General features: G+C 45.8%; 1 protein-coding gene and 1 non-coding gene across 3 annotated transcripts; both read left to right on the top strand.

Annotated features, from left to right (window-relative positions):
- The first annotated feature begins 4791 nt into the window (after positions 1-4791).
- On the top strand, positions 4792-30193 carry RBMX (RNA binding motif protein X-linked). Of its 2 annotated transcripts, XR_011023573.1 has the most exons (10): positions 4792-4896; positions 12608-12733; positions 12944-13050; positions 16535-16658; positions 18150-18266; positions 19495-19618; positions 22420-22545; positions 22663-22748; positions 27116-27171; positions 28468-30193. XR_011023573.1 is itself a non-coding variant. In XM_068250984.1 (9 exons), exons 2-9 carry the CDS (start codon positions 12625-12627, stop codon positions 23854-23856), a joined length of 1101 nt encoding a protein of 366 aa, XP_068107085.1. In that variant the 5' UTR covers positions 4792-4896; positions 12608-12624; the 3' UTR covers positions 23857-24122. The 2 variants fall into 2 exon arrangements, 1 of the variants encoding a protein (XP_068107085.1); XM_068250984.1 differs by lacking the exons at positions 27116-27171; positions 28468-30193 and adding an exon at positions 23549-24122.
- LOC137529216 (small nucleolar RNA SNORD61) lies at positions 12784-12859 on the top strand. Its single transcript, XR_011023639.1, has one exon. It is a non-coding gene; the product is annotated as a small nucleolar RNA SNORD61 (small nucleolar RNA).
- Positions 30194-65455: the final 35262 nt, after the last annotated feature.

Here is a 65455-nt window from a genome sequence, read left to right as displayed (position 1 = left end):
TGGTAAAGGGAGGAAGATCTTCTCAGGCAGCTCATTCACTTTTAATGGAGATGAGCTCAGAGGCGGGCTTCCAGAGTCGGCCCCCTAGGCCGGACTATGGTAATCACACCTGGGCAGGGGCTTTAGCAAAGCCATAATCCTGACAGGTTCCCTAGGCCGACCTGCGCGGCCGGCACACAGATAATAATTACATATTCTCGATCCCCAGAACCTACCGATTAATATGATATCAAACTTGGGCATGTTTGCATGCCCGGTTACAAAACGGTGGAATTCCCAGCGTTCTGGTTAGGCTAGGGGCCCAAATTTAATATCAAAACACTCACAAGCTCCGGACCAGCAGAATGATATAACTTTCACATTTCTCCGATGTATGGTACTTCTAAAACATGCATAAAGATCATAACTCTATGTTTCCCTATCCTGGCTGAATGGTTCCGCTAAGTCTGCCCCCTGCTGGGATTAGCTTCCTTGGCTCTGAAAAGACTCCTGGTTTGTTAATTAACATCTCCATGAGATCAGCTAAGTGTCACCTGGTTCCCAGAGCCAAAAGGGAAATTGTGCCTTCCACAGGGAATATGTCCCAGCTAATTAACAGCTTCCCCCCAGGCTGTCACTGTAGCTTAGGAACAGCTGGGGAATCTGTCTTAGCTGAGGGATACTGTCTGAAGCGCAATCGATGCAGGAATCGAGTGCGATCGTTCTTTACTTCACGGGCGGTGCCAGGACGCGCCTGCGTCCCCGCAACCGTCCGTGACATATGTACCCACAGAGTGGAAGTGATACTTCATTGGAGTTCCGTCTTGCTCATTTAAAGCTGAATAACTGCAAAAACATTTTGTTTTTAGAAAGGACATTTTTGTGTCTTCATCTCAGGGTGCAAAGCAACAAAGTTATAATGCTTTGATGGGGTGATTTTTGCTTTCTATTTCCACTGTATATTAAGTGATTCTGAGGTAGTCAGGGTCGGGTCACACTAGGTCTGTTTTTTTCCAGAGTGATGGCAGTGAACCAAAGAGCTGGATTTCTGGAAAGGCCAATAAGGCCTGGGCCTTGGACAGCTGTAGCCCAAGGGGGCACCTGGACATGAAAGACTGGTTGCTACATATGAAAGAGATGAAAGAGAAAGCTGAAAATGAGGAGCAGCACATGAAAAAAGGGAAACGGATGTTTATGGGAGCTGTTCATGAAATATAGGGGCCGCTGCACATGGATAATACACATGGAAGAGGGGGCTGCACAAGAAAATGGAGCCACAACATACTTGGCCTAGGGATACAAAAAGTATAAATTCAGCCTTAACCACTTGCCGACCGCACACTTATACCGTGCGGCGGCAAAGTGGTAGCTGGAGGACCAGCGACGCAGATCTGCGTCGCCAGGTGCCTCCCTAATTAATCAGGAAAGGCCGCTCGCGCGAGCGGCAGTTTTCTGTTAGATCACGGAGCGGGTCTCCGTGAATAGCCTGCGAGCCGCTGATTGCGTAAACGTAGGAGACATATGTCTCCTTTGTTTACATTGTACGGCGCTGCTGCAAAACGTAAAAAAAAAGTCTGCAAAAGTCGGTAAATAAGAATAATTTTGCGCAAAAATTTTTTAATTCACAATGAAAAATGGGGGCATTATTTATGCCTTAACTACTGATTTTTTAATCACCTACAAGTACCTGGTGATATTTTTCCCTTCTAGAGCCTTTAGCGCTGTGATTGCTGGACCTATTTTTTTTTACTATATTTCCAAATTTTTTTCTGCATGTTTACCGCCTGTTTCTGCACTTTTTTACACATCGTGGAAAACATGCGGAAAATTTTTAGTGAATGTGGTAAAAATGTGGAAATTACCACTGACAGTAATTTGTTGGTAAAAAAATCCATGGCCACATGTGTGATTGAGAATAGAGCCCAATGTGAAGAAGCCAAGTGATGTAATGTAGTTGATGTACTCTGAAAATGTCCTTCTGGGCGCAGAGGAAGGGGCGGCGCTGTGATGGCGGGGGGAGCCGGAGCCGCGGGGAGGGCAGCCCGACCTCTTCCTCCCTCTCCTCTCCCGCCCGCCCTCCGTGCTCCCCCCTCGGACTGCAGCAGAGTTAGCGCGCAGGGAAGCGCTGCTGTACACAGTTGTTACTCACCTTCCTGGATCCGATCGCCGCTCACGCCCTGCTGGTCTCCTCTCTGCAATGTAGCCTGATACACACGTCACACTGCTTCCTATGTAAACAGGAAGCAGCGTGTGTATCAGGCTACATTGCAGAGAGGAGACCAGCAGGGCGTGAGCGGCGATCGGATCCAGGGAGGTGAGTAACTGTGTATAGCAGCGCTTCCCTGCACGCTAACTCTGCTGCAGTCCGAGGGGGGAGCATGGAGGGCGGCCGGGAGAGGAGAGGGAGGAAGAGGTCGGGCTGCCCTCCCACCGCGGCTCCGGCTACCCCCGCCATTGAGGGGGCACCTACCTACTTAACCTATACTGGGCAAGCTACCTATCTATCCTATACTGGGGGGCACCTACCTAATCTAACCTGTACTGGGGGCAGCTACCTATCTATCCTATACTGGGGGTCATCTACCTAATCTAACCTGTACTGGGGGCAGCTACCTATCTATCCTATACTGGGGGGCACCTACCTAATCTAACCTGTACTGGGGGCAGCTACCTATCTATCCTATACTGGGGGGGCACCTACCTAATCTAACCTGTGCTGGGGGGCAGCTACCTATCTAACCTATACTGGGGGCAGCTACCTATCTAACCTACACTGGGGGCACCTACCTAATCTAACCTGTACTGGGGGGCAGCTACCTATCTAACCTATACTGGGGGCAGCTACCTATCTATACTATACGGGGGGCACCTACCTAATCTAACCTGTACTGGGGGCAGCTACCTATCTAACCTATACTGGGGGGCATCTACCTAATCTAACCTGTACTGGGGGGCACCTACCTATCTATCCTATACTGGGGGCACCTACCTAATATAACCTGTACTGGGGGAAGCTACCTATCTATCTATCCTATACTGGGGGGCACCTACCTAATCTAACCTGTACTGGGGGGCAGCTACCTATCTAACCTATACTGGGGGCAGCTACCTATCTAACCTATGCTGGGGGGCAGCTACCTGTCTAACCTATGCTGGGGGGGGGGGGGCAGCTACCTGTCTAACCTATGCTGGGGGGCAGCTACCTGTCTAACCTATGCTGGGGGGCAGCTACCTATCTAATCTATACTGGGGGCACATACCTAATCTAACCTATACTGGGGGCACCTACCTATCTAACCTATACTGAGGGGCAGCTACCTAATCTAACCTATACTGGGGGGCAGCTACCTATCTAACCTATACTGGGGGCACTTATCTAACCTGTATTGGGGGCACCTACCTACCGAGCTAGCCTATACAGGTGGCAACTATACTGGCTACCTATACTGGGGGCACCTACCTAACTAACCTATACTGGGGGTACCTACCTATCTAACCTATGCTGGGGGCAACTATACTGGCTACCTATATTGGAGGCACCTACCTAGCTAACCTGTACTGGGGGCACCTACTTATCTAACTTATACCGGGGGGAGGGGTGCCTGCCTATCTAACATATACTGGGGGCAACTATACTGGCTACCTATACTGGAGGTAACTACCTGGCTAACCTATACGGGGGGCAACTTTACTGGCTCACCTATGTCTGGCCACCTATACTCGGGGGGGACCTACAGCTGGCCACCTATCCTGGGGGGGGGGGGGCGCAATTTTTACACCCTCGCCCTGGGTGCATTTTAGCCTAGAAACTGCACTGCTAATACTTATCACTCCTTCCATTCCTTCAGCTGCCGTTCTCCTGTAATCCTTCCCGATCTTCTCTGCAAGTCAGACGACTCTCCTGGCTTTTAATCAAGATATACTGCACCGCGCATCCGCAGTATGTCCATTCTGCTCCATGTAGTAGGTCCATTCTGCTCCCCCGTGGCCACGCATAATGATGTAGCAGGCTAATGCTACGTCATTATGCACGGCCACGGGAGAGCAGAATGGACATACTGCGCATGCGTGGCGCAGTATGTTCGGATTACAAGTCAGGAGAGTCATCTGACTTGTGATTTGCGGAGAAGATCGGGAAGGATTACAGGAGAACGGCTGACTGAGCAGAACGGAAGGAGTGGTAAGTATTAGCTCATACTACCCAATGCATTATCGTTTTTGAAAAAAAGCTGTTGACATCAGGTATTAATTTTTTGTAGCCCTAAAACCTGCATAACTTAGATGTAGCGTATTTATTACTCCGAACGGCCTCTTAGCACCTCATAGATTACCATACCTCCCAACTTTTTGAGATGAGAAAGAGGGACAATTAAGCCACACCCCTAGTCACCCATACCATAAAGAATTTATAAGAAAAATATGTTGTTTATCATTCAAACCACACTGGTCCTTTCTATCCTTGTTTATTCTGACATTCTCCTTCATATTAACATTTTAAAATTAGTAATATATCAATTTAAAGGATGGGAATAAAGTTTAGAGTCAAGTAAACATATTTTTTAGTAGAGAAATATATATATATTTACACAGAAAGAGGGACAAATGAGGGAGAAAGAGGGACAGGGCTCCCAAAGAGGGACTGTCCCTCCGAAAAAGTGACAGTTGGGAGCTATGGATTACATATGCTCTGACTCTGAGACAACACGTCTCTCCCCCATCACCCCCTGAAGCGCCCGCTCGCACCAGCCATTCTAGCGCAACAAGCTGACCACGTGACCAGAATACAGGACATACGGGGCAAACTTCCGTCACTGGAGCCTCGCTGTGGGGTGGTGACGTCACACCTATTTATAGTGCGCACATTCTTTGTCCGCGGCCATTTGTGTCGTGCAGCAGTGTGAGGTGCGCGTGTGTCTGGTAAGTTCCTGGGATAGGCGCGAGTGTTGGCAGTAGGGAAGTGGTCAGTGTGTGCGGCTGCTGGTAGAGCAGCGCCTGTGTTATGTGGCTGCTGGCTGTGAGGTGAAGCGGCGGGAGGGAAGATGAGAGGGAGCCGCCATGTTGCGGCACAACGTGGTGTCGGTGTGAAGGACGGGGCTCCGCCATACATATTGCTCCGCAGTGCATGCAGAGGGGATAGGTGAGGGGAGTGTGCGGTGAGGGACGCCTTGCGTGTCTATGGGATGCGCTATGCGGCGTTATTAGAGATCTGTGGTAACGCCACGCGGTACGGCAGAGGGATCGTCACAATGGAGGGCGGGTGAGGAGAGCGCGGTACCCGGGCCTTCCTGCCCTCGGAGGTCCCTGTAAGCAATTAGTGATGGTGGTTGGAGTAGATTCAGCATGTGCCCTGGGCGCCATTTTGTTGCTGGGCGGCACCTTGTAGTGAGGCAAATGGAGCCTCAGCAGGGATCTGGCTAATGTAGTCTAGTTCTCCAGTGTATGGTGCGAGCCCGCGTTAGCAAATATTACTGCGTGTTCTCTACTATGGATGTATCGTGTCTCTCAACGGGTTTAAAAGTCCATTTTAATGTGTGTGTGTATATTAACATGCTTCATATTTTGGTGTGTGCTTACAACAGTTCCCTATGCCTTCACCTCGCTTCAAAGGACTCCTGAGGCGAAAAACTAAATCTATCTTTACTGACATGGGGCTTCTTCCAGCCCAAGGTCCCCTTTTAATCCGCTGTGTTGGGCATGCATTTGCGTTAGTGTGTGTGTTGGTTTTTTTTCCCCCTGAAATGTAGAAAATCTTTGTCGTCCCCCACACACACACATGCTGGCATCTGCAAAAAAAAGTACAGTACTCCTTAGGGATAGGTTTTCTATTACATTTTGAAAAAAAAACGCATGCAGGCCAAACTCAGCAGATTGAGTGAAAGAAGCCTAGGGACTGATTCACATTACAAGAGCTTTTTAAATGCTAGAGGTTTTAAAAGCTCTTGCTAATCCAATGCTATGGGGGATTTTTGCAAAATCACATCGCTCCAATGTGAACACTCACATAGGATAACCTTAAAGGGAACCTTAACTGGCGGGTAAAAAAAAATTCACTTACCTGGGGGCTTTCTCAAGCCGCCCGCGCCGGTCCTTCGGTGCCCTCCGGTCTCCCTCCGCGGCTAAGTTTCGTTTTCGGACGACTGCCAGTCGTCCTCGGGCAAAGCGTCCTCGTCTTCCGTATTCCCCGTCGTAAAGAGCTTTACAGCTCTTTACGACGGGGAATGCGGAAGAGGATGCTTTGCCCGAGGACGACTGGCAGTAGTCTGAAAACGAAACTTAGCCGTGGAGGGAGACCGGAGGGTACCGAAGGACCGGCGCGGGCACAGGACGGCTGCGGGAGGCTTGGGAAAGCCCCTAGGTAAGAGAATTTTTTTTTTTTACCCGCCACTTAAGGTTCCCTTTAACAAGAGCTTTTAAAGAGACTCTGAAGTGAGAATAAATCTGGCTTCAGAGCTCATAGTTAGCAGGGGTATGTGTGCCCCTGCTAAACCGCCGCTATCCCGCGGCTAAACGGGGGGCCCCTTCAACCCCAAACCCACCCCTGCAAGATCAACGACCAACTTGGTTGTAAATTTTGCTCTTCCTGGAGGTAGGGCTAACAGCTGCAGCCCTGCCTCTCAGTGCGTCTATAAGCCTATAAGTGAAAGACTGAGAGGGCGGGGGAGAGGCGGAGGTACGCGTCTGATAGACGCGTGGGAGGCAGGGCTGTGGCGGTTAGCCCTGCCCCAATGCGGAAGCGCTCCCCCGCTGAACGGAGGGGATTTGGGGGATCAGGGACCCCCGTTAAGCCGCGTGATAGCGGCGTTTTGGCAGGGGCTTACATGCCCCTGCTATCTATGAGGTCTGAAGCGAGATTTATTCTCGCTTCAGACTCTTTAAAATCACAAAACTCTTAGAAAAGCTCTTGTAGTGTGAATTAACCCTTAGAATTTTACGTGCTTCACTGTAGCTCCAGTCCTCCCTGGTTTCCTGCTGGCCATTTGTAAGGATCGCTCACCTGTTGATCCTTACAGGCGGTCAGCGGGATACTGGTGAGGACTGAAGCAGTGGTGATTCAAATTATTTCTAAGGGATGGAAGAAACCTCCAGGTAAGTAAAGGGTTCGCTTTTTGATTAGGGAGCCCTTTGAGGAAACCAAAGATGATGAAATGAGCAGCTTTCTTTTTACTTGGGGCTTCCTCCATGTGTCCTTCCTATGCTGTCCATGGGCTTTATCACCATTCCCCTGGGCACATTCCATTACTGTGTCCTTCAGCATATAGGGGCAGTAGTGGTTCACCACGCATGCGTGGCCTGATCCACTCCTGTTGACGGGTGTGCTTGTGATCATGGCCATGCGCTAGGTGAACAGGACTGGCTGTGACTGAGATATACAAGGGAACACAGTGTAGGGGCCCAGGAGAATGGTGATGGAGCACACGGCTGTCAAGGGGTTGGAGGCAGGTAAGTATAAAAGCTGCTTATTTCAATATCTCTGGCATGCTTTAAAGAGAACCTGAGGTGGGAATTACTAATACTATTGGGGCACAGAGGCTGGTTGCGCACACTAAGACCAGCCTCTGTTGCCCCATCGTATGCCTCCATGTCCCCCCTGCTCGCCGCTATAGACCCCGCAGTGCTGGCGACACGCAGCGCGTCGCCAGCACAATGTTTACCTAGCGCTGTCTGTCACCGCCGCTCCCCCGCCTCCTCCGCATCGCCGCTACCCGCCCGCGTCACTTCCCTCCTATCAGCGGGAGGGAAGGGACACGTGCGGGTGCGCCGATGCGGGGGAGCGGCGCTGACAGACAGCGCTAGGTAAACATTGTGCTGGCGACACGCTGCGTGTCGCCAGCACTGCGGGGTCTATAGCGGCGAGCAGGGGGGACATGGAGGCATACGATGGGGCAACAGAGGCTGGTCTTAGTGTGCGCAACCAGCCTCTGTGCCCCAATAGTATTAGTAATTCCCACCTCGGGTTCTCTTTAAGATGTAAACTGATTAGGGTTGCACTACTCAAGCACTAGTATGGCTGTGCAGTAAGCCTACAGCACAGGTGTGGACATGCTTGTGTGGCTTTAGCAGGGCTGAGCTTGTAGCAGAAGATTGGTCCCAATCTGCTGGGGGATCTCATGCACTGGAGGGGGAACCAAAGGACAGCGTGGGCAACATCTATAGAATCCAGTGTTCTCCCCAGGCTCTTTTAGCCAGGTGCTGCACCTGGTTAGTTTTGGTGAACATCCGGCTGTCATTAGCTCACCACCTCCTATTCTGTAAGCAGAGTTGCACACAGAAGCACCGGCCCTGCATTCTCTCATCTTGCCCCACCCGGCTACTTTTTCATGCCACCAGGATGGAAAAAATTTCTGGGGAGAACAGTGGAATCCATTCTCTCTCCTTAACCTCCCTAGCAGTATGATTCTTTCTGGATTTTAGGGTCTAAAAGGGATTCCCGCTCCCCATCCCCCCCCCCAGAAAAATCATGCTGCAGAGAGCTGCCACCGCCAGCTATACGTTACCTGATCTGGGCGGCCCCAGTCTCCGCTGTCTTTTTCTCCGTGTTGGTCTCCGGTTCGGCTGGCTTGCTTCACTGAACTTTCTGTCCAGGGGAAGTTTAAACGGTAGAGGGTGCTCTACTGTTTAAATTTCCTGCTGGGACGGGAAGTTCAGTGAAGCTGGAGCGGAGAAGACATCAGAGAACGGGGGAGTCGCGCTGGCCGGAACAGGTAATGTATCTCCGCTGTATCGCGTCAGGCATTCGAACGCCGCTATCGACACACTCCTGACCCGCTGGCGTTCGAGAAAAATCTTCCGGACGGATCGACGGGAACAATTGATTTCGGGCGGAAATCGATCGTTCTCTCAGCGTTTCTGAGACTTATTTCACTGCAGATTCGATCAGTGATCGAATCTGCTGTATATCAGTGGGGAAATCGTTAGGTGTATGGGCCTTGATTGTGATCCCACATGAGGGCTTGAGCCTCTGAGGACGCAAGTAGTGTCCAGATCCTGGGGTGGGTGAGCTATACACATGCTCCATTGTAGGCTCTGCATATACCTTACAGCTACCCTTCCCTGTGCTTGGGATTTCTGCTCCCAGCATGTTTTTTTTTTTTCATCATAAGCCTGGCTTGGGAATACCGCCAAGGAGGTTAAGTGTATGTTACTGAACCAGAGCTTCTGCTAGGCTTTTCTTTAAGCTGGCCGTACACTCAATTTGGCTAGAAGATCCCTGTCGAATCAGAATCTGATCTGAGAGGGCTCGGTCTGATCGAATCATTCCACATTCAACTCACGAGCATAAAAAAACAGTCCTTGAGGGCAATTTCTATCCATTGTAAAACGCTGGCATAGACATGTTTTCTACCTGAACCGCACCTTTCCTGATTCCATCCCATTAATTAAATTGATTCCATCCCATTAAGCTGAGCTGTGCCAAAAATGTGGTGACCTCAGCCATTGAGGAATGAAGTTGAACATCCCTGGTTTAAGTCCCTGTACGCATGCTTAGTCAATGTCGCCCTACAGTGATCGGTTGACATTGCTGGACCAAAGATTTGCAAATGTGTCACTTGCTTACAGTTGAGAAGCGTGCTCTGTGGGTAGGTGGTGGAGTGATGTCACACAGCAGGCGGGTAAAAGATCAGTACTTCCAGTGGGAATGGGTTGCAATGACAGTTGTTTGAGAGGGGGGGCTTTCATACAAACATTAGATTCTCGGGCAGTCGTTCATCAGCTTTTACAGGGGGTGTATACATAGCTTAAAGGGATACTGTAAGGGGGGGGGGGGTCAGGGGAAAATGAGTTTAACATACCCGGGGCTTTTAATGGTCCCCCACAGGCATCCTGTTCCTGTGCAGCCACTCACCGATGCTCCGGCCCCGCCTCCTGTTCACTTCTGGAATCTCAGACTTCAAAGTCTGAAAACTACTGCGCCTGCGTTGCCGTGTCCTCGCTTCCCCTGATGTCACCAGGAGCGCATGGTGCAGGCACAGACCATACTAGGCCTGTGTAGAACGCTCATCACATCAGCGGGAGTGAGGACACGGCAACGCAGGTGCAGTGGTTTTCAGAGTTTGAAATTCCAGAAGTGAACCAGAGGCGGGGCCGGAGCATTGGGGAGTGGCTGCGTGGGCACAGGATGTCCGTGGGGGACCATTAGAAGCCCCGGGTAACCAACTCATTTTTCCCTGCCCCCCCCCCCCCCCTACAGTGTCCCTTTTTAAAGGGAATGTTAAAGAGGAGCTGTTAGGTATAAGGTCTCAGAGAAAATAAACCAGTAACTAAAGATTGGCTGTACTTACATTACATATGCATTTCACTGTCCACGTTTGGATTTCACAGAATTTGTATATAGTATATGCAGAGATAGATGCTCCTGACAGCTCATGGCAGGCTCCATGTTTTTCTGTCAAATGTGTCCTCATGTCCTGCCTGCTTCCTGATCACAGATAAGCTGGTACTTGAACAACACAGTGTGCAGTGAATATTAATGAGCCATGTGGCTAGGAACAATAGCTGACTCCTGCAGTGTACTCTGCCCGGAGATTTATCAGTGCTACGCGCTGGACTGATTACAAGCTGCTGTAACGTCTCATTAGCAGCCGAGGGGAGGGCCCCAGAATGCTTTGCAGTTTAGTATGCGGCTTGCGTCCTTATGGGTCTATAACAGCCTTTCTGATAAGCACACATCAAAGGTAACTGAGATTTTTATCTTCACTAATGGCTTTATGGCTTCCTTCTAAACTGTTTAACACAGGAGAATAGAGGTTTAAATTAGCTTCTGCAGCCTGACAGTTAAGCTGGCCATACACTGGCCCGATTTGCGCCCGTTTCGACAGCAGATTCGATCACTGGGATCGAATCTGCTGCCAATCGTTCACGCTACACGGCGAATTTCGATCCATTTTGTCCGATCGCGCCGTGCGGAAAATAACCGTCGATCGCCCGCGGGTAAAGAGCGCATCGCTAGCGGCGTTCGAGTACCCGACGATCGACGCAATAGAGCCCGCATACATTACCTGCTCCGCCGGCGCGCGACTCCAGTCTCCCGGTCACCGCTGCTCTGTCTGCGCTCTGGTCTCCAGGTCCGGCATGCCTCACTTCTTCTAGCCCGGCAGGAAGTTTAAACAGTAGAGCGCCCTCTACTGTTTAAACTTCCTGCCGGGCTAGAAGAAGTAAGGCATGCCAGACCTGGAGACCAGAGCGCAGACAGAGCAGCGGTGACCGGGGACTGGAGTCGCGCCGGCGGAGCAGGTAATGTATGCGGGCGGGGGCAGCAGCAGCAGCACCACCACCACAACAGATTGTGAACGGTTTCAGGCTGAAATCGGTTCACAATCTGTTTGCTGTAAAGGCAGCCATACGATCCCTCTCTGATCAGATTCGATCAGAGAGGGATCTATCTGTTGGTCGAATCTGATGGCAAATCGACCAGTGTATGGCCACCTTTACTCTTTAAGTGACATGATGTGGACAGTTACTTACCTGGGGCTTCTTCACTCCCCTGAAGACCTGATGGTGTATTTATGCTTACCTGGGGCTTCCTCCAGCCCTATGAGGTGCATGGGCTCCCTTTCAGTCATGTCCTTATCCCTGCCGGTGATCTGGCCAGTTGTGCGTGCCCGCAGAATGCTCCTGACTGCGGGAGCGCAACATAGAGCGTGAGACTAAACTGCATGCGCAGAATATCGTGACTACCCAGATTACTGGGGGGGGGGGGAGAAGAGGACAGCGAGGGAGCTCACACTTCATGGGGCTAGAAGAAGCCCTAAGTAGGAATAAATACACTAGTAGTTAACCTCTCTGGTTTCCTTTATGAATCATGAATGTCACTGTTAAGCCTCATCTACATGGGTAGATGAGGCTCCGATCCGGCGGCTCGTCTAGCCGCCGGATCGCCTATTCCGTGTGCCCGTCGCATCCCCGCTCGCCGCACGAGCGCCAGATTCCCCGCCGGCGCCGCTTATCTTCCGCTCGATTCCCTCGCGGGGAGCGAACAGAGAATCGGCGGTGGGGAGATCCGTCCTGTCGGCTCTTATCCGTGGCTCGATTGATAAGCCACGTCGCTGCCTCATCTACGCGTGTAGATGAGGCTTTAGACCTCGTTGATCAAATCTGATTAGAGGGATCTATTTCCCGACCGCACGCTGCATTGCACCATTTAACTGTAGTGTGGGATATGAAGGCACCATATTTATTTCCCTTTTAGCAATACTAATTGCCTGGCAGCCCTGCTGTCCAGGGAGGCTGCGCTGATCGCTGGATCGGGGGGGAGGTAATGTATTTAGCGGGCGATCAGGGGGATCAAAAGTAATTGGGGGGTGCTGGCCACCACTGTTAGCTAGCCTAGTGCTAGTTGAAGCTGTCACAGCTATGCAATCTCTAAAAAATTGTACTGGGGGACTCTCTGCTGCAAACCCTCCTGAGCAGCGTAACGCTCAGGAGATTAAGGAGTTAGAACACTTACACAGCTAGCTTTGTACTGCCCTATTTAATAGAAAGCTATAGGGGACCCTTGCATAACTCCACTCCCTTGTCTATTAAAAACCTCTAGTTTTGAGGTTGACTGGAAAGGAAAACCACCATACTTTGTCACATTTTTAAATGGCTTTAGTTTTGAATGTTACAATAATAAGTTTCAATTCTCTAGTTTTTAATCCAGTAAAGATGTTGGAAGCAGACCGTCCCGGAAAGCTCTTTATTGGTGGCTTGAACACTGAGACCACAGAGAAGGCTCTGGAGAGTGTGTTCAGCAAATATGGCCGCATAGTAGAAGGTAAGAGCTTGGTTTGTTTGGTTTTATTTTGGTGGTGGTGTTGTGGCAAAGCAATGATGAACTTTATGGCATTGATCAGATCTTGAGCTGATAAAGCCTTTTTGTCCTCTAAGAAGTTCTGAGCGTTTCATGCAGCTTATACAATGTTTTGACGTTGCTGATGTAGTTTAAAAAAAAAAAATCTTACGTGAAATCTTTCCCAATTTTCAGTTCTTTTAATGAAAGATCGTGAGACCAACAAGTCCAGAGGGTTTGCTTTTGTAACATTTGAGAGCCCAGCAGATGCCAAGGATGCAGCAAGAGAGCTGAATGGAAAGGTAACTATATAAAAAGCCTCATTCATGCAGAGAAAGATTGGATGAAGCAGATTTTGGTGGCACCTTGTTAACTGGTAGCACTTAGTAAGAGCATAGCTGGTGTACAATGATTTCTTCTATGTACTTGACTTTCCTGTTTGCTTTGGATGCCAGTAGTCCTCAAATAAAGAACTGTACATCAAGCAGTCACAGTACCAGGCCACCTGGACACATTTTAGGTATGGGTAGACTGTCCAGGGTTCTGTTAGTACGCATACTGTGAAAACTTGTAATGTCTAAAATGTCCACTGGAGTTAAGTTTCTGAATTTTACTAGCATAGCTTTGGTGTGCACATGTGGCGGTTCAAACTTCGATAATTGCATTGCTAAGGTTGTGATAGTGGTGCTACTGCACATAGATATGTAAGGATCCATCTACTCTATGCATGTTGCATTGCATAATACAATAGAATCTCTTTATACTAGTAAACTTAAAGAGACACTGAAGCGAAAAAAAAATTATGATATTATGATTTGTATGTGTAGTACAGCTAAGAAATAAACCATTAAGATCAGATACATCAGTCTAATTGTTTCCAGTACAGAAAGAGTTAAGAAACTCCAGTTGTTATCTCTATGCAAAAAAGCTATTAAGCTCTACGTCTTTCAAAGTCGTGGAGAGGGCTGTTATCTGACTTTTATTATCTCAACTGTAAGTAAACAAATGTCTTTTTCTTTGCCAGAGGAGAGGTCATTACTTCACAGACTGCTCTGAAAGAATAATTTTGAATGCTGAGTGCTGTGTAATCTGCACATATTAGAGAATGATGCAATGTTAGAAAAAACACTATATACCTGAAAATAAATATGAGTGTTTTCTTTGCAGCTAATCTTCTAGTAATTATTCATAGTACACAACCAATTCATTATATCATATATTTTTTTTCGCTTCAGTGTCTCTTTAAAGGGCCAGGAAAAGTAGTTTACTATATCAGAATTGGACATACATTGTGTGTGTGTTATTTATATATGCAGTTGCTGAGGACTGTTTACTATAACTAGATTCTACTGTACTGCATGTCAACATTGCTTCCTGTCCTAAAGCAGTAGGATTAGCAATACTATGCCAGGGAAAAAAACATACATGTAGATAAATACTTGATCTACTTATATGTATTGTACTATCCGGTTTTTATCTTAGTGAATTTTACACAGTAAATTAAGAGAATTCATTTCCTGGTGGGAACCATGTCTTTTGCCCACAGTTTGAGGCTAAATCCTGATGTCATTTCTGCCCTTAACTTTTTTTTCTCCTCCCATCGCTGAGTCACCTCAGCCTTGCTTGTAAACACAAGTGAGCAGAGGATCGCTTTTCAGATAGGCATCTAGGCAGGGAAATAAATGGAAGAGGAATATATTATAGATAAAAAGAAACCCCAGCATGCAACTGTTTGGCACTGACTATTAAAGGGCCAGTGCTCCTTAGGGCCGGTTCACATGGACGGCAGGCGGCGTTGGGGCGTCCAGGAAGTCGTGTCGTCCTGTGACGTCCTGTTCGCTGGCGGCAGTACTGAGATCGTCGCGATCGGCGTTTCTCCTCCCCGCAGGGGGACATGAAGCCGCGTCGGCTAGCCGTCCCTGGACGTCGCATGCGGCTTCTAGGGACGGCCGAAACGACGCGTTAAATCGGGATTGGAACGCCGCGCTTATGCTATCGACGGTAAGGGCCGGTTCACACGGACGGCAGGCGGCGTTGGGGAGGCCAGGAAGTCGCGTCGTCCTGTGACGTCCCGTTCGGTGGCGGCGGTACAGAGATCGTCGCGATCGGCGTTTCTCGTCCCTGCAGGGGGACATGAAGCCGCGCCGGCTAGCCGTCCCTGGACGTTGCATGCGGCTTCTAGGGACGGCCGAAACGATGCGTTAAATCGGGATCAGAACGCCGCGTTTATGCAATCGACGGTAACCGCGCAATGCTAAACGCTCCTATTCACTTGAATGGGAGAGTTTAGCCAATGGGTCCCGAACGCTTGACGGTAGACGCCGCCAGGCGTCCGTGTGAACCGGCCCTAATCGACGGTAATCGCGCAATGCTAAACGCTCCCATTCACTTGAATGGGAGCGTTTAGCCGATGGGTCCCGAACGCTTGGCGGTAGACGCCGCCTGCCGTCCGTGTGAACCGGCCCTAAAGTATGTGATGACTCCAAACCATACCAGCAGAAAAAGTTTTGAATGCAGGATTTACGCATTGAACCAGTAACGCGTAAAAATGTATGTGTTAATGTTCCTGCACTAGCGGGAATGCGTAAAAATGTACGCAATGCGTCCCGCCGACCTCCGAGGTCGGCAAGCTGCCAACGGGGGACTGGAGCAGCAGTGAGTGACTACGAGGGCACAGGATGGCTGCATGGGGCTGGTAGAAGCCCCAGGTAAGTGAAACTCATTTTTTTATTTTGCTTGGACATTCCCTTTAATACACTCGCACGAATTGCTGTTAAAACTTGATTTTTATGGTGACAATCCTGCTTTAACATCTCTGATGCCCATAAAATTTTACAGGATGTGACATCACATGCATTACTGTGCAATGTGCATAGTGTGAATGCACTATAAAACTGGTGTATAGAGACTCTCATATGCTAAATTGTTTTAAATTATGCAGCTTGGAGTTCAGACGATCCAATTAGCAGCTGCATTTGATTCAAGCGGCATATAAACTATAACAAAGTTGCAACAAGTAGGCAAAGCAGATATCTCTAGTGCGTGGCATGACTACTGGATAACCTTCCAGTACCTTTTTATATGCATCCTTTAATATTTTACCACGCCTGCATTCTTCTATTGACTGCATTTAAAGGATACCTGAGTTGAAGCCTAATTCAGGTGAAGCAATGAGATTACATAGAGGTTTGTGGAGCAGTGCAGAGGCTAAGACAGCTCCTCCACTGCACTTCCGTGCCCCACTGCAAAAGGCCATTTTAGTTTTTGCAACTTGGGCATGTGCAGTAGGTCCTTTTGTCCTTCTTCCCCCCCCCCCCCCCCCCTTCCATGTGGCCACTCTTTCCAAACTCCTGCATCCCTGTCGCAAACGCTTCTATCAAGGTTTGGTTAGAACACACTGTGCATGTATCTCCAGTCCTCCTCTTATGTAGTACTGTGGTGTGGGTGGAAGAGCATGCATTGGGGAGCATGGCCAAGAGGGAAAGGACCTACTGTGCATGCCCAAGTCAGCTGCGTCACCAAAGTAATGGAGCATTTGCAGCGGCACGGAAGTGCAAGTAAGCCTCAGCACTGCTCTACTCGCCTTTCTGTAGCCTTCTTTTTTTATTCCATTGTTAGTTTCAGTGATATAGAAGTAACAGCATAAAGCACAACCACTTAGTAAGCCAGAACCTACTTCTACAAGAACATAAATGGCATCTTGCATGCTGCAAATGTAAACATTTTTCTTTTTAACCCCTTTAATACTGATATTTTAGTGGTGCACATACTGCATTTTTCTTACAGGCACTTGAGGGTAAGCCAATCAAAGTTGAGCAAGCTACCAAGCCATCCTTTGAAACAGGCGGCAGGCGTGGCCCCCCACCAAGAAGTCGTGGCCCTCCAAGAGGTCTTAGAGGTTCAAGAGGCGGTATGTTTTTGTTCCTGTAATTTTGCACACATTTTCTTTAATGATGGTAACGTAATAAACACATTTAATGTGATCTAATTTTTGCATAAGCTTGCTTTAATGATGGTAATGTTAAACCTAAACTTGAGGTTTTTTTTGAGTAGTTTTGTAATGTGTGGGTAGGTTTGCGCTGGGACCCTCATAAGTATTTGACCAGGGCTTGTTGAATATTTTCACGTGTGAACATGGCTGCTGTGCCCAACCAGTCATTGTGCCTTTTTTTTTTTTTTCTCCCTCTACCATACTACTTTGATTTTTTGGGTTGACACATTTAATGGGGGCGGGGAGTAAATATTTTTTATGGGAAACCAATGAGCAGTTTTCCCTGTCTGGTCATTCACTTACCCTAGATGGCGCTCTTATCCTTTAAACCAGGGGTCTCAAACTCGCGGCCCGGGGGCCTTTTGCGGCCCTCTATACAATATTTTGTGGCCCTTGTCGGCAAAAGCTTCCTTATAGTTTGCTTCAGTGCTCCCAAGTAATCCGCCGCATCCCCGCCGCTAAACGAGGGCTGCAGAGCCTCCAAATCGCCCGGGGGGCAATCCGCCGGCATTTCCTGGAAGGGGCAGTGCTTTCAGCTCTGCCCCTCCTGACATCAATCGCCGCCCCTCTCTGTGAAGGAAGAGTGAGAGGGGCAGGCAGAGGCGGCGATGCGCCGCGATTGTGAAATTCCTTATGCGACCCAGCCTCATCCTGACTTTGCCTCCTGCGGCCCCCCAGGTAAATTGAGTTTGAGACCCCTGCTTTAAACAAATGACTTGGCGTAATCTTTCCCTATCTCCTGGCTTATTTAAATAGCAGGCATTGTACAGCTGGCAGGTGTTTAAAACCTCTAAAGGTGGCCATACACTGGTCGATTTGCCATTAGATCGACCAACTGACAGATCCCTATCTGATCAGAGAGGGATCGTATGGCTGCCTTTACTGCAAACAGATTGTGAATGGATTTCAGCCTGAAACCGATCAATCTGTTGAGCTGCTCCTGCCGCCTAACCCAATCCCCCTAACCCACAACCCCCCCCCCCTTCGTATACATTACCTGAAGCTGGCTCCAGGTCCTCTTCTCCGCGCTGCACCTCACCGCTTCCCAGCGTACCGCCAGGAGCGCCCTCTAGTTGAACTTCCTGGTCACTGGAGTGACACAGGAAGTTAATGTACGCTGGGATGGAAGCAGGAACAGAGCGGTGCAGCACGGAGAAGATGCCGGGAGCCAGCACAGGTAATGTATAACTGTATCGGATCGGCCGCCGCTAGCAAAGCGCTCCCTACCTCGACGGACCGATCCGATTTCGGGAGGAAATCGGATCGGCGGGTGCGTTTAGCGCGAACGATTGGCAGCAGATTCGATCCCAGTGATCGAATCTGCTGTCGGAACGACGGCAAATCGGGCCAGTGTATGGCCAGCTTAAAGCTAAAGGTTTGTTCATTTTTCTTAAATGGTTTGTTTTTTAGGCTCCTCGAGAGGCCAGATGCCACTTAAAAGAGGGCCTCCACCTCGAAGCGGTGGTCCCCCGCCTAAGAGGTCTGCACCAAGTGGTCCTATTCGCAGCAGTGGAATGAGTGGACGAGGTAGAGTTCATAATCCTGAACTAGGGCTATAAGGAAATGTTGCAAGTTTTTGTCTTTATGTATATTGTATTATGTATCAGATGGATTGTATTGCATATGTTTTGCATCATTTACTGGGTGGGTTTGCAGTGGTTTTCCTGTCAGTCTGGGTAAAAAAAACAATGAGAAATAGTTTCTTATTGCAAGTTGGGGTGATATTGCGTATGCCTTTTATAAATGCACTTGGAAGGACATGGGAGTTGTGCTAGTTGGAAGCTGGACTAATTTTATTTTAAACCAAGAAAATTGCCTGGCTGTCCGGCAACTGGTATTAAGGATACATGGCAGCCACCCCATATGCGCTTCACTTCAGGTCCCTTGTGGGTGGGAAACTACATGATTGGATGAGCTGGTGTCTCAGCAGTGGGAGTTGGGTGGGTTAAGGTAATTTCTTTTTGCTCAGAAATTTACTGTTCGGCTTTTTACTAACTGAGCTGAGGAATGGAATGAAACGTTGGAGCATGAAGTACCCAAGACGTGTCTTGGGTACCATACTTGCCTGAGGCTTCCTTAAGGCCGATTCTCCCTTGCTGTCTCTGCGGGGGGGCTACTGTCACCTGCAATTCAGCCCTAAAGCCTGGTCGAGTTGGGCATGTGTGGGCCAGTTGTGCTCCTGTCCCAGGTAGCATTCTGCGCAGGGGCAGAAGGCTCCCAGGGACAGGGAGTGCATGGGCCGCGAATGCGCGATTTGGCAACGCTTTCAGGCAACATTGCGTTTGACGGGAGCCACCCGCAGAGATGTGAGACGAGCGGCCTTAAGGGAGCCCCGGGTAAGTATGGAACCTAAGTCTCTTCTCGTCTCAGAAATGAGTCATATAGGAACTGCCATTTAGTTCCTTGTAAACCATACCATTTGCCTGGCAGTTCTGGTTTCAGACATTACTGCAGCCAAATAGATCACTTTTGGGCTATGGTTGTCTGAATAACACGACAAGCATGCTGCTAATCTTGTCAGATCTGACCATGCCTGATCTGCTGCATGCTTGTTCAGGGTCTATGGCAGAGTATTAGAGACAGAGGGATAAGTAGGATAGCCAGGCAACTGGTAGTTAAAAGTAAATATGGCAGCCTCCATATACCTCTAGCTTGAGTTGTCCTTTAAACCTGCACTTGCCTACTCTGTTCCAGCAAATTATTCTATGCATTAAACTGAGTGTTTGTCATTGAACCAGTACAATTTTATCTGCAGCACCCCTGTCTCGTGAAAGAGATGGCTATGGTGGTCCTCCCCGCAGAGATTCATTACCATCCCGAAGAGATGACTACTTGTCACCAAGAGATGATGGCTACAGTGGAAAAGACCGTTATGATAGGTGAGAAATTCCATTCCACTATCCCCTTTATAGGTTTTGCTGATGCACTCCATTATAATAACATTGAGGTTTTTCTAAATTGATGGTAGTGGCTTGATATGCCAGTCTGTGATCGTAAGGTGGCGTCCCCTTGTATTTGAGTTGTGCATTGAACTGGAGCGGTGTTCATACATTTGCTAGCCTTCCAAATTACTTTGTGTTAACTAAAGAATTGGGAAGGTTGAGGGAGTGCAGTGATCTTTAAAGTCTAAATGGTCACTTTCTCACAGCTAAAGTAGATTTACCTCAGCATGTTTCTTGAAAAGAATCTGTTCTTAGACTATTACTTTTTCTTTAACTTGCTGGAGCCTTCTCATATTTCTGTACATATAGAATCCTGTGTTGCATTTGGCTCTTTTTGCAGAGAGGAACTTTCTTTGAAGATCTGTGGTTTTTCTAGCACAGTGTTATAAACATATTATGCCCCCCTTATTCACTTCTATTTTCGCCGTTCTCCATGGCCAATAAATTAAATTATAAAAAAAACTTTTTATTCCGATCTCAAAGATGGCCACCGATCCCATGTGACTCGAACTGCTTCCGGGGTCATAGCTTTCCTCCCTCCATGTACTGCTGTGCACAAGAGCCGTTCCCACACACAGCAAGGTTGTCAACAAGCCTGCAGCAAATACATGGCAGAACTATTAACTGTATATATGTGTACATTGAGATGTAAACATAGTGAAGTTGAATAAACTTGCTAAACAAGTAGTGCAGTAGGCAGACGGTGACAGGATGAGAGAAAAGCTCTGTCCCGATTACCCCCTTGACAGGGATGAGCTGAGAACACGAGGCAGCAGCCTCCTCCCTCCCCCCTGCTCTCTGGAACTCGCACAAAGGTCAGGGATGACTCAGCAGATGGGGGGGGGGGGGGCAGTCGGGAGGATCGTCTGCCTCTTCCTGCAGCAAAATTTTCGTCTAGTTCACTAATTGAAAGGCGCAGGAGAGACGCAACAGGTTTTTTTTTTGTTTGTTTTTTCAAATACAAGATGGGCAATAAAAGGTTTGTACATATTAAAGGAAACTAAAATCACATTTTGAAAAAGGGCAACAGAACCCCTTTAAAGAGACTCCGTAACAAAAATTGCATTCTGTTTTTTTATCATCCTACAAGTTCAAAAAGCTATTCTAATGTGTTCTGGCTTACTGCAGCACTTTATACTATCACTGTCTCTGTAATCAATGTGTCTTTCCCCTGTCAGACTTGTCGGCCTGTGTCTGGAAGGCTGCCAAGTTCTTCAGTGTTGTGGTTCTGCTATGAACTCCCCCTTCCAGGCCCCTGTATGCACACTGCCTGTGTGTTATTTAGGATTAGAGCAGCTTCTCTTATCTTTTACAAGCTGGATAAATCGTCCTCTGAGCTGGCTGGGCTTTCACATACTGAAGAATTACAGACAAGGGCAAAGCTGTTTGCAGGAAGAAACAAGCAGCCTGAAACTTCAGTGCATGAGAACAGGGGGAAAGACACACAAATGATTTCTTGAGATTCAAAAGGAAGGCTGTATACAGCCTGCTTGTGTATGGATGTATTTTCTATGTGTGGACATACTGTACATCAACCTACTTCCTGTTTTGGTGGCCATTTTGTTTGTTTATAAACTTTTTAAAACTGTTTTTAACCACTTTTAATGCGGCGAGGAGCGTCGAAATTGTGTCAGAGGGTAATAGATGTCCCCTAACACACTGGTATGTTTACTTTTGTGCGATTTTAACAATACAGATTCTCTTTAAGGCAATAGTTGGGCTCCTGCTTGCTACATCATAAGCAAACACAAGGGTGGGGTGGTTTTTATGCAGCTGACTTTACTTGGGACAAAGGCAGGTATAACATTCAAGAACAGTTTCTCACAACAACTTACTGCCCAACTAGAACTCCCCCTATTAAATGGTATAAAAGCAGCAGGTAATGGGTATTCTTTTTGCAAGCTGAGGATTTGCAGGATCTCTGAACTGGACACCCAATTAACTTCAGTAATTGGGTGGGAGATTTAACTAGAAATAAGGTGAAGGTTAGAAGTCCTATCAATTTGTCTTTCTTGCTTAGTTTACACTCATAAGTAGGGATGGTCAATTTTATATCCAAATGGTCCTGAGTTGATGCAGGATTAATTAAATTTCTGTTTGATAATGGACCAATTGAATCCAACTGGCGTTGAATTTGGTCCATTTTAGAGCTGCATAACTTTGTGCATTATTATGCATTAAACTTTTTGCATGTCATTGGCCACCCCTAGTGGTAAGGAGTGTTCAGTGTGATGTATAAACATGTGAGTACATAACTGTTTTAACGCCTTCCTGATCGTGAAAGAAGTATCAATTCCACTACCCTTATAAGGGCTGGTTCACACGGACGTCTGCAGAGCTTTTGCTTGATGCCGCGTTCGAACACCGGTGTTTAGATGCTAGCTTTTAAAGACTTTTGGGAAGACTTGAAGGCTAGCAGATCGGGTCCCTACACTGGTTTCCTGGCGTTTACCGCCTCTGAAAACAATATGTTGCTTTCGAGATGACTCAAAGCTGGGATCTGCCGCCAGGCATTCATGAAAGCCAGCCCTAAAAGCTACCATTCATTTGAATGTCTCCCATTCATTTGAATAGGACGGCTGTACATCTAAAAGTTGCGTCTGAAACGCTGTTTAACGCCACAAGCGTCAGTGTGAACCATTCCTAAAAATCCATTTCCGCAGGAAATGAATCCACCCTACCTGCAACTAGAGACCTAAGATTCTTGTGGTACTTAAAGTTAAAACATTGTCTTGCAGCTATTCTGGCAGAGATTATGGCAGCTCCAGAGATTCAAGAGATTATGCACCACCTCCAAGAGATTATGCTTTCAGAGATTACGGCCACTCAAGCTCCCGTGACGATTATGGTTCAAGAGGCTATGGGTATGTTAAGAGCTTGCGTTACTTAAATGTGCAGACTAGATAGGTGTGGCCTGTTTTTTTTGCAAGTGTATAAAGCTTTTGTGATCTGGAATAAATGTGAGCTTTCTCCTTTTTCAGCGATCGTGATGGTTATGGGGGCCGTGATAGAGATTACTCTGATCATCCAAGTGGTGGTTCTTACAGAGACTCTTATGAACCATACGGTAAGGATTATACACTTTCAGTTTGGTTTTTACAGGATACATGTTTATGCCTCAGAAGATTAATATACACAAGAACATAATGGTGTGCTATGGGGAAAATCAAATATCATTCACTCATACATGGAGAAAAGCCTTTAGTTGCAAAACATGAAGATTCCCAGCCAAGTCAACAGTGTAATGTCTTCTGTCCAGTAGCTCCAAAAACCTTGACAGTGAAATGCAACTCTCTGGATAACGTGGCAGAATCTACGGTCTCAGTTGCTGCTCTGGAGTGCTTACACAAATGAGATGACCATAAGTGTGCCTTATATCCAACCAACTAGCTTTTTATATAAAACCCTAGCCACTCCTTAATCCCCTAACATGCAGCTACAACTATCAAGTCAAAATGTAGCATGCGCCTTGCAGTACTGCCCCATTTACCTGACCATTGAACTGGCAGGTAAGTTTTGTAGTCCTCCACATGCAAATTTTAAACACCTGTGCATGGCTTGTTTACACTTCGACTCCCAGCTAAAGCACCAACCACCTTTAGTATGCTTTGTCCAGGAGCGCTAGCATTGCCAGTAAAGCAAATACAACCTGGGATACAGGGATATGGCAGCTCTATCTAAGCTACTGTTCTGGAATTAATAACCAAGTGAAATTACCATTTATTTGTATTCATTTTTTTTTCAACCAATTGTTTACATGCAACGTTATGCTCTAGTAATGCCCACAACATGCAGCTAAAGCTATCAATTTGAAATATATCATGTGACTTATAGTATTGCCCTATTCCCTGACCATTGACCCTGCAGGTAATTCACGTAGTGCTCCACCTGCGAGAGGCCCCCCTCAATCATATGGTGGAAGCAGTCGGTATGATGATTATGGCAGCGGACGGGATTCCTACGGTGGCAGAGACAGTTACTCAAGCAGCAGAAATGATTTGTATTCAAGTGGACGTGACAGAGTTGGCCGTCAAGAGCGTGGCCTTGGCCTTTCCATGGATAGAGGCTATCCACCTCCACGCGATTCATACAGCAGCTCTAGCCGTGGTGCTCCCCGAGGTGGTGGACGGGGTGGAAGCAGATCTGATAGAGGAGGTGGAAGAAGCAGATATTAAAAGCAAGCTGTCAATTAACATGGACCAAAGACTTTGTAAAATAGGAGATTGGCTCTGCCTGTAACACCAGTGGACTACCAAGAGAGGAGTTTACTTTTGTTTTTATTTATCTCTACTTTTAAGTTTTACTCCTCAGTGAAGTATCGAGGAAACTGCATTATCTTCAGACTTTGTTAGCTTATCTCTGAAATGTTCAATGTGTAGTTCAAATTGTGTATTAGTGTTTGTAACTTTTTTTTCTAAAGTAAAGTTTCTCTGAAACTCCACATTTTCATCTTATTTCATAACTCCTCAAAATACTCCATACTAGAGTTTGAGTGGATGCTGCAAAATAAGGATTGATTCAACTTCTGTATGTATGCCACTGACGCAATCCTGAATTTCAGACCGTGAAAATGTATGGTATGTCACTGTTAACGATGAAAGTTTAATGCTCTAGTCCTGGATGTGTTCAACTAGCCTACCATTACAATCAAACAAGAACAAACGCCCAAGTTGTTTACTAATACTACCTCTAGCAAAGTAGTTAGTTCAAAGAAAGTAGCAAACAATATGTACTTACACTTTTCTGCTGTGCTAGCAAATACTTAAGTATTGAGGCATAAGAAGAACAAATGTCCTCTGCTCAAAGCCAAATATGGCCTAAACAAGAAAAATCTACTGTATACTGTCAGAACCCTGTGAAACTACAGTGAGCAAAAGGTCAACTAGTTCATATTTTTGGTCTGAAATCTGCACTGTAACATTTCGTACAGTTTAGATTCAGAGGGAACCCTGGAAAAGCACAGCTGGATCGCTAGTATCAAGCTTGGTTGGACATAAAGGAAAATGTGAATACATTTCATGGAAGCAATGGATAACGTGCAGCAGTGTTTTAATATTAAAAGCAAATTTCCTTCAAAATAACCCATTGAGCGGTTAAATGTAGGCTACTTGTCAATGCTGACTACTGAGGTAAAATCTTATTTTTTTTTTTTTTTCTTATGAACTTTTTGCTGGTCATTAAATACAAGGCAATCCTGTCCAGTGACCAGGTAAATTAGTTAGGTTTCCCAGGTATTGCACTTGGTAACCAAATCCTACTGGCTACTTATGACCATAGATTTCTAAATTACCCTTAAAAAAATTTACTCTTGACAATTGGTTTATGATTTTACTACAGTGTAATGTCCCAATTGAAGGGTGTAAACTGCAACCAAAATATTCACCAAAAGTCCATGATGGCCAGTCATCTGTATACTACGCACAATCTAATGTGATTTTAAGATTGAGCTAATCTAACATTTCAGGCCAAGTCAATTTTGGTGTTGTAATAAAAATCTTGGAGTAGTAAAACCTGGAAGGGCATTTGTGGATTGCCAGTATTAAACTTGGACATTAACAAAACACAAATCAGTTGTATGGAGACAATGGATATCTACATTTAATATAACATTCTACATTAAAGGTCCTCCTGCCATCCACAATAAGCATTTTGAAAGTGGCATGTAAAAATTCACCAGGTAGTGTTGCGTACTGTGGGCAACAGTTAATTGTTTGACAGGGCTGTCCAAATGGTGGGCTACTTTAGGGCCGCAGCCGGCCCTCGGGAGCTCTTGCTGTGGCCAGTCTGTTTGCTGTGTCACTCCTCTTCCTTTCACTACTCCTGCCACACCCACCTCTCTCCCCCTCCAAAGCCAAGATGTTACAGCTCCAGACCAAGACTCCCGGTAGCATGTCTACGAAGTTGGGCAGCACTAATGTATGATCTAATCGCACAACTTGTGCTCACATTTCTAGACACTAGACCCTGGTAATTTATCCAGAGTGACAGTGCAAAGTACATGGATTCGCAGATATATCAGGTCTTCTGCTCTAAGATCCGTTAAAGCTGAATTCCAGACACAGACCCATTTAACTTAAAAAATTAGCAATCAGTATTCAGAAAAGAGAAAAATCCCCCAAATGTCTTTGTACAAGTTAATTGTGATTTGTGGAGCTCTGACAGTTGAAGTACCTCTAACAAAGGCTTGGACATAATTCTTAGTAGCTTGTGATGCTTCCACATAAACTCCTCTAGTGTTCTTGAGTTGGAGTTCCTAAATTATCTTTAGCCGTTTCTTTGCCTCCCTGTGATTCTGGCGTTCAGCTTTATTTATTAAAGGTACACTTAAGAATTGCCCGTGGTATACTTGTCCTGGATATATACGCAAATAGCCTTCAGTGGTGTCAATCATGGATCAACACTTCCTTACTCAAAGTGCATCCTAAAAGGTTTAACCAGGTTGTCAAACAGTCAAAAGAAGCTAGCCAACCTTATGTGCTGTAACTGTTAAATGTTTGCAAATCTGTAGTGTCACTTTTAAAGGAATGAGTGAACAGGCTAAAGAAGAAGCAAATGTCATCAACTCAAAGATCATGACGGCCAATAACAAGTGAATCATTCTACGATAAACCACCAAAATCCTGTGAACTGCAATGAGGGTAAGCAAAGTCAAATGGTTTATGTTCATGATTTTTTTTCAGTCTGAGTCAAACTGCTACAGATTCCTGTGCTTTCTGAAAGTAATGAAATCTGGAAAGGCCCAGTAATTAGTTCCAAACCACCTACCTGGATATTGGCAAAACCTAAACTATATGGAGACCATGGATGCCAGCATTTGGCAGTAGAGTGTTTCACATTAAAGGAAATCTGTCCCCAACCTGAAACCTGTTACTTCAGTGAATTGCAACCTATTCAAGTGCTCATCAAGCTCAGTGTCTGGACTGAGAGCAGTGTAATATGCAATTCTGTGTGGGAAAGGCAGTTTAAATGTTTATGCAGTGACTGCAGCTTTCTCAGTTTTAGTAACTAGTTGTCTCAGCACTTTTAAATCTAGCAGATGCACAAATTTAATATCAAATCTGCTGTACAACAGTAAGATGTGACAGATTCGCTTTAATTAGGTGAAATCCTCTGGCTGTCAATGTCGTCTTTAGCCTCCTGGATGTTCAAACCAAAGCATTTAGTAAAATCTAAACAGAAGCAGCTTAATGCCACAAGTACAATTGTAATGACACAAACTCTTGATTTAAAAAAAAAAGATCTGAAGCTGAAGACCTCAATGAGTCCAATTTAAACATGACACTATGCAGAGGAAACTTGCCAATATACACTACAAATGGATGCCTTTGGATGTTACTGAATCAAGAGGTTAAATTGACTGACTGACAGCAAAGTGGGGTGGGGGTTGGGACGGGAGCTTAATAAATGCTTACTGATGGTGGATGTTTATTGCAGGGTGAATAATGTTCCTTTGAACCACGCGAATGAAGGAATCGTCTAAGGATTATCCGGTATGTTTATGTTCCTAATAAGGGCTCTTGGGTAATTTTTGGATGCGATTGCTGTTAAAGCCCATTAACACTAATAGTAGTCACATGCGCTCTGTCCCTGCTGCACAACTGTTAGTTGGTGCATGCCCATGAATAGAAGGCCTTTGTGGGACAGTGCAGTGTTGCAAATGAGCTCTAGTTCAATCCACTTTTTGTTCTGGGGGGGGTTCTGTCAAAGCAGCACACATTAAAGGGATACTGTAGGGGGGTCAGGGGAAAATGAGCTGAACTTACCCGGGGCTTCTAATGGTCCCCTGCAGACATCCTGTGTTGGCGCAGCCACTCACCGATGCTCCGGGCCCGCCTCCAGTTCACTTCTGGAATTTCTGACTTTAAAGTCAGAAAACCACTGCTCCTGCACGCCCGTGTCCTCGCTCCCGCTGATGTCACCAGGAGTGTACTGTGCACTCTTGATGACATCAGCGGGATCGAGGACATGGCAACGCAGGCGCAGTGGTTTTCAGACTTTAAAGTCTGAAATTCCAGAAGTGAACCAGAGGCGTGGCCGGATCATCGGTGAGTGGCTGCGCCAACACAGGATGTCTACGGGGGACAGTTAGAAGCCCCGGGTAAGTTCTACTCATTTTCCCCTGACCCCCCCCCCCCCCCTACAGTATCCCATTAAACTTGCCAAGATATTCAATGAACACACTACATGGTTCTGTAAGAGGCTGTGAGTGAAGGTACCCTGTGCTGATTTCAATGAAGCATACTCCAGGCTCCTCTCCCAAATCAGGGCACTTAAGGGAATCATCAGGCAACTATATAGCAAATCTGATTTACTTACCTGGGGCTTTCTCCAGACCCTCACAGCTGAGAGCTCCGTTCGCAAAAGCCGGGTCGGGGTCCCTGCAAGAGGCAGAGGATGACCTCGAGGTCGTCCTTAGGCTCCCTGCATGCGTTTCCGATTTTTAAGTTACTGCATGCTGCGTTATTTTTTTCCTTCCTGTTAGCATTCAGGGAAAATCGGATATGCTGGGAGTGTGACTGCGCCTGTATAAAGTACCGCTGTCGGTCAAGCCCACGGTATTCGTGGCGTACTGTGCAGGTGAAGCTGTCTTTAATGTGGGGGGGGGGGGGGGGTGAATAGCTGGAGTCTACATCTTGTCATTGCTGCACAGCCATCAGCAGGATGTAGATGTCAACTGTTGGTCTGGAAAAGGTTAAGTACCTGATTTCTATATCCGTCTTGCTGTGTTTTTTTTGTTTTTTGTTTTTTTTTGTGAGCATTGTTATATATTGTTTTTCTGTCTCCAGGTGAGTCTTTGGACGTTTTGCACTCCCATGAAGATGGATCAAGCTGTCTTTTGCCTCTACCAAGATGGATCATGCAGTTTTTGCCATTTTTTTTTTTTTTTTTTGGTGTGCAGATGTAGGGTATGAGTAAATGGCTTCCCTGCAGTTTAAGTTAGTGCACACTATGGTAGGTACAAAGTGGAGGGCTGTTCAGTGCTGAGGGAGGTGTACTTGAGCTAGACAAGATTTAAAACTAGACTACTCACACCATTACCAGAAACATGTAATGTACAAGATAAAAGCAACATATCATGGCAAATTTACACATTTTTTAATGTGTAAATGCCACAACTCTTTAAGGACAAATGACTTGTATTAGTATTGTAGCTACCAGTAAGTGGGTAGCGCACATCAGTGGATGTTAATTACGGTTGTGTGGATAGCTAGCAGTTGCACAAATTCTGACAGATTTTGAATGCAGCATAGAGTAATTTAAATCAAATCCATTTAAAAAGCATGGCTATAGGGACCTTAAATTCCAGAAAGGCCTGCATCTAAAACGTTCACATTTAGCCTTTTTAAATCAAATTATGCATGGAACTCTTGAAGTTAGTAATCCAGTTTTAGGACTGGAACCCACAAGAGCGTTTTTAGCATTTTGGCAGCGCTGCGGTATGCTAGCGTTTTGCCAAAACGCTCAGCTGATAATGGATGGGGCAACTTCCACAGGAACGTTTGCGTTTCCCAGAAACGCAAACGCAGGACCTGCAGCATTTTGGGAGCGTTAGCGCTTCAATGTAAAGTATTGAAACGCTCAGCAAAACCTAAACTGAGTGGTTTTGCTAGCGGTTTGCGGTTCAGCACACTGTAACAAAATTAAAAATAATTCACAGGACCAATCAGGATAAAAACGCAAAACGCTACACAACCGCTGAGCAAAAAAATACACTGTTGCAAAACGCGACCGAAAACGCATGAATCCGCTTGCAAACCGCTCAGACAAAACGCTAGCGGTTGCGTTTGCGGATTTCAGTGGGTTCCAGGCCTTACAGATTTGAATAAAGCTTAAAACTGCAAAAACCCAATGCTTGCCTAGTTCTAATAGCTGATATACTAGATCCCTGTCTGTAGCTCCTGGGAGCCTGTGCATGTTTCCATGCCAACACTCCCTTTATGCTTTACCAACCGCAAAGGAATGGTGATTGCCAGGCTGGTTTGGTTGTGCCTGTGCTTGGAATGCACTCTCCCCATAGAGAACATTGGAGGTGTGGTAGCCACCCTTTCCAATTGAAATGGCATGACTGTATTAGTCCTAGCCATCACAATGAGTGACACATTAATTAATAGCACACCACCATTTCGGAAGTTTGTTAGCAAAATGTAGATTAATCATTTTTAGATGAGTAGAAGGAAAGTAGTGCCCCCCCCCCCAATTAGGAACATTCAAAGGCAGGAGTGGCAGTCCTAGCAACTGCATTCATCCTCATTCTAGTAAATGGTCCACCCCAATATACGATATGGTGAATGGCAGCACATGCCATGCCCCTCCCTAGAAGGCTCTGGAAAGCTGTGCTACCAATATCAGTCAATAACCGTACCCATCAGACAAGAGATTTTAAAGGGGGGGGGGGGAGGAGAGAGATGGGCAGAATTTCATTGCTTTCTAAGGTGTTAGTGTTTTGTTTTTGTGTGTTTTTTTCCTTTTCAGGCCATGAACTACAGATTTAATAAATGTTGATTAAACTTTGATGTGTTTTTTTTTTTTTTTTTTTTTTTTTAAAATCTCTTGTAGCTGTGAGGCCTGGTACTTGCTGAGTGCTTTGCTAAGTGCTTGTAGTTTGAAAAGCTCGTGTGCGTGATCATACTTGAGGGATGTGATTTATGTAAAATAACCCATAGTACTACATTAGCAAGAGCCTTACAAGTACTACCAGTGGGTCCCTGGCATTGGACTGAATTTAACATGGGGGGGGGGAGATGTCATGAAAATATTTTTTAGCATTTTTCAATGTACAGTAGAAGGGAGAATGAAGCACTAATTTGTATGTAAAATTAAGGTGGTTAAGGGAGTCCATTTACTTGTGAAAGATGTAAATGCAACTCTACTGTTGGGTATCAGTATATAAAGGATACCAGATGTGAAAATGGTAAAATAATTGGGGGAAGCAGGCATATACTATCACATGTCCTGATATCTGTCGCTCCCCTGTTCGCTTCTGCTCCTGCACTATACCTAAAAGCCCCCTGGGACCTGCTTCTGGGTCACCAGAGTCAGGCTTTCCTGCACAGGCTGGGTTGTGCACGACCTACATCACGTGGCTGTGATGGCTCTGCGCATGACATCACTACATCATGCGCAGAGCGCTCCCCAGACACTGGTGCGCTGTAGGACGCAGCCTGACCTGTGCAACAAAGCATGACTGGTGACCTGGTAGAGGGTCCCAAGGGGATTTTAGGTAGAATATGGGGGGATGGGACAGGTGATAGTATATGCCTGTTTCTCTTACTGGTTTCACAGCTGGTATACTTTAAACGTGGTTCCTTGCTGCCAAAAAAGTGTGTATGTATGTGCTGTATCTACAGTGGCTTGCAAAAGTATTCGGCCCCCTTGAAGTTTTCCACATTTTGTCACATTACTGCCACAAACATCAATCAATTTTATTGGAATTCCACGTGAAAGACCAATACAAAGTGGTGTACATGTGAAGTGGAACGAAAACCATACATGATTCCAATTTTTTTTTTTACAAATAACTGCAAAGTGGGGTGTGCGTAATTATTCAGCCCCCTTTGGTCTGAGTGCAGTAAGTTGCCCATAGACATTGCCTGATAAGTGCTAATGACTAGAGGGCACCTGTGTGTAATCTGTACAAATACAGCTGCTCTGACGACCTCAGAGGTTGTCTAAGAGAATATTGGGAGCAACAACACCATGAAGTCCAAAGAACACACCAGACAGGTCAGGGATAAAGCTATTGAGTAATTTAAAGCAGGCTTAGGCTACAAAAGGATTTCCAAAGCCTTGAACATCCCACAGAGTACTGTTCAAACGATCATTCAGAAATGGAAGGAGTATGGCACAACTGTAAACCTACCAAGACGAGGCCGTCCACCTAAACTCACAGGCCGAACAAGGAGAGCGCTGATCAGAAATGCAGTCTAGAGGCCCATGGTGGTTCTGGACGAACTGCAGAGATCTACAACTCGGGGGAATTTGTCCATAGGACAACTATTAGTCATGCACTGCCCACAATTGGCCTTAATGGAAGAATGGCAAGAAGAAAGCCATTGTTAACAGAAAAGCATAAGAAGTCCTGTTTGCAGTTTGCCACAAGCCATGTGGGGGACACAGCAAACGTGGAAGGTGCTCTGGTCAGATGAGACCAACACTGAACTTTTTGGCCAAAATGCAAAACTCTGTGGCAGAAAACGAACACTGCACATCACTCTGAACACTCCACCCCCACTGGCAAATGTGGTGGCAGTATCATGTTCTGGGGGTGCTTCTCTTCAGCAGGGACAGGGAAGCTGGTTGATGGGAAGATGGATGGAGCTAAATACAGGGCAATCTTGAAAGAAAACCTCTTGGAGTCTGCAAAAGACTTGACTGGGGCGGAGGTTCACCTTCCAGCAGGACAACGACCCTAAACACAAAGCCAGGGCAACAATGGAATGGTTTAAAACAAAACCTATTCATGTGTTAGAATGGCCCAGTCAAAGTCCAGATCTAAATCCAATCGAGAATCTGTGGCAAGATCTGAAAACTGCTGTCAATCTAATCTGACTGAGCTGGAGCTGTTTTGCAAAGACGAATGGGCAAGGATTTCAGTCTCGATGTGCAAAGCTGGTAGTGACATACCCTAAAAGACTGGCAGCTGTAATTGCAGCAAAAGGTGGTTTTACAAAGTATTGACTCGGGGCTGAATAATTATGCACACCCCACTTTGCAGTTATTTGTGTAAAAAAAAAAAAAAAAAAAAAAAAAGTTTGGAATCGTGTTTTTTTTTTTTGTTTTTTTTTTTCCACTTCTCAAGTGTACACCACTTTGTATTGGGCCTTCATGTAGAATTCCAATAAAATTCATGCTTGTGGCAGTAATGTGACAAAATGCAGAAAACTTCAAGGGGGCTGAATACTTTTGCAAGCCACTGTATACAATTGCCCATTTGTACCAGAACGTGCTGAACATGTTCCTACTAGGCAGTCTGCAAACTTGTATAACCAGAACTGTCACTGGCCTGTAGATATTGACCTCATGAGTTTTTGGGCCAGTTGTAGCCATGCAGTTCATGTTGAGTTAATGCCATAACAACTCATTACTTCAAAGGTGTATGTATATTCAGAACATGGCTTCCTTCGGCTTGGCACCTTCTAGTGCAAACTCTCTGCTGGGACAACTTTAAATCATTGTATATTTTTAGAAAATTGGTACAACTGAGGTTCCCTGTGGTTGTACACAAGCTACATGACTTCTGCCCTCAGGGACTGAGGGGGGTTAGGACTGCATCACCTTGGAGTGGGTTTTGCCCTGGCTTGTAGCAGTTATGTGAACTTTCCTGGTTTTATAGTGGTGGCATTTGCCAGCCACGAACAGTGCAAAACCTCAATGGCTGAAGTTTCCCTGGTGATAAGCTGCTTACTGGGTTGATTACCATCATTGCATCTCCAGCAGCTATTTTCGAATCTGCTTTATGCTGTTGGTCTTTCTCTTAACGTCTGGCCTACTACACTACACATTGGCAGATGCACAGTCAAAGGGCCAGTGGGGGATGTGCTGAGGCTGATAGCAAAGTGATTTGTGCAGCTGTTAAACCTGCTTTCACTTCTGCAACTTCCAAGGTATGAGACTTGAACATGAGGTCAGGGGCGTAGGAATAGGCCCTGCAGCCCCTGCGGGGGGGCCCCCCCGGGGCCGTTTTGTGGGTGCTGGAGGGGTGGCAGCATGAGGGGAAAGCCTTGCCCACAGTCGGCGGGGAGAGGGGTAGTTCCCCCCCTCTCCCTCACCTCGGGGCTCTCCCCTCCAGCTCGTAAGTGTCTGTGGGGCTGTGGTGGGCAGCGAGCGGCGGGTAGATACATACCTGCTTCCGTGCGTTCCATCGGAGACTTCTCCCTCTAGCGGCTGATGTCACTTCCGGAAGTGACGTCAGCCGCTAGAGGGAGAAGTCTCCGATGGAACGCACGGAAGCAGGTATGTATCTGCCCGCCGCTTGCTGCCCACCACAGCCCCACAGACACTTACGAGCTGGAGGGGAGTGCAGAGGGGAGAGCCCCGAGGTGAGGGAGAGGGGGGAACTACCCCTCTCCCCGCCGACTGTGGGCAAGGCTTTCCCCTCATACTGCCACCCCTCCAGCACCCACAAAACGGCCGTGAGCGGGGGGGGGGGGGGGGCGCTCAGAAAATCTGCAGGGGGGCCCGGTGGGGCCTAGTTACGCCCCCTGCATGAGTTACTTTGGAATATCCGTGTCTGTAGCCTCTGAGGGTCCTAATAGTTACAGGCCTAAGCAGGCGATCCTTGGATACAAATCTTGTTGAAACCTTGCATGCTATGTAGAATTGGGGCCTGTTTGCGCTACCTCTGAATATGCTCAGAAAAAGAAACCCTGTAGCAAACGCCACTCTGAGAATAGGATATTCACATCCAATATATTGGTATTTATTATTCCATGATCAAAAAATGCTTCATATTGACACAGAAATGTACAAAAGGTTAAAAACTATATCACAATGATATCCTTGCCAGTGTCCTCTAGCAAATATCAAATTATTGCATATATGAAAGAATGCTAATAACAGGGCTCTATCAAGTGCCCCCAGGTTGTATGAACCTGGGTTCAGTATATTCCTGTAAAGTGCTCTCGCTAAATAGTGCAAACCAAGAATATAAAGTGCATCAGTCTACAGCAGCAGATCAAAGTATATATCATAAATTGTCAATTGGTGCTAAACCTCAAACCACATTCAATCCCTAAATCGGAGCATATTGCAAGTGCATAAATTATATTGGAGGCAGTAAAGCGGCCTATAGGTGAAGTGCACAGTGTATATGTTACGGCCAGAACCCGAAGTTTGGCCACTTCTAGTTCTGGCCGGCCACTTCGGGTTCTGGCCGGCCAATTCGCGAAGTGCCCGCTGCGCTGCGGCCAATGTTAGAAACGGATCGTTTACTCTGATATGAATGTATCTTCTGGCCGCAGCGCAGCGGCCAAACGTATTAATTTGTTGCAATTTTAAGCCGGCGGCTTTTTCATCTGCCTCATCTCTCTCCCTCTTTCTTATGGGCAGCCGGGCGGGGACACGCGTGTCCCTCCGGAGTCGTTCGACGCGGCAGGGAAGCCTGCCGTTCTTGCAGAGCGGGTGCTGGCAGAAGCAATGTCTGCAGCCTCCCCGCTCTGCTGCCCCTGCTGCGACGAACGACTCCCGGGGGGACTCGCGTGTCCCCCCCCCCCCCCCGCCGGCTGCCCATAAGAAAGAGAGGGAGAGAGATGAGGCAGATGAAAAAGCCGGCGGCTTGAATCGTTACATTGCCGCCGGCTTAAAATTGCAACACATTAATACGTTTGGCCGCTGCGCTGCGGCCAGAAGATACATTCATATCAGAGTAAACGATCCGTTTCTAACATTGGCCGCAGCGCAGCGGGCACTTCGCGAATTGGCCGGCCAGAACCCGAAGTGGCCGGCCAGAACAAAAGTGGCCAAACTTCGGGTTCTGGCCGTAACATATATAAGATACTTAGCCCAGGAAGGTGAGTAATATCCAGTTACAGATGGGCAAGGATAGACTGAGGATCCTCTCAGACAGACTCCACTAGTTCCGTGGGCGTTACCCCGCTTTCTTGAGGACAGACCGACTATGGTTTATGGCCAGATTTAACCCCTCCCCCCCCCCCCCTGTAATTGAGGTCGACTTGTAAGTCGAACTCCATTGCATCCTAGCCATGCATATCCTAGTATGTGATTCTGTAGCCAGCACTGCTCAGGTGAGAACATTCTACTGCGCCTGCTCAGTACGCGTCCGGCTATGTGAACGAGGAGCCAAAGTGAGCTGAGGCGTGGGAACAGATCAGCTGCAGGGGGCTGGCAGAAGCCCCAGAATAGTGAAACTCTTTGCTTAAAAAAAAAAAAAAAAAATTACAGTTCCACTTTAAGGCCTTGCTGGAATGTTCCTCAAGTAAAAAAAGAACCTTTTGTTGGGAAGCATAAACAAGGGAAGTTTATTGATATAGAAAAGTAAATCGGTTATGGGGCGCAGGCTCTTTTTAAGAGGTAATGGACTCTTGATTCATCTCTAAAAGGAGATTACCGTTTTAAAACCCATAATTCCACCTCAACTTCAGTGATGCTCACAGGGTGGTGAAGAAACTATGGTACCATGGGCTCTAAAAGAGATGCGAGAGGAGGGTGGTGATACCAGTTGTCAAATGTTTGCCAGCCATATTGCTCATAGCCTTGCCCTGCTTGTAGATTATTCAGCTTTTTGGACTATGATCAATGTACCAGCCAGCTTTAGACTACAGCGGATTGTTCAGAAACTGTTATCAGTCTGCTGACCGACTGTACACCAGCTTTATCGCTGGAACGCCTGCCCAGTGGGGAGGGTCTGACCGATCTGTCGTTCCTTATAGTAGTGCATGTGTATGCACCTTAACCCTCCTGGAGCCGCCGCGGAGGATATCTCAGCCCCTGGTGGGGCGATTCGCCCCATTTAAAGTGCTGTACGCACAGCTAGAACTTTGCTAGCCGCAGGTACAACTTGATCACCGCCGCCAGAGGGCCACCCCCCCCCCCCCCCCCCCCCGCCAGAGCCCTGCGCTGCCCGGACCAATGACTCCCGGGCAGTGCTAAGGGCTAGATCAGAGACATCAGGATGTCATTCCGATCATCGGCATGGCGACAGGAAAAGCCAAACGGGAACGCGTTATATACGCTTTTCCCGGTTTGCTATTGATGCCGGCGACGATCACACTAGAGCAGAGGTCTTTTGATGGTTGCATCTGGCTCACAGTCAAATCGGTAGCAGTTGATTCACTAAGCTACACTGCTCAAGCAGCGCAGCTTAGTGTGGCAGCGCAAGAAACCTTTTCAAAGTAGTGCTCGCTACTGCTGTAGCATGCACTCCTAACTTAAACTCCCCCCAAAATGAACAACAGCTGCTCTAATTGTCCCACCCTGGATCCTGTCAGGTGCAGTGACTTTGTAGAACGAGATCCTGCACTTTGATTGGCCCAATAGGCTGCCTGTCACTTCACAGGCAGCCTATTGGGCCAATGTGCGGGGATCTCGCCCTACAAAGTGAATCAACCCCCAAGTCAGCTAGCTAATTGTACAAGCTGTTAGTCAGTATTTCTCCTGTCTGGCTCTCTGGGAAATTGCTGATGTTGCTGAAACCCGAGAGAAGCTGAACACGTGTCTGACACTTCTGCTGCTCGGTGGATCAACTGTATACACATCACCATGGCAACAGGGATGTGAGCCCTCTGTTGCACATGCGTACTGTGCCAGTTTGAAACATATTGTATGGCTCTCACGGAATTACATTTTAAAATATGTGGCGTTTATGGCTCTCTCAGTCAAAAAGGTTCCTGACCTCTGCACTAGAGGGACACATGCGCCCTCTAGTGTTGTTTCATGTAGCTACCACTCTGGTAGCTTTACATGAAACAAAAAAAATGTATTTCTGCCTATTTGGCAGAATTCATTAACCGCCGGGAGGGTTTTAATACACTTAGCCATAGTCCCTGAACAAGCATTTAGCAGATCAGGCGTTTGACATTGTCAGATCTAACTTTTTATTGTCAGAGCCAAAGATTAGCTGCATGCTTGTTTCTGGTGTGATTCAGACACCATTGCAGCCAGATAGCTCAGTAGTGCTGCCAGGCAAATGGTATTGTTTAAAAGGAAATAAATATGGCAGCCTCCATATTCTTCTCACCTCAGTTGTCCTTTAAAAGCGGCAGGAAGCGACGAAAATTAGCAGGCTGCAGTCTGGGGAGAATGAGGAACAAGGTGATCTGTGTATGTTGGTACACTTTTTTTCTATATCACAGGTCTGCTTTAACATCGGTGCTGCACTTCTGTTCTAGGAAATAATTTTTCATTTTCTGTTTAACCACTTAATGACAAGCTGCCTTATAAAAACATCTTGCCAGTGCCTCTTAATGGCTCCAGGACGTTTTTATAAGTCACAGTGCTGCTGCCGCTGTGCGTGTGCATTCATGTGCAAGTGCACGTGAAAATAGTGGGAAAAAAATACACCTTTATTTCCAAATACTTTATTGTCACCATACTTTGTACTAGGGACATCATTCAAATCTTGTGATAACCAGGACATATAGGCAGATAAAATGTGTGGGTTTTGTGCACAGTAGCAGTGTTTATATTAAAACTATAGGGGATGAAATTAGAGTGTGTTTTTTTCCCTTATTTTTACTTTTAAAATACATAGAAAATAAAGGAACTACTGAAGGCAAATATCAACCCCAAAAAGCCTAATTGGTGGTGAAAGAAACAAGATCTAGATCATTTCATTGTGATTAAGCTATTGGCAAATGGAAGGGATGAGCACTTGTCCGTTAGGGTAAAAACGCCTTTGGAGTGAAATGGTTAAAACAACTTTTGCACTCTGCAATTAAAGTAGGGGAAAGAGTAATGTCAAAATTATTCTGAATTATTTTATTGCTTGCTGGTGTCTTAAAAGGCAATTTATTTATACAGCAAAGTCCCTAGAATCTGCCACCGGTGGGGATCGCCTGACACGTGCTTGGCGGTTGCTTGAGCATTCAGAGAAAAAGCACAAACCTCCCCCCAGAAATACAGAGCCTCCAGCAATGTCGTGTCGTTTCCCTGCAACTCCCAGAGGTTTTTCAGTGTCCTCCATGCATGTAAGCTGGTTTTTCACCATGCACACATTGGGTCAAGTGCATGACGCCAGAAAGGGAGGCTACAAGATATTGCTGGAAGCTCAGTAAGCATTGTAAAATGCCTCCAAAACACCCCCCAAAAAGGGGGGGGGGGTCTGTTATTTGTCAGGCATGCCAGTTAGTAGAGACTTCCGGGTTGCCTGAATTCTGGATAATGGGGCCTTTGCTGTAATGTGAAAATATCACCTATGAGAAAAAGTCAATGGCATATACCGTACCTTCTCAGGGCTGGTGCACACCAAGCGTTTAAGGTAGTGGTTTCAAAATCGCTGCCACCTGTGAAAATGCTTGGCTAGTGTATCTCAATGGGATGGTGCACACCAGTGGTTTGAGGTTTTTAGCAAACCGCAAATGTGGCTCCTGCAGCATTTTTGCGGTTTGCAGATGTTTCTGCCTCAATGTAAAGTATAGGTAAAGCTCAAACCATTCTGAAAAACGCTATATCAGAGCGGTTTTCCAGGTGTTTTTGATACAGTAGCTGGTCAGTCACAGCTTTACTGAAAACATATATGAAATCTGCTACACAAACGCTCCAAAGAACGCTAGGCATGTTTAGAAACTCTAAACATGCATAGAATCGCTCTGAAATCTGCTTCAAAAACCTCTAGCGTTTTGTGGATCTGCTAGAGGTTTTTAGTGTGCACTGGGCCTCAGTCCTGATACCCTCTCAATGCCTTTATGAAGATTCAGAGTTATTATTATTCGAAGTTGAAAACTAGTTAGGTATCAGCATGCAGTCTATGAAAAAAACATGACTTGTACCTGCCAAATGTGGGAAATTTTTGGAAGAGCTCATTATCCAGGAATTGAGGGCTCATTCATATTAGGAGCGTTTTTGACAATTTTTAAGCGCTGACGATTTTCACAATCTCCCTGAAAGCGCTTGTGCAATGATTCCCTATGAGAGGGTTCACATCTGAGCGGTTCGTTGCTGATCTGCTCAGATAAGCGGTGCTTGGGCCATTTTTGAGGTGATTCCGCCTTAATGGAAGGTATAGGAAAACGCAAAACGCTCACAACTGCTTGTGCAGCGATTGCGCTTGCATTTTTAAGAATAAATACATTGTATTTATTCTTTTCCGGCTCAAAGAGTTCACTTCCTGACTAATGTCAGGAAGTGAAAAAACGCAATTGCTCTGCAAAATCGCTTAAGCTACGTACACACATACAACGATCGTTCGTTGTGAACGACGATCAATCTTCTAATTGATGAAAGAACGACTTAAGCAAAAGTAGCTTTTAAAAGTGTTTAACGATCTGATTGTTAACGAACGATCCGGAACAACGTCACAGTAGAATACAGGAAAATGCGTGTTTTCTGCGATGGACGTGATGCCAACGAACGTTTGGCTCACGTCTAGCTATTATTATATCTTCTGTACAGTGAAGATGTCACATACTGTTCCTGGAAGTGACATCATAGGAAGTTCCGCCCGCACGTAACGAACGGCTCAAAACGTACGTTACACTATAAAACAAACGTTACGTATATTACATTACAGTACGAGAACTCATACTGTAGGTATGTTGGTAGAGCATTTAGATCAGGGGTGCCCACACTTTTTCGGCTCGCGAGCTACTTTGACAATTACCGAGCCCGAGAGATCTACCAACCACCAATCGCAACACCCCCCCCCCCCCCCCCCCCCCCGAAAAAAAGATTGCGGCTGCAGAATCCCCTAATCCCTCTGATTTCTATAAAGCTAATTGTAGAATATTGATTACAATTCTTAGTGTATTTAATGTATAATCAAGTGGAGATAGGATTGAAACTGTCCTCGTATGCCCAAAACAGGGCCGGCTCTAGACAGGCACATATGAGGGGGCAGACAGAAATTTGCAGGGGGCACGAAGAAACCCTGCGCCGCGCGTAGCGCGGCGCGCCGAAAAATGGGCGTGGTCATGCAACAGACCGTGGGCGTGGTCATGGGTGGGGCCAAATATACATGTCATGACCTTACAGTGGTGTTAAAGGTCTGCCGGGGAAGTTTGAGCTCTGCTGTAGTGTATCCCCCAAAAATTTACAGCACAGACCAAAAGTTTGGACAAACCTTCAATGACTGTCATTAAATATTTTTCGTCAAATGCTAATATACTGGTATTGCGTGGTGTTTTTTACCACAAATACAGTTCTGCGCACTGCAGATTATCAAAAAAATGTTCTCAGGTGTAACACAGAAATATTTTTCGTCAAATGCTAATATACTGATATTGCGTGGTGTTTTTTTTACCACAAATACAGTTCTGCGCACTGCAGATTATCAAAAAAATGTTCTCAGGTGTAAACACAGAAATATTTTTCGTCAAATGCTAATATACTGGTATTGCGTGGTGTTTTTTACCACAAATACAGTTCTGCGCACTGCAGATTATCAAAAAAATGTTCTCAGGTGTAAACACAGAAATATTTTTCGTCAAATGCTAATATACTGATATTGCGTGGTGTTTTTTACCACAAATACAGTTCTGCGCACTGCAGGTTATCAAAAAAATGTTCTCAGGTGTAAACACAGAAATATTTTTCGTCAAATGCTAATATACTGATATTGCGTGGTGTTTTTTACCACAAATACAGTTCTGCGCACTGCAGATTATCAAAAAAATGTTCTCAGGTGTAACACAGAAATATTTTTCGTCAAATGCTAATATACTGATATTGCGTGGTGTTTTTTTTACCACAAATACAGTTCTGCGCACTGCAGATTATCAAAAAAATGTTCTCAGGTGTAAACACAGAAATATTTTTCGTCAAATGCTAATATACTGGTATTGCGTGGTGTTTTTTACCACAAATACAGTTCTGCGCACTGCAGATTATCAAAAAAATGTTCTCAGGTGTAAACACAGAAATATTTTTCGTCAAATGCTAATATACTGGTATTGCGTGGTGTTTTTTACCACAAATACAGTTCTGCGCACTGCAGATTATCAAAAAAATGTTCTCAGGTGTAAACACAGAAATATTTTTCGTCAAATGCTAATATACTGATATTGCGTGGTGTTTTTTACCACAAATACAGTTCTGCGCACTGCAGGTTATCAAAAAAATGTTCTCAGGTGTAAACACAGAAATATTTTTCGTCAAATGCTAATATACTGATATTGCGTGGTGTTTTTTACCACAAATACAGTTCTGCGCACTGCAGATTATCAAAAAAATGTTCTCAGGTGTAACACAGAAATATTTTTCGTCAAATGCTAATATACTGATATTGCGTGGTGTTTTTTTTACCACAAATACAGTTCTGCGCACTGCAGATTATCAAAAAAATGTTCTCAGGTGTAAACACAGAAATATTTTTCGTCAAATGCTAATATACTGGTATTGCGTGGTGTTTTTTTACCACAAATACAGTTCTGCGCACTGCAGATTATCAAAAAAATGTTCTCAGGTGTAAACACAGAAATATTTTTCGTCAAATGCTAATATACTGGTATTGCGTGGTGTTTTTTACCACAAATACAGTTCTGCGCACTGCAGATTATCAAAAAAATGTTCTCAGGTGTAAACACAGAAATATTTTTCGTCAAATGCTAATATACTGATATTGCGTGGTGTTTTTTACCACAAATACAGTTCTGCGCACTGCAGGTTATCAAAAAAATGTTCTCAGGTGTAAACACAGAAATATTTTTCGTCAAATGCTAATATACTGATATTGCGTGGTGTTTTTTACCACAAATACAGTTCTGCGCACTGCAGATTATCAAAAAAATGTTCTCAGGTGTAAACACAGAAATATTTTTCGTCAAATGCTAATATACTGATATTGCGTGGTGTTTTTTACCACAAATACAGTTCTGCGCACTGCAGGTTATCAAAAAAATGTTCTCAGGTGTAAACACAGAAATATTTTTCGTCAAATGCTAATATACTGGTATTGCGTGGTGTTTTTTACCACAAATACAGTTCTGCGCACTGCAGATTATCAAAAAAATGTTCTCAGGTGTAAACACAGAAATATTTTTCGTCAAATGCTAATATACTGATATTGCGTGTTTTTTTAACCACAAATACAGTTCTGCCACGCACTGCAGATTATTGAAAAAAATGTTCTCAGGTGTAACACAGTCAGAAATAATTTTCTTCAAATGCTAATATGCTGCGTGTTTTTTATTTTTAGCACAATTACAGTGCTGTGCAGAGGGCCTGAGGTGGCAGCAGATGGCAAAGAACGCACACAAAATAAATGAGGCACTCTGAACTATTGATTTGCCAGAAAGGCTGCAGTGCACTCTGGCAGTGACACTGATTGACCTTAAATGAGGCAATTATCGGATTTGCCAGCCAGGCTGACTATTGGACTGGTCACTGGCAACTGAACTGGCACAGCACACCAGACCTGCAGCACTCTGATCGATTTTGCCAAATGCCAATGCAATTGGCACAGCACACTGCGCAGCCACACTGCCACAGCCAGTGTCTGGAGAGGCGGGTGGCAGTCAGATGGCGGCGGGTAGCAGAAGGCGGGCGGACAAATATGCTGGCTGAAAAAGTTTGCCGAGTGCTGCTCTCCGAGAGGAGTCTCAGCTAGCTCTGACGCAGGCACAGTGGCGGGAGCGGGACCTTAAGAGGCCGCCCTGCATAGAGGAGGAGTCGACTCTCTCAGAGGAGGAGAATTCCTCTTTCTCTGAGAGAGTCGACTCCTCCTCTATGCGGGGCGGCTCTTAATGTCGCCACACTGCCTGCGTCACAGCCGAGACTCGTCTCGGAGAGCCGTCGGAGGAAGAAGCGGTCATGTGACTGATCACATGACCGCTCTGCGCTCCACGCAGGACCAGGAAGCAGCCGCAGCGGCAGAGCGAGAGCCGCTCTGATTTGAGGGGGCAACGAGTCTGTTTGAGGGGGCTCTGCCCCCTCTCGCCCCCCCCTAAAGCCGGCCCTGGCCCAAAAATACAAATAAGTATAGACAGGGCTTCAACTTACATGCTAGCTAGTATGTTGTATTTATCAGAGATCCTTATCAAAGAGGATCCATTATTAACTCCTAATTAACCCAGTCAACAATGCAAACAGAACTCTGAACTATTAACTTGTAAATTAGACGATCAAAGAAAGCAGTCCAAGGAACTCCTGCAAACAGCTCTCTGTATTTGAGCTGACATATTTGTGTTAATGAAGCCTAATGACACTCAGATTGGCCAGCAGCTGCAGACCAGCCGGGGTGAGATGTCTGTGTGTCCACTCGCTCACCCTTCTCTGCACTCTGCAGGCAGCTCTCCACTTCTAACAGCCTGCCTAGTCTCCCTTCATCCCCTCCTGGAGCTCCGTGCGGAAAGTTGTCTCGGCATTCACTTTGCCCCGCTGATCCCTCTGTGGAGTCTGGAGGGGAGGAGCCACAGACACTGGCTCTCATTTGCCAGGCCTCTCTCTTCCCTCCTCTGCCTGGCCACGTGGTGTTCTGCACAGCGCAGCAGAGCAGCACAATTAGATAGTACGCCTGCGCTGCACTGACAGCGTCCTGTGGACTATTTTAAAACATCCGACTGCGATCTACCCAGCAGTCCTTCGCGATCTACTGGTAGATCGCGATCGACGCATTCGGCACCCCTGATTTAGATAATACAGCGTTGAAAACACATTAAAAAAACACTGTCCTGTTTTAGTGTCCATTAAAATTACAATTATGGTATAATCATGGAGCAATTAACGTGTCACAGGATACATTCATAGAACGAACGTTAAATAACGAAAACCACGTGTTGCGCTTGCGTATTAGATTGAAAAGTTCTATGGAGATATAAAAAAAGTTGCATGTCGTTTTGCAAACGATCGTTGTTTAAAAAAATCTGCCAAGGCAGATCTTTAGTCTTTAACGATCTAGCTCGTCCATCGTTTGGCTTAATGGATCGTTGGAGTTTTTTTTTAAACGATCGTCATTTGAAATGATCGGGGAACGATCGTTTCAAACAACTACAGTCGCATGTGTGTATGCACCTTAAGAAAAGCTCTTAAGAAAACCGTCCAACACAGAGAAATAAAAAAAAAAAAAAACTTCAGAAACCGGCCAATGCAGACGGAACGCAATGTGTACAAAGCCTTTACTATTAGGAGCTTCTCATTAAAGGGAGGGTTCACGGAGTTAGTTAAAAAAAAATAAAAATACTAATCCACTTACATGGGCTTCCTCCAGCCTGTGTCGGGCAGGACGTGCCCTCGACGCCGCTCCGGAGGCTCCCGGTCTTCTCCGGTGGCTCACCCGACCTGACCAGGTCTGCTTCCAAGTTGTGCTCTTGTGCGCTCCAACGTGCGTCTCACGCGGTCGTGCTGACGTCATTGGACGTCCTCCAGGCTGTACTGCGCAGGCGAAGTAGTTCTGCGTCTGCGCAGTACAGTCCGTAGGACGTCCGATGACGTCAGCACGACCGCGTGAGACACATGTTGGAGCGCAAGGAGAAGCCCGACCAGGAAGCCGGCCTAGCCAGATCGGGTGCGTCACCGGAGAAGACCGGGAGCCTCGAACGGCGTCGAGGGCACGTCCTGCCAGCCACGGGCTGCAGGAAGCCCCAAGTAAGTGGATTAGTATTTCTATTTTATTAACCAACTCCGTGGATCCTCCCTTTAAAGAGCACCTAGAGCGTGCCCAATCAAAAATTGGAAGTGTTCCACGTCCAATATGAATGAGTAATCGGCAATTGAAAATCCATAGAACTCATCCTTAAATTACCTAAAGTGTACCCAAGGCGACATGTGACATGAGATAAACATGTCTGTACCATGCAAAACATATTAATAACTTGGCTGTTTTATTTTGCTGCCTGAAAAAGTAATTTTTTTTTATCACTCTGCATCAGTTTTTCATCCGGTTTTCTGATCTACTTTGTTTGTTACCCGCTTGTTGCTCCCAATGCACTAGCAGAAGCATCTCAGATTCCAATTGGTTGCAAAATACCAAGGGGGAGCACCAGCAGTGGCTCCAGCTTCAGATCCTTTTTTTTGGGGGGGGGGGGGGGCTCAAAAGGAACACAATGGCTGGCAGGTGGTGCTCACAGGGGCATGGGGTAGAGCTTCAAAGTGGGAGGGGTTTGTTACAACCTTTTTTTTTCCATCATAGCACTAGAAGATTTTGCAAAGTGCTGCAGATGATGTCACTGCTATATAAATATATAATAATAATAATATAGTAGGGCATTAGCCTATGGTAGGGATTAGATTGTGAGATCCTCTAAGGACAGTCAGTGACCTCAAAAGAAGTGTACTTCGCATATGCAGAATGCTCCTGGGGACAGAAGTGCAATCTAGGAGGCATGCAGACATGACCATGCATGTACAGTAAGCTGCGACTAAACCACTAGTCGCAGATCTTTTAGATGGGGCAATTGCACAAGCAAAGGGACCAGTAGGATGCAGAGGGACCTGGTTGAGTGGGGGCAGGAATAAACTCCGGGTAAGTAAAACTTTTGGGGGGCTAATTCAATGAAATCCTAATGTAATATGAACTATGGTGAAGATTCCTTGACCATGCCTCACATGAACCCAAATCCTCCCCCTTGCTGGAGCTGTTCTAAGTACCATGCTGTCACTATTCCTGCTGGCACTTCCCCACTGCACCTCTAATGGCCCATACACACGGGCTACAACTTGCTAGAAACACATGGCGCGCGCATGTTGCGGCGACAGGTCCCCCGTGTGTATGAGGCGCGCGCAAGCAACTGTTGCTAATCAGAGCTGTCCCCAGGCGATTGACTTGTTCAATCACCGGCAACAGCCGTTGCAGGAACCGTTGCTAGTCTCAAGTCGGTGCGGTCGTGTGTATGCTAGTCTCTAGCAACTCTTGTGAGTCCGACAGTTCATTGAACCTGCGACAGAACTAGCTGGGCTGGGGGCCTAAAATTTGGCACATAAGTGGCTTGGGTGGGTCCTCTCTCTATCCTCAGAATTTGGGGTCCTTAGGAGGCATGGTCGCAGAGATAGAGTGGTAGGGGAAAGTGGTCAAGAAAAGGCAGCGGGAATAGTGAAACAGCATCGTAGTGAGAGCAGCTCCAGCAGGGGGGAGGATCAGATATCCTGCAGAGCAGTGCTGGGATGGCCCTGTGAAATGTGTAATGAGCTTCAGGAGGGGAGATCTGTGTATTTATGTATCTGTGTATTGCGGCTATATTTGTAATAAATTGGGACGCAGCACAGTAACTTACATGCTCCTCCAGCAGCTAATTCAACTTCACTCGGCTTCCTGTCTCCTGAATGGCACCACCTAGTGGGCGTGAGAAAACTCGAATCTTTCCACTGGAGAGTGAGGAGTAACCAGAGCCGTGGTGCGAACATGGAGAAACAGCCCGCACCAGGGTGACGGAGCCTACCAAGGACTGCTTTTGCGATCGATGTATAATGCAAAATGGGCTCTAGGTACGCGTCTGGGGGGGGGGGGGGGGGCTTTCAGATGGGCTGACTACATGTCTGTTGAGGCCTGAGCCCCAGTAAGTCCCAGTGTAGTGCTGCCACTGGGGAGCACTGCAAAAACAGCGCAGGAGATTTAGACGCAGCCGGAGCCATCAAAGGTCGTAATAGGAATTGAAGGGGTCATCGGGCAAAATAAGGAATATCCAAACTGCCTACCTGCAGCTGTTCCTTGCTGGACTCCATGCTGGATCGCCACCTCTGTTGTCCCCCGAAATCTCTAATTTCTGTGTAATTCGGACCATTAAGATTCCAGTGCCCCGGAAGTAATACTATCCACGCAAGCGCATTAGCATTCTTCTCTATGTGGAACGCAGGAGCTGTCGGCTTCCCTAGCGTGCCTACGTACTCTGACGTAGGTCTTTGCACACATTACAGCCGGCCGGAGGCGTGTTTTAGCTCGCCGTCCTTGCTCACAAGTCAAACCCTCCGGCTGAATCCTCCGCCCACCAAACACTCCAGGCAAACCCACCACCACCTCCGCCCACTACACCCTCCCTTCAGCTTCCGCCTAGCAATGCGCGCTCACTGCACAGCTAACCCATGCATGAGACGTGCTGTATAGCAGCAAGGCAGGCGGAGGCTGAAGGGAGGGTGTGGTGGACAGAGGTGGTGGTGGGTTCGCCCAGGATTCGGCCAGAGGGTTTGGCTTGCGAGCGAGGACGGCCGGCTGTAATGCGTGCAAAGACCTACGTCAGAGTACGTAGGCACGCTAGGAAAGCCGACAGCACCTGTGTTCCACATAGAAAAGAATGCTAATGCACTTGCGTGGAACAATTATTTCCTGGTCGCGGGGGAGACCGACCTCGAGGTCAGGTCCCCGACCGGAGCAAAATGCAGCTTATATAGCAGATGCAAAAAGGAACTGAGGATGCGATGCATCATAAAAAACATGCATATTTTAGATAGGACTATTTGCCTGATTTGGGCGCCATTTGAAGACAGAGCACAAATCACTGCAAAAACACTGATTCAGCCACCAGAAATAGCTGGAAGCTGAATTACGTCTTTCCCCCACTATGGTGGCCTGGAGGGGGAATAGTAATTAATGCTGCCGGGACTTGTGCAGGAGCAGGGTAACCGTTTATCAGCTTTCCCCTGTGATGCAATCTCCCGGCGGCTACGTAATAGGTACGCCACCAGGGAGGATTTTCATTGGTGTAGTACCCGGAGAACCAATGAGAATCCTCCCTGGAGAAAGTCTGCTGGGCCCTCTGGATCAGTATACTGGCGTTTCCAGCGTGCAGAGACCTGAACAGATGACAGCAGGTGAGTATCTTGTGAAACGCACGCGACGAGCAAAAGAGGCGGAATGTGTCAACACAGCTGAGATCGCCATAGACCTGGGGGCTGGTTTGGCAATGGTGGTTAAGCTGACTTAAAGGGATACTGTAGGGGGGTCAGGGGAAAATGAGTTGAACTTACCCGGGGCTTCTAGCGGTCCCCTGCAGACATCCTGTGTTGGCGCAGCCACTCACCGATGCTCCGGCCCCGCCTCCGGTTCACTTCTGGAATTTCAGACTTTAAAGTCTGAAAACCACTGCGCCTGCACGCCCGTGTCCTCGCTCCCGCTGATGTCATCAAGAGCGCACAGCGCAGGCCCAGTATGGTCTGTGTCTGCGCAGTACACTCCTGGTGACATCAGCGGGAGCGAGGACACGGGCGTGCCGGCGCAGTGGTTTTCTGACTTTAAAGTCAGAAATTCCAGAAGTGAACTGGAGGCGGAGCCGGAGCATCGGTGAGTGGCTGCGCCAACACAGGATGGCTGCGGGGGACCATTAGAAACCCCGGGTAAGTTCAGCTCATTTTCCCCCAACCCCCCTACAGTATCCCTTTAAGGCGGAGGGATGCAGGGTTTCAGATACTTAAAGTAATACTATCAAACCAAGTGTTCTAAAATGACAAAGTACAAATAATGTCTAAGTAGCTGTGTAAACATTTTACTACTTGTTATGTTAAATATCAAAGGCAAAAGCTGTAATTGGAATATGTAATATGCAGTGCACACAGATTTGCACTGAATGCAGAATGTCACTTTGTGTGGAAATACTGAAGACCAAACCACAGGTAAAAGTGAAATAATGTAAAGGTTTATTTACAGTGCAGGAAATATATATATATATATATATAGGGATGCGAAAGTTTGGGCAACCTTGTTAATCGTCATGAGTTTTCTGTATAAATCGTTGGTTGTTACGATACGATAAAAAATGTCAGTTAAATATATCATATAGGAGACACACACAGTTATATTTGAGAAGTGAAATTAAGTTTATTGGATTTACAGAAAGTAATAATTGTTTAAATAAAATTAGGCAGGTGCATAAATTTGGGCATTGTTATCATTTTATTGATTCCAAAACCTTTAGAACTAATTATTGGAACGAAAATGGGCTTGGTAAGCTCAGTGACCCCTGATCTACATACACCTGTGAATTCAATTATGAGAGAGTATTTAAGAGGGTCAATTGTAAGTTTACCTCCTCTTTTAATTTTCTCTGAAGAGTAGCAACATGGGGGTCTCAAAACAACTCTTAAATGAACTGAAGACAAAGATTGTTTACTATTAAGGTATAAAGGAAGGATACAGAAAGCTGTCTCAGAGATTTCAGCTGTCTGTTTCCACAGTTAGTAACATATTGAGGAAATTGAAGACCACAGGCTCAGTTCAAGTTAAGGTTCAAAGTGGCAGACCAAGAAAAATCTTGGCTAGACAGAAGTGACAAATGGTGAGAACAGTCAGTCAGCCCACGGACCAGCACCAAAGACCTACAACATCATCTTGCTGCAGATGGAGTCACTGTGCATTGTTCAACCATTCGGCGCACTTTACACATGGAGATGCTGTATGCGAGAGTGATGCAGAGGAATCCCTTTCTCCACACACAGCACAAACAGAGCTGCTTGAGGTATGCTAAAGCACATGTGGACAAGCCAGCTTCATTTTGGAATAAGGTGCTGTGGACTGCTGAAACTAAAATTGAGTAATTTGAGCATAACATGGGGCGTTATGCATGGAGGAAAAACAACACAGCATTTCAAGAAAAACACCTGCTACCTACAGTAAAATATGGTGGTGGTTCCATCATGCTGTGAGGCTGTGTGGCCAGTGCAGGGACTGGGAATCTTGCCAAAGTTGAGGGACGCATGGATTCCACTCAGTATCAGCAGATTCTGGAGACAAATGTTCAGGAATTGGTGACAAAGCTGAAGCTGCGCCGGGGCTGGATCTTTCCACAAGACTAAGACCCTAAACACTGCTCAAAATCCACAAGGCATTAATGCAGAGGAACAAGTACAACGTTCTGGAATGGCCATCTTAGTCCCCAGACCTGAATATAATTGAAAATCTATGGTGTGAGTTAAAGAGAGCTGTCCATGCTCAGAAGCCATCAAACCTGAATGAACTAGAGATGCTTTGTAAACAGGAATGGTCCAAAATACCTTCAACCAGAATCCAGACTCTCATTGGCACCTACAGGAAGCATTTAGAGACTTTAATTTCAGCAAAAGGAGGATCTTCGAAATATTGATTTCATTTCTTTTGTGTGGTGCCCAACGTTATGCACCTGCCTAATTTTGTTTAAACAATGATTGCACACTTTCTGTAAATCAAATAAACTTAATTTCACTTCTCAAAAATCACTGTGTGTGTCTCCTATATGATATATTTAACTGACATTTTTTTATCGTAACAACCAACGATTTATACAGGAGAATCATGACGATTAACAATATACAGAAATTGGAGAGGTAATAATTAGCAGGTGCTCAAGTTTATGAATGCAAAACATATGGTCACACAGACCCTGATGAATATAAATTAATGGTTTTATTCAATAAATGTTACAAACCTAGCCTACAAAAATTAAAAACATCATGAGATGGCCATCCCCTCACGTTACTAACAACCACACAGCCAGCACACATGCCACTGTCCAAAAATGCAAAGAAAAAACGTGAGCTCACAAAAAGACCATTCAAAGATACCAAAATTGTCGGTGGCCAAGGACAGAGAAAGATGTATGGCAAGCCAAAGCAGAAACCAACAATGTTAGTGACAACAATGCAGATCGATTCAGAAGGCAGCAAATTAGTAGATGAGCCACATGAGCCAAAGCTTGACACAGTCTGTGCAGACAAGGTAATTGCAGTGACAGTAGCAGATCAGTAGCTTAGCATCCGTACATGAAACACTGTATACATGACAAAGATACACCGATTCTCACCACTCCATTGTGACCTCTTAATAGGAGCTTGAGTAGGTGATGTCTGTGGGTCATCCGGCGTGTCCAGATAGGGAGAAGCTCCTCTGGTGCTAAGTGCAGCAACAAGTCACTGCATGTTGTGAGCCAGGCAGGGGATGATCCTGTTTCCTGCGTCAAGCCGAGTCAAACGAAACTGCTGGAATAACTGCCAAGTGCTGTCATGCAGAGTCACTTCACAAGGGTCCTGCCAGGGTCTGGTACGTGGGTGATGGCTGCGGGACGGAACGGCGTCTCATGGGGGCGCAGCCTTTACATGTTTCGCCGTGCTTCCGGCGTCATCAGAAGGTGTGTCCTCCTTACTCAACTCACACATTCAAATACATGCAAACGGCCAATGGGGGAGCAACGGAAGTGCGCGCCCGGACCGGAAGTGACGCGTGCGGTGCAGCGAGGAGGAAGTAACACCACCATCGTGCATCGCCACGCCAATGCGGCCGCCGCCCACCCCCGGCCCCCCAGTGGTCCATCAATGACACTCAGGCCCGGCCCTAGACCATTTGCCGCCTGAGGCAAACTTTAAAGAAATCGCCGCTGCGCCCCCCCCCCCCCCCCCGTGGGTGTGGGGGGGCGCCCGAGCTGGAGGGGATAGCGGGCAGGAAGGGGGTATTTGGCCTAGCGGCGGGGAGGGGGGTCGGACCCCCCCCTCCCTCGCCTGGGTCCCCCGTCCTCCGCTCCCCTCCAGCTTGTTATGCGCGCTGGCTGGCTGGCTGCAGCTGTAAGAGGCAACGGGCGGGGATCACTCACCTCTTCCTCGTTCAGCCTGCGCTCCACTGACGTCACTTCCTGCTATGCCGCAGGAAGTGACGTCAGTGGAGCGCACGTTGGAACGAGGAAGAGGTGAGTGATCCCCGCCCGTTGCCTCTTACAGCTGCAGCCAGCCAGCCAGCGCGCATAACAAGCTGGAGGGGAGCGGAGGACGGGGGACCCAGGCGAGGGAGGGGGGGTCCGACCCCCCTCCCCGCCGCTAGGCCCAATACCCCCTTCCTGCCCGTTATTCCCTCCAGCTCGGGCGGCACTCCACACCCACGGACGGGCGGGTGCCGCCCCCTCAGAAGCGCCGCCTGAGGCAAACGTTTCACCCCGCTTCATGGGCGGGCCTTCCCTGATGACACTACATACATCCACAGATGATAACATCCGCTCGTGAGGTACAAAGTGCAGCAAAAACAACCACACATAAGTGTGGATTTAGCAAATAATCAGGTGTAGATGGGCACAATAACTAATTATGAAAATCCCCATTGGCATAAACAAAACAATAGTCAATTAAGGGGATGCACACAAAAATTGCATATAGCACAAACCGTGTGCAAGAAAAGGGCTTGAAACAAAACCCATCATACGTCCACAGCAGAAGAGCAGCGCTCCCAGGTCTCACAAAGACCGCGAACCCCAACAGGAAAAAGGGGGGGGGTGTCCAGAGGGACATATATTAATATAAACCAGCAGGTCATCACATGAGAACTATACAGGTAAGAAGTGGGCGAAACTAAATGTCTTGTTGAGACCCGGGGACCGGCAAGTCTTCAGGTTGTAGATCCATCTCGTTTCTCTCTGAAGGAGCAGGCGATCCAAATTGCCCCCCCCCCCCCCCCCCCGGATTGTCCCATGGATTCTATCTAGCCCCACAAAACGTAACCCATTGACCGTACACGTGGGACATTGTCTCACGGGTCGAGCAATGGGGGTGAGGGACTCTTTATTCCCAACGTTCTGTATATGCTCGGATATCCTCCTCCACAGAGGCCTCTTAGTTTTTCCTATATAAAAAGCCCCGCAGGGGCATAGTAACAGATAGACCACAAGTTCAGTCCAACAGTTTACATAATGTTTTAAAGTATGGACATTGCCATTCGGTTAGGTAACCAGCCTGCCCACTCTCATATAACGGCAGTGTGGGCACCCACCACAAGTGTAGGTACCCAAAACTATGCAGTGACGTCTTGGGTTGACCCCTCGAAATTACTACGCACCAAAGTGTCACGTAATGATCTCGCCCTTCTAAATGTGACACATGGTCGATTCGGAACAACATGACCTATTACATAGTTACATAGTTATTTTGGTTGAAAAAAGACATACGTCCATCAAGTTCAACCAGTACAAAGTACAACTCCAGCCCGTCCCCCACATACCCCTGTTGATCCAGAGGAAGGCGAAAAAAACCCCACAAGGCATGGTCCAATTAGCCCCAAAAGGGAAAAATTCCTTCCCGACTCCAGATGGCAATCAGATAAAATCCCTGGATCAACATCATTAGGCATTACCTAGTAATTGTAGCCATGGATGTCTTTCAACGCAAGGAAAGCATCTAAGCCCCCTTTAAATGCAGGTATAGAGTTTGCCATAACGACTTCCTGTGGCAATGCATTCCACATCTTAATCACTCTTACTGTAAAGAACCCTTTCCTAAATAAATGGCTAAAACGTTTTTTCTCCATGCGCAGATCATGTCCTCTAGTCCTTTGAGAAGGCCTAGGGACAAAAAGCTCATCCGCCAAGCTATTATATTGCCCTCTGATGTATTTATACATGTTAATTAGATCTCCTCTAAGGCGTCTTTTCTCTAGACTAAATAAACCCAGTTTATCTAACATTTCTTGGTAAGCGAGACCTTCCATCCCACGTATCAATTTTGTAGCTCGTCTCTGCACCTGCTCTAAAACTGCAATATCTTTTTTGTAATGTGGTGCCCAGAACTGAATTCCATATTCCAGATGTGGCCTTACTAGAGAGTTAAACAGGGGCAATATTATGCTAGCATCTCGAGTTTTTATTTCCCTTTTAATGCATCCCAATATTTTGTTCGCTTTAGCTGCAGCGGCTTGGCATTGAGTACGATTATTTAACTTGTTGTCGATGAGTACTCCTAAGTCCTTCTCCAAGTTTGATGTCCCCAACTGTATCCCATTTATTTTGTATGGTGCTAGACCATTGGCACGACCAAAATGCATGACTTTACATTTGTCAACATTGAACTTCATCTGCCATGTATGTGCCCATATAGCCATCCTATCCAGATCCTGTTGCAATATGACACTATCTTCCTGAGAGTTGATGATTCTGCACAATTTTGTATCATCTGCGAAAATAGCAACATTGCTCACTACTGCATCTACTAGGTCATTAATAAATAAATTGAAGAGCACTGGACCCAGTACAGACCCCTGTGGGACCCCACTGCTAACAGTCTCCCATTTTGAGTACGATCCATTGACCACAACTCTTTGTTTTCTGTCCATTAGCCAGTTCCCTATCCATTCACACAAACTCTTCCCCAGTCCTTGCATCCTCAACTTTTGCACCAGACTTCTGTGGGGAACAGTGTCGAAGGCCTTTGCAAAGTCCAAGTATATCACATCTACAGCATTCCCAATATCCATATTAGCATTCACTACCTCATAAAAGCTGAGCATGTTAGTCAAACAGGACCTGTATTTAGTAAACCCATGTTGATGCTGAGAAATAAGATTATTTTCTACTATGAAGTCATGTATAGTATCTCTTAGTAACCCCTCAAATAGTTTGCATACAACTGATGTTAAGCTTACCGGTCTATAATTTCCTGGATCAGATTTTTTGCCCTTCTTAAATAATGGGAAAACATGGGCTATACGCCAATCCACTGGGACTCTGCCAGTTGCAAGAGAGTCACAAAAGATAAGATAAAGGGGCTTAGCTATAACTGAACTTAATTCCCTTAGGACCCGAGGATGCATGCCATCCGGGCCAGGTGCCTTGTCTATTTTTAATTTATTTAGTCTTGCCTTTACTTCTTCCTGCGTTAAGTATTTAATATTACAGTTAGAAGATTGAGACTCTTCTGCCTCTGTAATTTGCAACAGTGCTGTTTCCTTTGTGAAGACAGAAGCAAAGAAAGCATTTAATAACTCTGCCTTACCTTGGTCATCCACCATTGAGTTCCCACCCTCATCCTTTAGGAGTCCTATACAGTCAACCTTTCTTTTTTTAGAGTTGATGTACTTGTAAAACTTTTTTGGGTTAGATTTGATATCCCTAGCGATTTGATTTTCAGCTTCGATCTTTGCCAGCCTAATTTCTTTTTTACAATTTTTATTGCACTCCTTATAATTGCTTAGTGCAGCCTCGGTCCCCTCCTGTTTTAGGACCTTATAGGCATTCCTTTTCCTCTTCATTTTATCCCTAACCTTTCTATTCATCCATAGAGGCCTTTTTTTATTCCTAGACATTTTGTTTCCATATGGGATATACATACTACAATATTGATTGAGAATAAGTTTAAAAGCTTGCCATTTCCCTTCAGTGTCCTCCCCTTGTAGTACATTATCCCAGTTCACCAAACTTAGTGCCTGCCTAATTTGATTGAACTTTGCTTTTCTAAAAATCATAGTTTTAGTGGTCCCGCTGCCCCGTGGCCTATCAGTCACCAGATCAAACGTTATCATGTTGTGATCACTATTTCCCAAATGTTCTTGAACCTGCACATTTGATACATTATCTGGTCTATTAGAAATGATCAGATCCAGTAACGCATTCCCCCTAGTTGGTTCCGTTACCATTTGAGTCAAGTAATTGTCCTGTAGTGCTGCCAGAAATCTGCTGCTTTTACCAGAATGGGTAGCCTCAATACCCCAGTCAATATCTGGAAAGTTAAAGTCGCCCATAATTATGACCTCATTTTTACTTGCAGCTTTTTCAATCTGCTGTAGTAATCGCAGTTCTGCAGCTTCATTAATAAGAGGTGGTTTGTAGCATATGCCAATAAGCAATTGGCAACTTTTTATTTCCACCATGAATATTTACCCAAACGGACTTCACATCTTCGCAATCTTCCTCCATCTCATCGTTGAGGACAGCTGTAAAAGAATTCTTAACAAAGAGACAAACCCCTCCACCTTTTTTCCCTGTTCTATCCCTCCTAAACACATTGTATCCTTTTAAATTAGCTATCCAGTCATGGCTTTCATCCATCCATGTCTCGGTTATTCCCACAATGTCATAGCCTTTATCATTCAGAATGAACTCTAGTTCGTCTATTTTATTTGCAAGGCTCCGAGCATTGGTTACCATGCACTTTATATTTTTACCACCACATTTACCAATTTTGTTTACACGAAATGGGCTACTTGAAGTTTTACCAACCTCCTTAATCTTTACACTGTCCCCACTCCCCTCTCCACCCCCCATAATGTTAGGCTCCCACTGTCTTTTTACCTTATCTTGTCTACATATTAAGACTTTATCCTCCCGCCTCCCCCCAGATCCTAGTTTAAAATCTCCTCCAACCATTTAGCCATCTTCTCCCCCAATGCAGCTGCACCCTCCCCATTAAGGTGCAGCCCATCCCTGCTGTAGAACCTGTAGCCGACTGCAAAGTCTGCCCAGTTCTCCAGGAACCCAAACCCTTCCTTCCTACACCAATTTCTCAGCCACTTATTTAACTCCCTAAGCTCCCTCTGTCTCTCAGATGTAGCACGTGGCACTGGCAGTATTTCAGAGAACACCACCTTGGAGGTCCTTGCTTTAAGTTTATCTCCAAGTACCTGAAAATCATTTTTGAGGACCTTCCATCTCCCACTAACTTTGTCATTGGTGCCAATGTGTACCATGACAGCTGAGTCTTCCCCAGCCCCACCCAATAATCTGTCAATTCTTTCCGCTACATGCCGAACCCGAGCACCCGGGAGGCAACAGACTGTACGGCATTCACGGTTTCTTCGACAGATTACCCTATCTGTGCGCCTAATAATTGAATCCCCTACCACCAGTACCTGTCTAGCCTTAGCTGCACTCCTATTCCCTTTCTTGTTACAGCAGTCTGCCCCTTGGTTGCTAAGGAGCACATCCTGCTGCAGCATTGCTACTCCTGAATCATCCTCCCCAATATTACGCAAACAAGCATACTTATTAGTGAGGGACAACTCGGGACTAGCCTCCCTGCCACTTTTTCCCCTACCCCTTCTAACTGTGACCCAACTAGTGGCTACCTCTGCTTCTTGCTCCGGCTTTACTCCACCCACCTCATCTTCACCGGTTCCATCCAGTGTCTGGATCGTGAGATCCAAGCTCATCTCCATGTTGTGTATGCGTCTCAGTGTTGCGAGATGCTTATTTAGCTCTGCGACTTCCGCCTCTAACTGAGCAACACGCACACACCCAGGGCAACAGTAAACACCCTCAATCTGCTAATCAAGGCATGCATACATGTAACAGGATGTACACTGTACAGCATAGTCCAACATGATGACTATTGTGTGGGAAAATTTTATTTAAAGTAAACTGTGGCGGTAAAAGTTGAAACGGGAGAGGGCGTGAAGTTCGGGAGTGAGTGCAGCTGGGGTGGAAGAGGGGGAGGGGTGGAGGAGGGGGAGTGAGTGAAGTTGGGGTGGAGGAGGGGGAGGGGAGGAGGGGGAGTGAGTGAAGCTGGGGTGAAGTCCTCAAAACTTAAAGACTACACCACAACGTGTTAGCACATCCTAACCAATGCAAAGAACCGCAATATTGTTTAAAGTTTTTTTTTTGTTTTTTTTTTAAGTCCTTACCTGCTTCCTCTCACCTCTCTGATTGTGCCTGTGTTGTAACGCCTGTTTTTAACGCCTATGCCACTTGTGTCGAAGCCACTTAGTGAGCAAGCCACAGACTGAGCAAGCTCAGTACTGAGTCCTGAAACTGACCAAATACCTCCTGTTACAGCTAATCCCTCCCCCTAGCTAATTACCTGCCTGTTGCAAGCACACTAGAGAAAAAAAATGTACTTTTAAAAACTTTTAAAACTAACACTTGCTGCTAGATATCTGATGAACTGCAATGCACAAGCCTACCAGATATCAAAGCAGCAAAACACAAATTTACAAACAACAGCAATATAATATAATCAGAGCTCACAATTCCCAGCAGTGAAGTGAAGTGAAACAGCCCTCCACCAAGATCTATTGCAGGGTCATTCTGAAGTAAACACCAATGCCTCTGTAAAATGTGTTTTAACTTAAGATGTTGAACACAATATCTTGTCAAGAACCGAAGTTCAGAGTTTTGTTGTGCAGACCGATCGCTACCACGTTGTCCTAAAAGACTGGACTGATCCCTCTTTCTGACCTTGTTGAATGCTCGTCGGAGTGTATCATCCGGGTACCCCCTATTGCGAAACCGAATGCGCAAATCATCAGCATGTGCCTGAAAGTCTACATCAGAGGAACAATTTCTCCTAACTCTCATATACTGTCCAGTTGGAATCCCTCTAATGGTATGAGAGGGATGAAAGCTTGTGGCATGTAATAAGGCATTGGTAGCTGTCTCTTTGCGATATACATTTGTAATAAGCTGACCATTACTATCGATGGAGATCTGAATGTCTAGAAATGGGATCGATCCAGAATCGCAGGCCATGGTAAAAGATAAATTATGGGCATTATGATTCAGTCTATCCACAAACTCGTTTAGTTTGTTCTTAGTGCCAATCAACAGGACGAGGATGTCGTCGATGTACCTGTGCCATGACAAGATGTGACACAGGTACATCGCGAGAGCCTCGTCCGAAAAAATATGCCGTTCCCACTCCCCCAGGTACAGGTTGGCATAGGACGGAACACAAGTTGTGCCCATCGCTGCACCCTGCACCTGGAGGTAGTGGGTCCCGTCGAATATAAAGATATTATTGGTGAGCAATAATTTTAATAGACCCAACAAAAGTCGTTATGCCGTGTCTCAGTGCAGGCACGTTCTTGTAAAAATGCGGCTACGGCCTCGATCCCCTTATCGTGCGGGATGCTAGTATAGAGGGTCTCCACATCCAGGGACACAAGCAAGGTGCCCGGAGGCACTGATAGTCCATCCAAAAGGCGCAACAATTGCGTGGTGTCCTTTACATATGACGGAAGACTCTGGACATGGGGCTGGAGGTGCCTGTCGATGTAAATGCTTATCTTTTCAGTAAATGCGCCCTTACTAGACACTATTGGTCTTCCAGGCGGATTGGATAAACGCTTATGTACTTTTGGTAATGCATAGAAGGTGGGGACAATTGGGTGGGATGGAGGAAAAAGAGGAACTTGAGGCCCCAATTACCGAAAAAGAAATCAAAGATGTAATCCATACTTTGCAAAGCCAAAAAAGCCCAGGCCCAGACGGCTTCGGAGCTGACTTTTATAGGTATTTTGACGATAAAATAATCCCAAGGCTATGTAAAGTGATGAATGAATATAATGGTAGAGAACCCTTGTCACGTACCGGAAATTTAGCGACAATTACAGTAATCCCAAAGGAGGGGAAAAATCTAGAAAGCTGCCAAAGTTATAGGCCGATCTCAGTGATTAACACTGACGTGAAGATTTATGCGAAAATACTTACACTAAGAATAGAAAAAATATTGGACAACATATTAGGAAAAGAACAGGCCGGCTTTAGAAAAGGCCATTTTATGCGTGATAATATCTTTGCAGCAATTAATTTTCAATTCAAAGCTAAATGTAATAAAGACCAAGCAGTTATGTTAGCAATCGATGCCGAAAAGGCATTCGACCGAATAGCTAGACCTTTTATTTATGCAGCACTGAGGTCGTATGGTTTCGGGGAAATTGTTATCGACAGAATTAAGGGATTATATCAAAATCAAGAAGCCAGGGTTAAGATTAATGGGTTAATGTCGAAGCCATTTACAATAAATAATGGAGTCAGACAGGGCTGCCCCCTTTCTCCTCTATTGTTTAATCTGTGTATGGAGGTTTTGATCTCGTTTATACAGAGGGATACGGAGGTATTGGGTTGGAAAGTAGGGGATTACGAAAATAAGATTCTAGCTTACGCGGACGATTTACTGCTAACCCTAAGCAACCCCCAACTCTCACTAGATAAGGTTTATAAAGTTCTAGAGGATTTTTGTAAGGTCTCAAACTTCAAGATAAATAATGAGAAGTCAATTTTGTTAAACCTGGGTTGTGACCAGGGTTTATTAGAAGAGTTTAAAAATAAGTACAATTTTAACTACACAGATCAGAAAATTAAATATCTAGGGATTAACCACCCTGGCGTTCTATTAAGATCGCCAGGGCAGCTGCATGAGGGTTTTTTTTAAATTAAAAAAAAACTATTTCATGCAGCCAACTGAAAGTTGGCTGCATGAAAGCCCACTAGATGGCGCTCCGGAGGCGTTCTTCTGATCGCCTCCGGCGGCCAAAAGTAACACGGAAGGCCGCAATGAGCGGCCTTCCGTGTTTTGTTTACTACGTCGCCATGGCGACGAGCGGAGTGACGTCATGGACGTCAGCCGACGTCCTGACGTCTGCCGCCTCCGATCCAGCCCTTAGCGCTGGCCGGAACTATTTGTTCCGGCTGCGCAGGGCTCAGGCGGCTGGGGGGACCCTCTTTCGCCGCTGCTCGCGGCGGATCGCCGCAGAGCGGCGGCGATCGGGCAGCACACGCGGCTGGCAAAGTGCGGGCTGCGTGTGCTGCTCTTTATTTGATCAAAATCGGCCCAGCAGGGCCTGAGCGGCACCCTCTGGCGGTAATGGACGAGCTGAGCTCGTCCATACCGCTAAGGTGGTTAATATCTGTAAAAATAGCAATGACCTTTTTAAAGAAAATTATGTAGCTATTCAGAATGAAGGTATACATCTCTTAAATGCAATGGAAAGATCTCCCCTGAATGCCATCGGCAGAATTAACTTCATAAAAATGAGAGTTCTTCCCAAAATTAATTTTGTTATGCAGAACCTCCCGATAGCAGTCCCTAAATCCTGGTTTGCAAAGTGGGATAGAGTTTTTGGGGATTTTATTTGGCAAAAGAACAAACATAGAATAGCATTTCGAACGATTTGTCGCTCTAAGGATATGGGTGGTATGGGGGTTCCTAATGTTCAATATTATTATAAGAGTATACAATTAGATAGGCTTTTGGACATTAGGATAGCTTCTCACCAAAAATTCTGGTCCAGATATGAGAGGGAAATTATAGACTTTACTCTGATAGAATCATGGCATCCCAAAACGCTCAGGAAGGTTGTACAAGGAACATCACACCCTCTTTTAACCCCCACTCTTCAGTCCTTTCTGGAATTATTAGAATGGGACTACTAAAAAGAAATCCCACCTCTGACGACTTGGGGAAATAATCCGGATTTTAGACCTGGACTGAATAATTATTGGTTTAAGGACTCCTTGTTCATCCCGACAATAACGCTATCCGAAATTATTGATTCAAAAATATGGGATCTAGAGAAAGGTAAAAAGAAAGAAAAATACTTCAAAGACTGCCAATTATTAAGCTTTCTCGATAAAGTCAGGGGTAAGATCAGAAAACAACAAAACTTTTTCGAAAAGTGTTTTTCCAATGCTACAAAGAAGGAAAAATCTATTTCCCACATTTCTAAGCCAGCATTTGGACTCACCTCTTCCTCCTTTCTGTAGTAAATGGGTAAAGGAGTTAGACTCTCCACCTGCCCTGGACTGGGTCAGAATATTTCAAAACATCTGGTTAACACACAACCCTGGGTATCAGTTGATTAACTACAAATTGGTAGCAAGATGGTATATCTCCCCGGCTCGGAAAGCGAAGATGGGAGCAAATCAAGATGATTTATGTTGGAGATGCCACAGCAATATGGGTGATCTGAAACATATGTGGTGGACTTGTCCTATGATACAGAAATTTTGGTCAGCTATAGAGTCTTTCTGTGGCAGAAAGCATAGCAAAAGTGGTAAATTCACAGAATCAACGACCATTTTTGGACCCGATGACAAAGGTAGTTGGGTGCTACCAGCTGCAATTGTGGCTAAAAAATTAATAGCTTGTAACTGGAAGAGTCCAAATGTCCCGGCTCTAGGGGAGTGGATCACTGAAATGGGACAGTTCCTGGAATTAGAGGGGTGGGAGGAAGACGAGGGCACCGATAGTAAAATCCAGGATAGGTGGAGAGCAGCATGGTTGGAGATTATAGAATAGGATAAGTGGGGAGGGGGGGGGGGGCGGGTGCTCAGGGCTGTATGACTGGAGAGTGGATGAAGGATATATGGGAGTATGTATGAAATTCTACAGGGGTGTGGTTGAGTGGGAGTAAAAGTATTCTTGTATGCTTCAGAATGTATACTAGTAAATGGTGTTAATTATGTATTTAAAAATGCCAACTTATGATGAAAGTTCAGCTCAACTCGGGAGCATAGCTATGAAGTGATGTACTCATTAGTTGAGCAGGTGAACGTTCTGAGGCAAAAACAGAAAAGAAAAAAAAAACAGGACGAGGATGTCGTCGATGTACCTGTGCCATGACAAGATGTGACACAGGTACATCGCGAGAGCCTCGTCCGAAAAAATATGCCGTTCCCACTCCCCCAGGTACAGGTTGGCATAGGACGGAACACAAGTTGTGCCCATCGCTGCACCCTGCACCTGGAGGTAGTGGGTCCCGTCGAATATAAAGTTATTATTGGTGAGCAATAATTTTAATAGACCCAACAAAAGTCGTTATGCCGTGTCTCAGTGCAGGCACGTTCTTGTAAAAATGCGGCTACGGCCTCGATCCCCTTATCGTGCGGGATGCTAGTATAGAGGGTCTCCACATCCAGGGACACAAGCAAGGTGCCCGGAGGCACTGATATTCCATCCAAAAGGCGCAACAATTGCGTGGTGTCCTTTACATATGACGGAAGACTCTGTACATGGGGCTGGAGGTGCCTGTCGATGTAAATGCTTATCTTTTCAGTAAATGCGCCCTTACTAGACACTATTGGTCTTCCAGGCGGATTGGATAAACGCTTATGTACTTTTGGTAATGCATAGAAGGTGGGGACAATTGGGTCCACCACCTTCAAAAATGTTCTTATCCGTTAATCAACAATACCATCCCTAAAAGCACCATCCACAAGCACCTTAAGCTCAACCGTAGGACGCACAAGTCTGGATGAGGAGACCCTCGACTAGCACCCCAGGCGACCCAGGAGATTGAGGCACATCTTCCGATAATTGAACGTGGTCATCAGGACCACGTTCCCACCCTTATTGGATGGCTTGATGGTCCAATCGGTGTGTTCTTGTAACATAATTAACGCATCGATCTCATCACCAGTAAGATTCGAGGTGGCCGACCCAAGGGCGTCAAGCTGCATAATATCACGTTCAACTGCTCTTATGAAAGATTTGAGTCCTACATTCGTGGTTAAAGGGGGGAATTTTTTTGATTTATTAAGGAATTGGGAATTCACCTGAGTATAAGAGGGATATGTTGGCACAGTTAGAAACGTCGTACCTACAGACTGTGCATACATCAATGGTTCACTGCATTCTACCACATTACCCTCATTATAAAGTTCCTCCAAATCCCGTAATGTAGCAAGATCTTCCTCAGTGAGGTCAGAAGGGATAGTGTCATGTTGTGTGGAGAAGTGGCAAGATCCACGGAAGGATCTTAATAGCAATTTACGACAAAATAGTTGTAAATCCGCAATGAATTTGTCTATGTTTTGTACCGGGCAGAACCCTAGGCCCTTACCCAGTAGAGATTCAACATGACGATTAACAAGGTTGCCCAAACTTTCGCATCCCACTGTATGTATATATATATTATAGTGTAAGCAATAGAATAGTCGAGCAAAGCCAATATCAAACACCAGGGAGTCAAACAATCAGGTAAACAGGCAAACAGGTTACAGGTAGTAGGAATCAGGTAACAGGTATCAGAAGAATGACCAGAACACAGGCTCTAGGGCTATCATCACCAATGAACTAGCAAAGGTATTCTTTTGGAGCTGGACTTATATACTGTGCAGGTGACATCTTCCAAGGCTGCATAGACAGTTCTTGAATAAAGAGACATCTGCTGGTAGGCAGAGGGAACTTCATGAAGACCGCAAAATGCTCTTGAAGTGAGAGGGGACGTCTGCTGGTGAACAGAGGAAAGTTTACAAATGTCACCAGGCGGAACAGATTGTGACAGAATGTCTCATTTGCATAGGTGAATCTCTGCTGTCTGACATGCTAAGAACAGTGTAATATTGAAGTTATATGAAATGCCTCTGGTGTAAGGTTTCACATACTTTTACAAATGTTTATGTTGCACATAAGATACACTTCCTCTGCTTTCTGCAAAGAGCTCTCAGAGACAGGCAGCTGCAGTAAGCGCTTTCTCACACACACAGGGCTAACAGATGCAAACCCAGTAAAACCAGCGCAGGAGACTTGGGCGCACAGGGAGTAACTTTGGCGCCGTCAGAAGACAGAGCTGAAGTTACTTTTAAAACACAATAATTCGTCGAATTATTTCATTTCCCACCATCTATGGCGGCCTGGAGGGGGAATAGTATTTAACACGGCCGGGATGAAGCAGCAGGATCAGCCATATACCAGCTGTATCCTGCGCCCAAGTCTCCCGCGCCAATTCCTCTCGTACACTAACAGATGTAGTGTGAGGGATCCCCCCTCCCCTCATGATGTAGTCCATCAGATTTTGGTGTCACTGAAGTGTGATATGACTTTGATAACAGTAAACAAAGAGATAAACATTCAAACGTATACACCAGTCTTTAACAGTACTTCCCAAATTATTCCTGTCTCAATTGAAAAAACATATTAATCGATAATGTTCCTTTAAGAAATTTATGGGTGAGTAATATGAATGATTAATTGCCTATTCTTCATATTATATGTTACCATTTTTGGTTGAGCATGTAGCTGGTGCTCTTTAAGTCAAATTTCATATTTGTACTAATGCAAGCTGGGAAACCTTGCAAAACATTTACAATACTTACTGGCCTTGGGGTGTACAGCTGGCAAGATGTCATTATTTGAATGTTTAAAGCACTTCATTGTTTGGTGGTTTAGAGTAACTAAACATTCTACATAAAATACCAACAAATACATTATGTATAAATGCACCTGTTAAGGCTTTGTCAACAATCTTTTATAAGGAACAATAACAACAAGGCATAGTGGCCAGAGGTAAATATACACTTGCAAAATTAATTAGTAAACAAAATAAAACAATAGAAGAAAAATGTATTAAAAGGTTTAGATCACAGTTAAAGAGAAACTGTAGTGAAAAGGGGAACAAAATAACTCAATACATTGCAAAGTGAGAAGTTAAAAAATACAAGAGAGATCAAGAAACGATTGATCATTATTACTATGTAATTTGTGTTATAATAGACATATTGTATCCACCTTTGGTGGAGGGGGATACCCCTTCTTGTCTTCAAGTCTACAGAGAGCGACTTCTTAATCCTGAGTGGGGACAGGCTAATCTCCTCACCTGCCTATACAGTGGTTGCCTGGAGGTAACCCTGATTTGTGAGTATTCAATTTATACTCGTTCCAATTATCCATTTGCCTTGACATACTACACCATATTGGCCTCTCGGTTCTTCTCTTTCTCATTACCATATAATTTGTTCATATTGTTTCATCCACAATCAGCCTACAGGTAATGATCTTTACTACTGGCAGACAAGAAAAAAAAGA

This window comes from Hyperolius riggenbachi, chromosome 8 (genome assembly GCF_040937935.1).
Source record: "Hyperolius riggenbachi isolate aHypRig1 chromosome 8, aHypRig1.pri, whole genome shotgun sequence".
Taxonomy (NCBI): domain Eukaryota; kingdom Metazoa; phylum Chordata; class Amphibia; order Anura; family Hyperoliidae; genus Hyperolius; species Hyperolius riggenbachi.
The sequence above is the reverse complement of the archived record's forward strand: the minus strand, read 5'-3'. Positions and strand labels throughout refer to the sequence as shown.

Excerpts from the sequence above, each read along its gene's own strand:
- RBMX (XM_068250984.1), top strand. The coding sequence starts at position 12,625 with ATGTTGGAAGCAGACCGTCCCGGAAAGCTCTTTATTGGTGGCTTGAAC. Across the intron at positions 12,734-12,943 it reads ATATGGCCGCATAGTAGAAG|TTCTTTTAATGAAAGATCGT; the intron begins GTAAGAGCTTGG and ends CCCAATTTTCAG. Across the intron at positions 19,619-22,419 it reads GGAAAAGACCGTTATGATAG|CTATTCTGGCAGAGATTATG; the intron begins GTGAGAAATTCC and ends ATTGTCTTGCAG.